The sequence below is a fragment of the Carassius carassius genome, chromosome 6 (assembly GCF_963082965.1).
Source record: "Carassius carassius chromosome 6, fCarCar2.1, whole genome shotgun sequence".
Classification (NCBI taxonomy): Eukaryota; Metazoa; Chordata; class Actinopteri; order Cypriniformes; family Cyprinidae; genus Carassius; species Carassius carassius.
Window position 1 is genome coordinate 28358049 of NC_081760.1, and position 72089 is coordinate 28430137.

The 72089-nt window shown below is 42.6% G+C and overlaps 2 protein-coding genes and 1 pseudogene across 2 annotated transcripts; 2 read left to right on the forward strand and 1 right to left on the reverse strand.

Annotated features, from left to right (window-relative positions):
• The first annotated feature begins 209 nt into the window (after nt 1-209).
• Nucleotides 210-24463, forward strand: vwa10.1 (von Willebrand factor A domain containing 10, tandem duplicate 1). Its single transcript, XM_059552547.1, has 15 exons — nt 210-335; nt 1730-1939; nt 2167-2451; nt 2758-2851; nt 2989-3117; nt 4236-4422; nt 4675-4844; nt 5147-5256; nt 5488-5604; nt 5699-5893; nt 6192-6324; nt 21788-21940; nt 22181-22276; nt 22397-22662; nt 22814-24463. Exons 2-15 carry the CDS (start codon nt 1742-1744, stop codon nt 23189-23191), a joined length of 2511 nt encoding a protein of 836 aa, XP_059408530.1. The 5' UTR covers nt 210-335; nt 1730-1741; the 3' UTR covers nt 23192-24463.
• A 1410-nt stretch (nt 24464-25873) lies between these two features.
• On the reverse strand, nt 25874-28582 carry LOC132141682 (uncharacterized; annotated as a pseudogene).
• Nucleotides 28583-53042: 24460 nt separating this feature from the next.
• Nucleotides 53043-63986, forward strand: LOC132141683 (von Willebrand factor A domain-containing protein 7-like). Its single transcript, XM_059551351.1, has 15 exons — nt 53043-53242; nt 53323-53604; nt 54440-54533; nt 54660-54788; nt 54902-55088; nt 55310-55479; nt 56047-56159; nt 56409-56525; nt 56637-56846; nt 57053-57185; nt 57300-57452; nt 61787-61873; nt 62400-62671; nt 62828-63121; nt 63309-63986. The coding sequence occupies exons 1-15, from the start codon at nt 53045-53047 to the stop codon at nt 63984-63986; spliced, it is 3117 nt and encodes a 1038-aa protein (XP_059407334.1). The 5' UTR covers nt 53043-53044.
• Nucleotides 63987-72089: the final 8103 nt, after the last annotated feature.

The window sequence follows — 72089 nt, forward strand, 5'->3', positions numbered from 1 at the left end:
ATTTAACGTCTGTTACTTTCTTTTTTGCTTCCATTCGCAATCATCTTCTCTATATGAAGGGAATTCTATTGATTATAAACAGTCCGGGTGGATTTATTTTTTGATTTGGTAAGCCTACTAGATTCATTTATTTATGAATTACTATTTTTTAATGAAAAAAAACCCCAACATAATTATGGTTAAAATGGAAACAGGTGGTCCTTCTCAGATTTGATCATTCATGCAATCACTTTGCCTGTGGCCTTACAACATTTACGTGTGATGTTGACGTCATATGTAAAAGGATATAAATATACACAGAGCTGAAAATACATTATTCTCAAGAAAACTACAAGGTAATATCATTCTTTCTTCTTTTTTTTCTCATTGTGTAGTGTTGAATTTACTTTAGATATTTCTTGTCATGTAGTATATTACATTTATATAAGAAAGTTAGTAATCAGGTTCCAAAAATTAAATACTTAGAGTAATATATATATATATATATATATATATATATATATATATATATATATATATATATATATATATATATATATATATATATATATTATTATTATTATTATTATTATTATATATATATATATATATATATTGTATTCCCAAATGTTAGCCAAATATTTTTCTTTTTAGTGTACAGATATTTAAATTATTTTTATTTTACATTTTTATGATTTAATTAAATAGCAGCTTTTTATCAACTCACAAACCCACGGCAGTTCTTATATGAAAACCAGTTTAGGAAACCCTAGAGGAATGTAATGTTTAATGCATTTTATTATGTTGATATAAAAAAGAAATATATTTTCTTTATCTTTGCTTTTTTTAATATCAATATGGTACATTTAATGGGACGTTTAAAACAAGTTTGATAAAAAAGGAAATCTAAAATCAATCTAAAAGTACTCCAATTACATTACCAAAAATTTGTCACCTAGATCATTATTAACTACAGTTTTCATCATGTAATCTGTAATCAGTAACAAACTACAATTTTAGAGTAATCTACCCAGCTCTGCGTGTTTATTTCCTCAGATCATTTGACAACTTTCTCTTTCTTTTTTTATTAAAATGTTCTATAAAAATTCACCTTTTGTATTCCAATAAAGAAAAATAGGCTAGACAGTTTTGTGATATACATTCTGTTAAAACTAAAGATCTTCATTTGGGAGTTCATATGTTAGATTAGAGTTTGGTTACAGAAAAGTTTGCAAACATTGTTCTGGATCCCCTTCAGCATTGCACATTTCCTGAGCATAGTCTCAGCCTCAGACGTCACACCCACGGACCATTGGCCTGAAGCTGTCATTCTGAAGATCTAGATACGCGAGACTAGGTGCTGAAAGACCTGAAATGGGTGTATCAAAAGAGAATAATCCAAAATATGTTTTGTTGGGTCACCAGGTTTACGTTCAGTTTGTCTACTGTCTCAGAGGCAATTTGCTGCAGACAGCAGTACATGCAATAAACCATGAATGGAAACATAAAAAAAAAACAACAACAACAATAAACTGTTTAGATATCCGGGAGCTGATTTAAAGGCAGATAATAAGCATTTGACTTAACTAGAGTTAATCTGCAGGACTGAGACATTATTCCATTTTATCAGGGTTATTATTAAAGACACAGGCAGGAAAAATTTAAATATGGCATATTATGTAAAAAAGAAGAAAAAAAAGAATGACTTTTGTAAGAAATTAATTAATTCCCATTATTACTTTTCCCACAGTTGTGGACAGCCATGGTGTCACTGGTTGTAGTGGCTGTATTTCTCCTCCAGGGGGCTCTATTTCAGCCCCCTCAGGCAGCAGCATTCAAAATCCTCCCTGCTGATCAATCCCTAACACATGAACAAATCACTAGGGCAGCTTTCCTCCGCAAGATGGCAGAGGTTTGCCGAGATGTAGCCACTTCCCAGGGCAAAGACTTTACGCTTCCTGTAAGAATATGAGCTTTAGCAAATTTGTGGACTACACGGGCTGTTTACAAATGATTTAATCACAACTTTACTATTTTATAAATTTTTTTTTTAAAAAATTACTAGTAGTTTTTTATATTAACTTATGATTAAATATTTTTATTTATTTTATTAAATATATTATTTATGCATTATTTTGTTAAATATATTATTAAATACCCCCCCCCCCCCTATACTTCCCACTTTAGATCAACAGCAAACTGACTGCAACTACCGTCCAGAGAGCCTGCTCAAATGCATATTCTTCCCTCTTGAAACTATCCTCTTTCAATCTGGCTATTGTTCAGACTTCCCTTAGCAATGCAGCTGTGGATAGAAAGCAGTTCAGTACTGCTCACCATTTCGATGATGAAGATTTCAAAAATGGACGAGACCTCATTACTAAGGGTGTAGCTGCTGTGAAAGTCAGCATCAAACAGGGGAACTATTTGTCCGCCCGCACCAGTCTTGGGATTGTATCTCATACTTTACAGGTATGTTAATCCTGGTTAGTCCTTACAATATGTGTGTGAAGCATATTTTAATTTTATGCTGGCCTCATGCCATAAAATCTAAAATTGTTGAGGATTTTAAATAAAAATCAAGATCTGCATTTTTCTTTTTAAGATTAGAATTTAATCTAAATTAAAAATTAAAAAAAGCACAATAAAACTGCTCAGTATTATTACACAAAGTATACTGTGTTCAGCATTGGCTTTGTCAGTGGTTTATAATGAGTAACAATAGGACTACACTGAGTATATAAATTTGCAAGTTAAAAAAAGTGTTTTTGTGTTCAGGATTTCTATAGCCACAGTAACTGGGTGGAACTGGGAAGCAATGCACCTTTCAGCACACTGATCAAACCTGAGCTTCCTCTCGACAACCTAGCAAGTACTGTGCTATATACTTGTTTCTGAAGTAGTCTATGTATTAATCTCAAAATTAAATTCCACAATCAAATGTATCAAATTACATAACCTTGATATGTCAAGTAATTTGAGTGTATTTCTGTATGGATGAATGTCTAGGTCCCAATACAAAAACATGCCAAAGCTGTATCGGAGAAGACTGCAGTAACAACATTCTCCCAGAGATAATCCAGCAGAAGAAATTAACTTCAGGATATTTCCACCTTGTATTCCCATTCAAACCTGCAGGTAAGGAAACTTAGCATCTCATTCATTAGCATTGGTAAGTAGTGCTGTTTTGGCTTTTTAAACTTTCACTTGTCACTTTCACTTTAAAGTAGTAGTTATCAAAGTGCTATATTTCTATTTTCTACACTGTAAAAAAAAAAAGGAAAATATAATTGAAAATATTTTGGGTCAAGAGACATTGCCACTCCATGCAGTCTGCATTTACAAACATTACAAACAAAATGGGTTGTTCTGAAGAGCAAAGTCAATTCAACCTGGGTACTGTGATAGGATGCTACCTTTGCAATAAGTAAGTTTGTAAAATTTTATCCCTGCAATATTCCACTGTCAACTGTAAGAGGTATTATTAGAAAGTATAAACATTTAGGAACATCAGCAACTAAGCCACTACACAGAAGACCATGTAAAGTCACAGAGTGGGGTCATTGAGTGCTGAGGCACATGGTGTTTGATAGTCAGCTGATTCCATAGCTAAAGAGATAAAAACATTTCATGGCATTAATATCAGCACAAAAACTGTGTGGCTTAATAGGATAGCTGTCCATGGCCAAACGGCTGCATGTGAGCTTCACATTACAATATCAAGCATCAGATTGACTGGTGTATAGCACAACTCCACTGGACACTTGAGCAGTGGAAACAAGTTTTGTGGAGTGGTAGATTCCAGGAGAACATTATCTGACTGCATTGTGCCAATTGTGAAGTGGAAACAGTTTGGGGAAGGCCCTTTTCTATTATAGCATGATTGCCCACTGCTCTGGGAGTGTGTTCCCTACTCACTGCTGTGTGTGTGAACTTGGATGGGTTAAATGCAGAGCACCAATTCCGAGTACAGGTTACCATAATTGCAAGTCAGGCCTTCTTGTCCAACTTCAGTGCCTGATCCCACAAATGCTCTACTTTATAAATGGACAAAAATGCCCACAGAAACAACCCAAAAACCTCAATTATAATGGTTAGAAAGATCCCCAGACATCCTGTTTCATCAGGTCCTTTAAATTAACTCCATCAATTACAATTCAATTGCAGCTTCATCACAGAGTCTATACAAATGCTTTGAATTGAGACTACAAAGCTCTACATTCACAGACACTTACTTTAATATTTAACTCTCTCAGGCAAGTGTAGCCATGGTGGTGCTTTTGACAGGACCAGTTCAACAGAACCAACTGGAGGCATTAACAAGGATGACATCAGTTCAGAGCATGGCTTCCTTCACCAGCGAGCTGCTGACATGGCCATCAATGCTACTATGGAACTGCTGGAAGACATCCGACTGGCAACAGGCGACCAAGCCTTTCTTCGGTAGTAGGCATTTTTCCTTCTTCTTCCTAGTAGCATAAGCAGTCCAAATGTATGCACCATATTCAATGTTTTTTGAAAGCCGTGCAATGGTGAGTTAGTCGTGCAATCAGCCATAGATATAAAATCTCCTTAACACTTCTTCTTATTCAAATCTTAAGCGTATAGTTCACACATTTGGTCAACATTGGTAAAATTATTGCTTACATTTTTGTTTCTCTTCTCTCTCTCTCTCTCTGTCTCTTTCTCTCTCAGACTGATGGGCCTCAGTCAGACCTCAGTTCTGGCTTTTGTGATTGACACCACAGGCAGTCTGTCTAACTACATCACAGAGGCCAAGAGAGTGTCCTTCAGTATCATAGACAGCAGGAGAGGAACATCAGAGGAACCTTCAGAATACATTCTAGTAAAATTTAATGACCAGGGTTAGTCACATTGTGCTATAAAAATGGACAAATCTCTGTAATTATATTGCTTTAATAACATATGATATTAACATACTATATAAATATGGATGAAATATCTTGTTCAATAAAATTAAGAAAGTCCTTTATGCATGGCGCTTTAAAATAAAATAAAACTAAAACATTCACCATATTTATGTTGTTTCTTATAGCTTGTTGAGACGGACCACAGTTTTTACACAGTTTCAACACATATTGAAAATGCACTGTGCATGTTTTTGCTCTGGTTGTGCCTTGTAGTGATGTCTTTGTGTCTCACACAGGTTTTGAACTTGTGATAAGAACTGGGGATGCAGATAAGTTCAAAGAGCAAATCAATTCCCTGTCATCATCTGATAGTTTAAACCCAGGGATGTGCCTTTCAGGACTGCTGGTGCGTGTGTGTCTTTTAAATCTTTTAGTGAAATAATCCTTCATTCAACCTATTAAAAAAAAGGTTCACACTGAAACAAGTACACTCAAAAACAAATGACAAAAAAGTATTTATTTTGAAAGTTTCCATTTGAAAGAAATCATTGTGGTGAGCTTTGACATTCACAACACAGAGAGTCATTATAATGCTCAAAGTTTTTGTCTTTTCCTTTATTGTTCCATGAATCTATAGTTGACACTGACAAGAGCTCCTCCATCATCGGATATTTTTGTTTTCACTGATGCTTCAGCAAAGGACACAGAATTAAAAAGTTCAGTTGGGGCCATGATAGAAAGCACCAAGTCAAAAGTGAGTTCCTTTAGAAAAGGTTTTGTTCTTCAGGTAGGATCCGTTGTGTTAGAGATACTTGGTCTTAAGATGTTTCTTTCTTCCCACACTGCAGGTCACTTTCCTTCTGACAAACTCCATCTCAACACGTAGTCAGCAGAATGTTTCGTTATCAAGATCACTGTCTCAGTCAGAAATACAGCTTTACAGAGACCTGACCCATGTTTCTGATGGACAAACCATAGACTTCACAAACACTACATCATCTCAGGCCACTGCAGTCATTACAGATTTAATCACTGCTGACCTGGTAAGTTCTAACAATGAGATCACAATGTTATGTTATATTTTATCAAAATATATTAACAGTACTTTTAGCATCACTGTTACATAGACATGCATGTTATAATGTAAATGTAATTTGCTTTATATCACCAGTAGTATCCTAATTTAGTTTGTGCTGTTCTGTTCTTGGAGGTAACTCATGATATGTAAAAATTTTTAGCCTGAATGCACTGTAAGTTGCTTTGGATAAAAGCGTCTGCTAATGCATACATTTAATTTATTTAACTCTGTAAATCTAATGTTATAAGACCTGTTTCTTGAAGGTGACTGTTCTTCAGGCAACGAGAAATCCACCTAAGGCAGAAAACTTTTCTTTTGTGCTGGATCCAACTCTGTCCAATGTGACTGTGTATATCAACGGAGACTCTCCAGTCTTTACTCTCTACAGCCCTACTGGTAAACCAACACATTAATGAACAGAATGCTCAGCCACTTTACTGTACTGTACTGTACATATTCAATTAGTTTTTTAATTTATACTCAACCCAAAATGAAAATTCTCCCATTTACTTAACCTCATGCCGTCCCAGATGTATTTGAGTTCCCTTTCAAGGGAACTTCGAACTGCGTCCTCTAGGGGTCGCTATGGGGAATGCCTCGTTGTGACCCGTGTCTGAAGCATACAATAAAAAAACAACAACAACAAGTTGGCCTGCAACAGCCCCTGACGTCACTACCGGTGCGACTAAAAAAGGGGCCGGGAGAACAGGTCATTCTCTTTTTCGTCTTCACTTCACTTTTTTTTTTAAGCGTACAGTTTTTAGGAGTGCATGTTTCTTGCCAGAGGTTTTGCTCTGATACCGGCAGTTTCACAGCTTGCATGCTGTGCTGTCTGTGTGCTGAAGAGCAAGCGCATTCAGCTCTCGAGGGAGTTAGATTTGCTCTGTGTAGTAAGTTCGTGTGGGCAAGGAAGAGGACAAAGGGGTCGGCAGGACTGCTGACGTATTTATTAAACAGAAAATAACTTAAATTTTGTAAACACCAAATGGTGACTTCTATTCTGACACGCTGTCACAGCACTTCCGATTTACTCCTTCCGGTTTCGTTTCCGGCTTCGCGTCAGCAGTCCGTCTCTCTCTCACTTGCTTCCGTCTCCCCTGGCATTTTATACTCTCTCCACGCCAATTACTGGAACTGATTCTCTCTCCCGCTGCAGACTTCGCTAAACCACGCCCCCCCTGCCACATACCCCCACCGCCCGACTCAGGCCGGGGAGCCATCCGGCCTGTAGCCCCCCCCCCCCCCCCCCATTTCTGGAGAGGAAGTCGGCCACCCCCATCTGAACACCCGGCCTGTGGACCACCTTGAACTTAAACGGCTGAAGAGCTAGATACCAACGAGTGATCCGCGCGTTGGTATCCTTCATGCGGTGGAGCCACTGCAGCGGAGCGTGGTCCGAACAGAGGGTGAACTCCCGTCCCAGGAGATAATAGCGGAGGGTGAGGACGGCCCACCTGATGGCAAGGCACTCTTTCTCTATGGTGCTGTACTTAGCCTCTCTCTTTGAGAGCTTCCGGCTAATGTACAGCACCGGCCGTTCCTCCCCCTCTATCTCCTGGGACAGGACTGCCCCCAGCCCCCTGTCCAACGCGTCTGTCTGCAACAGAAAAGGGAGAGAAAAATCAGGAGAGTGTAACAACGGCCCGCCACATAGAGCCGCCTTGACCTGGGTAAAGGCCTGCTGACACGGCTCCGTCCACTGGACCGTATCTGGCACCTCCTTTTTAGTAAGGTCAGTCAAAGGGCTGGTGAGGTCCGAATAATTAGGAACAAACCGTCTGTAATATCCCACCAGCCCCAAGAACTGCCTTACCTCCTTTTTGGTCTTGGGACGTGGGCAGGTCGCAATAGCGGCTGTCTTATCAATTTGGGGACGCACCTGTCCATGCCCCAAGTGGAAGCCCAGATACCTTACCACCACACGCCCAATCGCAGGACAGCCCTCAGATGCTGCATACGCCGCTGCCAATCATTGTTAAATATAATGATATCATCCAGGTAGGCAGCCGCATATGCAGCATGGGGCCGCAGAATCTTATCCATGAGGCGCTGAAAGGTAGCAGGTGCCCCGAACAAGCCAAACGGAAGGGTAACAAATTGGTGTAAACCAAATGGCGTTGTGAAAGCTGTTTTTTCTTTGGATAAGGGAGACAAGGGGATCTGCCAATAGCCCTTAGTTAAGTCCAATGTCGAATAAAAGCGAGCCGTGCCTAGCCGATTGGCATTGGATACGCGTCGAATTTCGACACAGCATTCACCTTGCGATAATCCACACAGAACCGGACGGAGGCGTCCGTTTTCGGAACTAAAACTATCGGGCTTGCCCAGTTACTGTTGGATTCTTCTATTACCCCCATGTCAAGCATAGCACCTAATTCAGCCTGAACTACTTTTTTCTTGTGCTCAGGTAAGCGATACGGCCGGCTGCGAACTACCACGCCCGGCTCGGTCTCGATATGGTGCTGAATCAGGTTAGTACGGCCCGGTAGGGGCGAGAAAATGTCTGCAAATTCTGCCTGTAACTTCGTTAAATCAGTGAGTTGGGACGGCGAGAGGTGATCTCCACCTGGAGCCAGGGCGAGGGATTGTGGTTTGATATTCGCCTCTGGACCGAGATCATCCTCCCCCCCAATCACCGTTGCCAACATCACTGATTCCGCCTCATTCCATTTTTTAAGGAGGTTGAGGTGGTAAATTTGACGGGCCCCGTTCCTATCGGACCGTATTACCTCATAATCGAGATCTCCGACTTGTCGTGCGACCTCAAACGGTCCCTGCCACTTAGCCATTAATTTAGAGCTCGACGTTGGGAGTAATACAAGTACTTTCTCTCCAGGTGCAAATTTGCGTAACCTAGTTCCCCTGTTATACAGCTGGCTCTGGCGGTCCTGGGCTTGTAACAAATTCTCCATTGATAGCCGCCCCAATGTGTGGAGTTTTGTTCTCAAGTCCAGCACGTATTGAATTTCGTTTTTGCCCTGAGAGGGTCCCTCCTCCCAAGTTTCTCTCAGGACGTAGAGCACCCCCCTGGGCTGGCGCCCATACAGAAGCTCGAAGGGGGAAAACCCCGTGGAGGCTTGTGGGACCTCTCGCACAGCGAATAACAAGGGCTCTAGCCACCTATCCCAATTTTTGGCGTCTTCGTGAACGAACTTACGGATCATGGATTTAACAGTGCGAATAAATCGTTCGACTAGACCGTTGGTTTGTGGGTGATAGACGCTAGTTCGAATCGATTTAATGCCCCAACAACCCGTACAGTTCGCGTAGCGTACGTGACATAAACGCCGTGCCTTGATCGGTGAGGATTTCTTTTGGAACCCCCACCCGGGAGATAAGACGAAACAGGGACACTTTTAGCGGAAATGTTGCGGAGGGCCACTGCTTCAGGATATCGTGTTGCATAATCAACTATGACTAATGCAAAGCGATGTCCTCGTGCCGATCGATCTAATGGCCCGATGAGGTCCATTCCAATTCTTTCGAAGGGGACCTGCATTAAGGGAAGAGGGCGCAAAGGCGCCTTTGGGGCGGCCGGTAGGTTCACCAACTGACATTCCGGACAAGACGAGCACCACCTGCGCATGTTGTCATGAATGCCCGGCCAAAAGAAACGGGTCATGAGGCGATTTAGTGTTGCGGCTTGTCCCAAATGGCCCGCCATAGGATTAGAATGAGCCGCACGGAAAAGCATTTCCGATTTACTCCTTCCGGTTTCGTTTCCGGCTTCGCGTCAGCAGTCCGTCTCTCTCTCACTTGCTTCCGTCTCCCCTGGCGTTTTATACTCTCTCCACGGCAATTACTGGAACAAGAAACAGGTGATGATAATTTCTGCCCAAACCACTCACTTACCGCTCGTCTCCTGATTCTCTCTCCCGCTGCAGACTTCGCTAAACCACGCCCCCCCTGCCACACTCTGCTGTGCTCATTGTGAGGCATTCGCTGGACTACTAAGGGAGATGTGAGTATTTCACAATTTACCCGAGTTTGTAGATGGTGTGTGCATGAGTGCGTTCGCCTCTCACAGGAATAGCAATGCATTCGCGGCAGCAGTTTAGTTAGTGACAACAGAGCGTGTTTAGCTCTTATGGTATTCTCTTAAGACTTCCTCCTTGCAAAGCAAGCACTAGCAAAATGTTTAGAGGATGTGTGCATCCATGTCATCGTTATTTGATACCCGATGACACACACAATCTCTGCGTTGTTTGGGCTAAGAGCATGCACGCAATGTCCTTTAGGAGGCAGTTTTGTGTGCATTTGTGAGCGTTTAAAAAAAAAGAGAAAAAAGTTCCTCTCTTGGTTGTCTCTATTTTTGAGGAAAGTGGGACAGACATTTGCTTCCCGCGAGCTGTTGGAGGTTATGGATCACACCGCAGCAAGGTTGGACCTGCCGTGGAAGCGTGCTAAGAAGGTGACGCTGCGATGTTGTCTCGATGAGCGTTATCTTTCTGGCCATAGCCCTCCAGCTCATGTGAGCCTTCCATTTCTTCCTGATCTTCATACAGAGATCGAGTAGAAATGGAAGAGGCTGTTTTCCTCATGCATCCATCAATTTCAGCATACAAGTATGTTATATCGAGGTGATGCACAAAAATGGTTTCAGGATGAGGTAGCGGAGTTACGCCGCATCACGGATTTTGCCCTCTGTGCTACTAAGAAGGCAGCCTCTGCCATTGGCAGGTCTAAGGTGGCCATGGTATGAATGGGGAGACATCTGTTGGTGAACCTGGCAGATATTGGGAAGAAATTAAGACTTTCTTCTTGATGCTATGGTCTCGCCTTCTGAATTTTTTACCGCCTCCATTGAGACGGTGGTCAAGAGGTTCAGAGAGGTGAAAGCATGTTCAGCAGCCTTCAATCCTTCACGAACATCCAGGTCTGAGCCCGAACAACATAGGGGTCCTGGTCGGTCTCGGTCTGAGGATCAGAGACTGGTACAGAAGGCTAGTGTTGCGGCTCGCACTCCTCCCCCACCTGCGGCTAGGTGTAGGAGGAATCGCGGGTGAAAGGAAGATAGGCAAAGGGAGGCGATCCAGACAAGGTGTCATCACTTTCATCCGGATCAGAGTGATACTTGAGTATCTACTCGCTCCCTCTCTTGAGTGAGGCTCCAGCACGGAGCGCTGAATCTATATATATATATATATATAGATCCATTCTATATATATATATATATATATATATATATATATATATATTGTGGCGGGGTGAAGTAGGACACAACACGAGAAGGAGGGTAAATTCCCTGAATGGTGGATTTATTAAATGAACCGGTGAGAGAACCGGCGGTGCTGTGAGGTGGTTTGGGTGTTCTGTGCTCTGCGTCTTGTCTTGGAAGTGCTCTAGTGCTGCGTGGGTCCGTGCTCTCCTGTGGCGTTGGGGCTGGCGGTCACACGCTGCTGTCTAGGGCAGAAGGAAAAGACAATGTTAGCCGTTTCTCTTGGATACATCTCTCACCTCTGTGGCTGCTTGCGGGGTTTAAAAGGGCAGCGGCTGATGACACGCAAGTGTGGCCACTCAGCCTGTGATGAGTAGGCGCAGGTGTACCTGCGCCGTTGCCGGGGTGACGCTGATGAGCGCCCGGGACACGTGTCACAATATATAGATAAATATATAGATAGATAGATAGATAGATAGATAGATATAGATAAATGCATTGATTGGCTGGTGGTTATGCGTTTATAATCGTCTGTGAGATTCTTTGCAGTGTTCTTCCGGGCTGGATTCATAACCAGGTGCTCGACTTGCAGTGCTTCCTCACTCGTCGTTATTTTTTCCAGCTGGTATGATAGCCCTGATTCTTCATGTTTCCTGGATCATGCGGCCAGGTCATAGGCTTCCATGGGAGTCTTCTTGATCATTAGACCCCAGACACGGCACTGCAAGAATTTTCTGGATGTCTGGCCACGTCGCCCTGAGGGGCCTCCTTGTCATCTGGATATTCTTTCTTGCTTATGCAACGTTTTTCTATACTGTACAAACTGTATATTCTATCTGCATACACTACCTCTATCCATCACGGAAAAATGCATGTTTAAAATTTCAATTAAACACCGTTTAGTTTTTTTTAAGACATTTGGTTTACGAGGGCACAGGAAGTGTCCTCATAAACCATGTCATTATATATATTTGTGTCCCCATAACCATATACAAGAACACACACACACACACACACACACACACACACTAGGGTGACCAGACGTCCCGGTTTCCTGTTGCTGACAATAAGCCTATATGTGTAGGAAACACACATATATGGCTCGTATCAATATTTTATATGCAGTTATGAGAGAGGGAGAGCAGTTATATTAGGCGTGTTCGACTTGAAGCAGCGCTGCACAGAATAAACACTTGTATGACATCAAAGTACATAGAGAGCGATTCGAATGGATTGGATCTGTGTGCTCTCTTATCGCTCTCATGGTACTTTAATGTCATACAGTGATCCTTCTGTGCAGCGCTGCTTCAAGTCGAACGCGCCTATCAACTTCGTGCGATTGCTTCGGAAATCGGCAGGTCATAAAATCGTGCATCACCTCGTCTGTACGATTTTCAGATAAATTCACTTGTGACGTGTGTGTGGACATACGAGCTTCCAACCATGCGAATTCACACCGTGTACGCCCACCTTTAAGAAGCTTTAAGTACACACACTAAGCTCTGTTTTCTGAATCCATATGGTGGTAAGTGTGCACATTGAACACTTGCACACTTTCTAAAATCCACATAGGTGGTAAGTGTGTACGTAAGACACTTTGCACTTTCTGAAATCTGGTACGGTAAGGGTCACGCGCTCAGAGTTGGTTAGACCTTGGTTCCTTGGGCTCCACTCAACCAATGTGTTTTTATTTATACACTTCAAGCGTCACTTCCCTCAACATGAAGGGCTCGAGTTCTCTCCCCTTGTGAGGAGTTGAATTCCTCACTCCATGGGCTGTTTTTGCGGTAGTTTAGAAGTGCTCCCCTTTACCAAAAAGGGTTTCCTATGAGCGTGCAATTCTCTTTTCTGAATTCGGGGGTTCTCCTCTCACGTGAAAGTGGAATTCTCTGTTTTTCCCAGAGCACCTGGCATCCAGCAGCATCAGATATACTAGGCCCTTCCATCGCCTATATGATACACTGAGTTTTTGGCTAGTGTGGTGTCGTCTGCCAGTTCTCCGAAGAATCACACTCAGTCAGGGATTTTTCTCTCAGAAGAAAAGACTTTATTTCACAGAAAATAAAGCCGAGAGTCCTTGCAAGGAGATCTCCCGAATGTTATTTGGTATCTCCTTATATACACTATATGGGGCGGTTCCACATAGTCAAACTTTTCCTTATGATTACAATTTTAATACCTCCCTAGAGAGGAGAGGCCCCCTGCTTGATTTATTCTAAACAAAGGCCCTGTATGTATGTCTGACCATATGTTTCTCCTCAGTTTTGTACATTCCAGCACGTAGCTTTCTATTACCTATAAGATTATAATGGAGTAATAAGTAGCAACATAAATGGCTAGATTCACATTGATTATATACTTGATTAATTAAAATCTTACTAGTAAAAATCTTCCACATATTTTCCCCTTTGAGACTTAATAAGTCTCACATTTTTCTTATCCAGAGTGCTAGTCCATAATTCAGTCATATTAGTTACACTACCTAGTGACTAAATAAATCACATTGTATTATCACCAGTGACTAGATTATGAAATTCCACTCTGAGGGATTACTGGACCAAACATCTCTCTCCTTTTTTGACGAGGAGGGAGTAAAATATCCAGTCTCCCTATTTCCTTCTGTAATAGTACACAATGTTATAAGCGTGAGCGTGCAATTGTTTCAGCATTTGCCTGGGGTTATCACAGTTATGTTTAAAAGGCATAAAATACATACATTACATCAATAATTGAATATCACAAGATTATAAAAGTTGATCTTCAGCTCAGATACCTTATGTATCGTAGAGAGCCTCCCTGGGCTGAAGTTAAACTGGCACTTATATCCAGGGAATGGTTCCCCTTTAGACATCTTCATCATCCTCGTTAGAGTCAATAGAACTATCGTCAAAAGTTTGCTCATTTAAGTTCAGTTTGTTTAGCCATCCTTCATAATATTCCTCCAGACTCCTTTCAGTGATCCTTTGTTGATTATTAGGGACTTTTATCACTTCCATTTGCTTAACAGTAGCATTGACGATTAATGATCTTAATAAAGGTAATACACAGCAAAATAATAATCCTCCTATTAATATCGCAACTCCTAAAAACATTCCTAGTTTAATAAACCACGCTCCCCATGCTCCAAATTTCACATCAATCCAATCCCAAATGTGTTGGTCTCTTCCGGCATTTGCTGTAACTTCATTTCTTATTTTTTTAATTTTTGTCATAACTTCACTGAAAGCTCCTGCAGGGGCGGTGTTATTTGGGATAAATGTACAACATTGATCTCCAAACATAACACAAACTCCTCCCTTGTCTGCCAAGAGCCAATTAAGAGCCTGTCTGTTTTGCCATGTCATTCTACTTGTTGCATGCACTTGGTCGCCTAATAAGGTTAACGCCTCATCAGTATAATTAATGAATCTTTGTTGATTATAATAAATATAATTAATCCACTCTGTATTTTTGTTTGGTGTGATCCCCACCAGGATTGACTCAAAACCTCCTTTTATTTCATTCCTTGCCTTAAATTTCTTAGGAGATCCTCTTGGCTGTCCAATTGAGTCTAAATATACATTGGGATCTGCCTCATATCCTCTTTTAGTTCTATTGTCTTCCTTGTTCGTGCTCTGTTCTGTTCCCCATTGTGCCTGTCACGGCAGGGATCCAATGAGGCACGGAGATAGAACCAATTGCAGTTAAGTCATTTATTAAAGGGTAAACCAAAGGGGTAAACAGTCCAGGCAGGGTCAAAACCAGAATATCGAACATAAACAAGACACGAAGACAAGGCAAAGCAAGGCAAGAAGCGACGGACATGAATAACTATAGGACATTAAACAAGGACTCCGTAACACAGACTCAGACAGACCGGGTATAAATACACAGAAGGATAATGGGGAAACAGGAGACAGGTGGGGAACAATCAATTACCTAAACAAGGAGGAAGGTGACCAAATAAGGAGACAGGAAGTGATAAGGTGACAGACACCGTGAGAAAGGAGGACATCTAGTGGAAACCCAGGGACACAACCCAGACACTGTGACAGAACCCCCCCTCTACGGAGCGGCTCCCAGACGCTCCACGACAGACACAAAACAGACCAGGAGGGAGGCGGACAGGTGGAGGCTCAGGGGGAGGGATGGAGGGCCAGAAAAGAAAGACATTGGAAACAGGCACCAGAAAGTAACCACAAAACAGGAAGACCAGGAGGGAGGAGGACTGGAGGAGGTTCAGGGGGAGGGATGGAGGGCCAGACTACAGAGAGGAACAGGGACAGGAGTAAATACAAAAACAACAAACAAAAAACAACATGAAGCCCCCCAGGGCGGGGCAGAAGACCACCACGTCCTTGTGGTCGAGGCCAGAGTCCTCCAGGGCGGGGCAGAAGACCACCACAACCGTGTAGTCAGGGCAAGCGCCCCCCAGGGCGGAGCAGAAGACCACCATGTCCGTGTGGTCAGAGCAGACGCCCCCCAGGGCGGAGCAGAAGACCACCACGTCCTCGTGGTCAGAGCGGACGCCCCCCAGGGCGGAATGGAAGACCACCACGTCTGTGTGGTCAGAACGGAAGCCCTCCAGGGCGGAGCAGAGGACCACCATGTCCTCGTGGTCAGAGCGGAAGCCCCCCAGGGCGGAGCGGAGGACCACCACGTCCTCGTGGTCGACGCCAGAGTCCCCCAGGGCGGAGCGGATGACCACCACCCCCCTGGGGTCGATGCCGGAGTCCAAAAGGCCCGAGCAGCAGCCCACCCAGTGACTTGACTTGACTCTGAACGTCCAACGGTGACCCGCCCTGACTCTGGAAGGTCATCAGTGACTGGCCCTGACTCTGGAGAGTCCCCTGGGACCTGACTCGACTCTGGACGGTCAACAGGAACTAGCCCTGACTCTAGACCGGTCTTGGGCACCGAATCGGGAACGGCAACGGGCACCGCCTCGGCCTCGGGAACGGCATCGGGCACCGCCTCGGCCTCGGGAACGGCATCGGGCACCGCCTCGGCCTCGGGAACGGCATCGGGCACCGCCTCGCCCTCCGGAACCGCATCGGCCTCCGGAACAGCATCGGGCACCGCCTCGCCCTCCGGAACCGCATCGCCCTCCGGAACAGCATCGGCCTCGGGCACCGCCTCGGCCTCCGGAACGGCATCGGGCACCGCCTCGGCCTCCGGAACAGCATCGGCATCGGGCACCGCCTCGGCCTCAGGCACCGCCTCGGCCTCCGGAACAGCATCGGGCACCGCCTCGGCCTCCGGAACAGCATCGGGCACCGCCTCGGCATCGGGCACCGCCTCGGCCTCCGGAACAGTATCGGGCACCGCCTCGGCATCGGGCACCGCCTCGGCCTCCGGAACAGCATCGGGCACCGCCTCGGCTTCGGGCACCGCCTCGGCCTCCGGAACAGCATCGGGCACCGCCTCGGTCTCCGGAACAGCATCGGGCACCGCCTCGGCATCGGGCACCGCCTCGGCATCGGGCACCGCCTCGGCATCGGGCACCGCCTCGGCATCGGGCACCGCCTCGGCCTCCGGAACAGCATCGGGCACCGCCTCGGCAACGGGCACCGCCTCGGCCTCCGGAACAGCATCGGGCCCCGCCTCGGCCTCCGGAACAGCATCGGGCACCGCCTCGGTCTCCGGAACAGCATCGGGCACCGCCTCGGGAACGTCCTCTGGGCCTTGAGGAACGGTAGACGCCTGTCTCCTCCTCCTCCGCCCTCTATGTTGGCGAGCCGGTGACACCTTATCTGGAGACTCAGGCGTTGAGTCGGCCATCTTGTGCTGTGGCCCCAAGCTGGCGGGGACCTGGGACCTGACTCGACTCTGGACGGTCAACAGGAACTAGCCCTGACTCTAGACCGGTCTTGGGCACCAAATCGGGAACGGCATCGGGCACCGCCTCGGCCTCGGGAACGGCATCGGGCACCGCCTCGGCCTCCGGAACAGCATCGGGCACCGCCTCGCCCTCCGGAACCGCATCGGCCTCCGGAACAGCATCGGGCACCGCCTCGCCCTCCGGAACCGCATCGCCCTCCGGAACAGCATCGGCCTCGGGCACCGCCTCGGCCTCCGGAACGGCATCGGGCACCGCCTCGGCCTCCGGAACAGCATCGGCATCGGGCACCGCCTCGGCCTCCGGAACAGCATCGGGCACCGCCTCGGCCTCCGGAACAGCATCGGGCACCGCCTCGGCATCGGGCACCGCCTCGGCCTCCGGAACAGTATCGGGCACCGCCTCGGCATCGGGCACCGCCTCGGCCTCCGGAACAGCATCGGGCACCGCCTCGGCTTCGGGCACCGCCTCGGCCTCCGGAACAGCATCGGGCACCGCCTCGGCATCGGGCACCGTCTCGGCATCGGGCACCGCCTCGGAATCGGGCACCGCCTCGGAATCGGGCACCGCCTCGGCCTCCGGAACAGCATCGGGCACCGCCTCGGCTTCGGGCACCGCCTCGGCCTCCGGAACAGCATCGGGCCCCGCCTCGGCCTCCGGAACAGCATCGGGCACCACCTCGGTCTCCGGAACAGCCTCGGGCACCGCCTCGGGAACGTCCTCTGGGCCTTGAGGAACGGTAGACGCCTGTCTCCTCCTCCTCCGCCCTCTATGTTGGCGAGCCGGTGACACCTTATCTGGAGACTCAGGCGTTGAGTCGGCCATCTTGTGCTGTGGCCCCAAGCTGGCGGCCACCTTGTGCTGTGGCGCTGGGCTGGCGGCCATCTTGTGCTGTGGCGCTGGGCTGGCGGCCATCTTGTGCTGTGGCTCTGGGCTGGCAGCCATCTTGTGCTGTGGCCCTGGATTGGCGGCCATCTTGAGCAGTGGTGCTGGGCTGGGGACCGCCCCACCGGAAGAGACCGGAGTGGCTGGGGCATTCCACAGAAGCCGATGCTGCACATAGTACACAAACTCCCAGTAGTCCAGTGTCTCTAAATGTACCATCTCCTCCTGAGACACTGGATCATCCAGCCCGCCGTTGAAGTAGTCCTTCAAGGCCGCATCGTTGTATCCCATACCCTCGGCCAGGGACCAGAACACCTGTGCCAGGGCACCCACCTCATTGCCCTCTTGGCGGAGAGCGATCAGCCGGAGATACTTAGCTCTCCGCTCCGCCATCTTGGCTGGGGAACGGGAAAAAGACATACCGCTGGATCTCAGTGAGACGGAGTCCTTCTGTCACGGCAGGGATCCAATGAGGCACGGAGATAGAACCAATTGCAGGTAAGTCATTTATTAAAGGGTAAACCAAAGGGGTAAACAGTCCAGGCAGGGTCAAAACCAGAATATCGAACATAAACAAGACACGAAGACAAGGCAAAGCAAGGCAAGAAGCGACGGACATGAATAACTATAGGACATTAAACAAGGACTCCGTAACACAGACTCAGACAGACCGGGTATAAATACACAGAAGGATAATGGGGAAACAGGAGACAGGTGGGGAACAATCAATTACCTAAACAAGGAGGAAGGTGACCAAATAAGGAGACAGGAAGTGATAAGGTGACAGACACCGTGAGAAAGGAGGACATCTAGTGGAAACCCAGGGACACAACCCAGACACTGTGACAGTGCCATGCTAACTTCTTGAAGTAATTGTACTCTTACACATATACCTTTCCATCCAACTGGTAAAGAAGGCAATCAATAATATTTCACTTCCGCAGATCCAAAAGAAATCTGCTATTACTAATGATTGGTCTTCATAAATCTCTATTGGGGGTAAGGCTATAGTTTGATTTTCACATTTTTCAGGTGCTATCTTACTTCCTTTTGTTGTTCCGAATGCTAAAAGTTCTGGAGCTCTAGCAGGAACTCCTGATTTCCAAGAATTTTTCTTATCTATATACCAAATAATAGCACATCTTCCTTTGAATTTACCCACATCTTGGGTTCCTTTTGGTTTATGGAAACACTCATATTCTTGTTTATAATCTATGCTTTACCATTTTGGAATCTCTACTTTTTGTTTTTAAATTTTTATATTTTGACCGATATCTGAATACTGACACCAGGATCCCCAGAGTGGTCTAAAGAAATAATCTGTTAATTTAGGATTTCCTAAAAATCCTAGGCATTCAGCAATACAATATGGCCTGGTAAAATCTGTTAAATGACAAAAGTTTCTCCCAAATTGGGCACAGTTTCGGTAATCATATGGATTTGGTATGGCTATTACTTTGTTTAACGGAGATTTGGAGCACAGCAAGCAATTTTCTTTTCCTGTTTCTTTAGCTGTAAAGGCTGCCCATTTATACCATTCATTATTTTGGGCTGTATCCCATAATGCATCACTTTGACTAATGTCTTCATCACCTTGAACATCATAATCAATGCCTCTACGATTTTTGATTATCATTGGTTCTGTTGAGTTGATTACATTGTCACTTTTGTTCAAAAGTTGAAAAGTCAATGGAAGGGAAGTCAGGTTGCTTTCTATCGGTTGAGTTTGAGTCTGCATTATGAGATGCATTAGGCATAGGATGGTCTTCAGATATGTTGTCAGACTTATTCTCTGTCCTCTCCAGTTTGTCTCACAGGAGGAAAGAAGCTCCTTGTGTATCTTTTGATGAGCTCTCGTCAGTTTGCACTTCATCATGTGTCTCTGATTTTTCCTCATTGCTCTCTCCTGCATTGTCTGGTTGACTGTTTTCATTTCTTTCTGCCTTTCCTGTGGGAACTCTAGTACAGTGGTTTAGATGATACCAGGTTGTGCTTCCTTCCACTTGGACTGCTGTTGGAGTAGCTCTCACCACTGTGTAGGGTCCTTTTCTCCTGGGCTCATTCCATTTTCTCCGGAATACCCTCAGATAAACTTGGTCCCCTGGAACAACTGGACAGGCAGTCTCCGATTCCTCACTGGGCTCTTTTCTTTTTTCCTGTAAATAGATAGCTTTATGTATGGCAGTTAATTTCTTCATATAAGAACGAAGTTCCATTTGTAATTGTTCTAGAGGCGGTCCTTTATAGGGACCTCTACAATATGGCACAGGCATGGGTCGACCCGTGAGCATTTCATGCGGTGTTAAATGCGTGTTCCTGTTAGTTTGCATGCGATAACTCATTAGTGCGAGCGGTAATGCATCAATCCAATTAAGTTTAGTACTTTCACATATTTTGTTTATTTTGGCCTTGATAACTCCATTAACCCTCTCCACTGACCCTTGTGATTGAGGTCTATAAACACATCCTAGTCTCTGTTTTATTCTTAATTGTTGCAATACTTGTTTCACAGTTTTTTGTATGAATGCCGACCCATTATCTGAACTTATTTCTGATGGAATCCCAAATCTGGGAATTACCTCTCTTGTTAGAAATTTTATTACCGTTCCTGCTCCTAGATCTGCGGATGGTACCGCCTCCACCCATCTGCTAAACCTGTCTATGATAACAAGCATGTATCTTTTGCCTTGTACACGCTTTATCATATCCACATAATCGCATACAAGATGTTTAAAGGGGCCTTCAGGTGTTGGAATATGACCTATTGGTGTCACTATGCCTTTTCTTACATTGTATTTAGCACATACTTCACATGTGGACAAAAATTCATCCACCATTGCATATAAATAAGGAGACCAATATCCTTGCTGTTTAATTTTTCTTACTACTTCTCCCCTTGCACAATGGTCAAAACCATGTGCATCTGTAATAAGAATATTCAACAGTGAAGTAGGTGCAACAATGTGTCTTTCATGTGTACGCCAGATGTCCTGTGAGTCTTTTTTTAGCTCCCCTTTGATGCCACATTGATTGTTCATAGGGGCCTGCTTGTTGTTGAATTCGAATAATATCATCCAATTGAGGATGAGGTTCGATAAGTACAACAGGTGCTAATACTGCTACCTGACACCCTGAAGCTTTTTTAGCTTCTAAATCTGCTGCATTGTTTCCTTTGATGACATAGTCATTTCCCTTCTTGTGTGCTTGACATTTGATTATTGCTAGTCGTTTTGGTAGCATCATAGCAGAAATCAATTGCCCTATTTGTTCACTATGTTGGATGGGAGTCCCATCACTCTTTTTGAAACCTCTTTGTTTCCACACTGCTCCGAATAGATGACATACACCATGAGCATATGCTGAATCTGTTACCATTAAAAGATGCCAGACGGTTAATCCAGCTGAATTAATTCCTTTGGCTTTTGAAGGAGAACCTCATTCTATATGTAATATCTAATTATTATTAATATTTAGCATATACTGGAAAGGTTTCAGCACCCTTTCACAAGATCAAAAAGTCTCACTATTTATTTCCTGAACATGATGATTGATAGCATATGCTTAGCCTCCAATACCACTCCGAAGCGGTATGTGGATTTAGTGCGTTAAGGACATTTTGGCATTTGGGAAAGTCTTACACACTTACTTCCTGTTGCGTCCACATGCTCATGTGGCCAAGACTGCAGGTTTGGGTATTTGGAAAAGCCCAATGAATCGATGTGTTCTGAAGCTAGACGATAAGTGTAGGTAAGAAAAAAAAGAAAAAAAAAAGATAATTTTTAACTATAAACCATAGCTTCCAGCCAACTATTATACATCTAGGATGACATGAGATTTAGGAAATTATGATATAATTTTTATTTTTGGGTAGAGTATAGCTTTATGGCTCTATTGGATCTTTGGGCTCTGCAATTAGGATTATGTAATAATTATTATGTAAACAAAATCTGATTTAATGGATTCCATCCTTAATGTAATTATATATTTGGCAATTTCAGGTGTGTCTCAGTCGGGTTCAGTGACAGATGGTCCTCTGGGCAGCATCCTGACTGTAGGGAATCTAAAGAGAGTAAAACTCAACTCTGTCGGCCAGACAGGAGAGTGGAAGATCAGTATAAACTCTACAAGCTCCTACAACATGAGAGTTACTGGTAAAGGTTTTATTTCTGCAATAAATAACTGTTTATAACATGTTTTATAGGACATAGATTATTTACCATAAACATTTTGGTGGTGATTTCTTGCAGCGTACATTAAAAATGGGAGTAAGATACGAATTAAGTTCTTATACTGTCAGTTATCACAGAAAATAATCTATCTCTGTTTTTCAAAGCAAAGTAAGTGCTTATATGCCAATCCATAATTCAAAATTCTTTTAACTGTAAACACAGGTCAGAGTTCTGTGGACGTTCTCTTTTACTTTGTGGAGATAGTTGAGGGAGGTCATGGAGACTCATGGGGACAGAGTTTTACCCGCCCTTTTATTGGTACAACATCATGCATCATCCATCCATCCAATTTGGCTAATGTTACTGCCCCCTAATAATTTTGTTTGTCATATATGTACATAGTAATGATACTTCACTGTTTTTCTGATTGCTGATCAGGTCGGAATGCTACTTTCTATGTCTCTGTGACTGGAAGAGATTCGGTCACAGTGACTGAAGTGCTTCTAGTTGAAGCTTCAGGATCTGATTTTGTTAATGGAACTATCAAAGCTGTCGGTGCGACAGACTTCCTGGTCAACATTGACAGAATCCCAGAGTGGGCATTTGTGGTGCAGCTGAAAGGGCTGTTGAATGACTCGTCATCGGTTAGTCGATTCCAGAGACAGTCACCCACCCAGCATAAAGGATCTAGAATAACAGTCATGGTAAGAACTATATGGTAAAATATTGTTATTAATCAAATTATTAATCAAAATACACTTAATTTTACATCACAGTTTAGTACAAAAACAGTTTTAAAAACTCATCACTGTTTAAGACAAATAACATGCGTTCCCCATATCTGTTCCTCCACAGGCCCAATCACAGAATATTACACAGCCTGGAGTCCCATTGAGTCTCAACTTTACAGTGGCCACTAATACTACAGGTGGCACCTACACTATCAGAGCTCTGAATGACCAGGGCTTCAGCGTGTCTTTCCCTAGCTCTCTGATCCTTGAAACAGGGGGAAGTGTTCAAGGAAGTGTGACACTGACTGCACCCTCCGACACAGAGTCAGGGACGGATGTCAAACTCACTATTGAGGCAGAAGCTCCAGGATCCACTGACCTGAATTATGTCACACTGCAACTCACTGTCTCAACAGCAAATGCTATTTTCAGTGGATGTTACTCACTTTCTGTGTGCCTTTCTTTCTTCTTTTTTATCGTTTGCCATTTTGTATGTTTCTAAATAACATTTTAAATCTTTACTTGTCTTGAACTGTTTTGTGTAAAAGAGCCTTTGTAAATATCAAAGAATCAATGTTAAGGTTTACTACTGAAATTTAACTTTCACTTTCTGTTGTATGTGAACAGGTGCATTTGGGGCTAGTTTTTGTGGATAGTTGTGATTTCATTGTGTAGTATATACTCTTGATCTTTTTGAACGTTTATTAAAGAAAAAGTTCACATAAGGGGCATCAGCATTGTGTAAACTATTTGTTTTGTTTTTTAGCTTCCACTCTCATTCAGTTTCTCCTTGGCTCAGAGGGTTCAGGACTGAATGAATGAATTGACGTGTACGACTGATTTTTGATCTACCACTAATATTGAAATATATATTGAACCATTTTCTGGGAAAGTTTGTTATGGGGAGAGTAAGTGATGCATTGTTATGGCTCATTAACAGTTGTCAGGGAAACCAAGGCAAGTTTGCTTTGGTTAGATCAAACACAAGATGTGTGTAATTTGATAGGGCAGAATCAACAATAGTAGTTAATAAGGAAGTAAATATTCTTCCTTACTGACATTTGCACAGCCACACATTTACAGAAAGGATTATCATGTATACAGTACATAATTTACATCAAATATACTGTATGTGTGATGCTGATATTCATCATGTGTAAAGGTATAAAGGTGTAAATATACTGACAAAGGCTGTACATAAATTAAAACTTTTTTTGTTTAAAATATTTGAGGTATTATGTAATATTTTGTGAGGATTTTCCAGGTAAAGATTATACATTTTAACTGCTGAAAAATAATGTATTAAATTGTTATAATTTTAAGGCAAGGCACTACAGGATTCTTTTTGTGCATTAGTCAGTTTTGAGATTTTGGGCTATTTGGTTTTCCTAAAGTGTTGTTTCAGACTAGTGGAAAGAAAACATTTAAAATACACTTAAGTGTTTATTTTATTTCACTTTATCTATTTGCATCTGGAGATCAATTATAGTATATATTTTGCAAGCAGTTTTCTCAAAATGAGTTCAAATACATAAGTCAAACTTAATTTTTACTAGGGGGTTTTGTTTGATGTATCATTCACCTGATTTTATACAACATTTTATATTCTTAAAATCATGGAGTTTGTGTCTGTGCATATATATATATATTCTGTAAATACAGGTCAGAGTTCTGTGGACGTCCTCTTTTACTTTGTGGAGATAGTTGAGGGAGGTCATGGAGACTCATGGGTTTCACCCTCCCTTTTATTAGTACATCATACATCACCCATCCATCAGGCCCAGTTACATGAAAACTGTACGGTATGATAAAAAAACTGAAATAAAAAAACAAATAAAGAAATAAAAGTTTTATTTTATTAGGTATATACACCTATTTGTGACTTTTCTATCTTTAAACCTACCCCTTACAGAAAATATTTTTGCATTGTTACACTTTCAGTTAAACATCATTTACTATTTTAAATATTTTCCCCCCTTGTGGGGACTGGACAAGCATGCACACACACAAACAAACACACACGTTTGTTTTTGTGAAGAGTGGGGACATCCCATAGGCGTAATGGTTTTTATACTGTACAAACTGTATATTCTATGGCCCTACACCAACCCTACACCTAAACCTAACCCTCACAGGAAACTTTGTGCATTTTTACTTTCTCAAAAAAACTCATTCTGTATGATCTAAAAGCGTTTTGAAAAACGGGGAAATGGGTTATGTCCACATATCACCCTCTCCTTGTAATACCTGTGTCATACCCATGTCATTATACAGAGTTGTGTCCTGATATGTCACAAAAACAAGAGCACACACACACACACACATTTTCTCTGTAATGTTGCAAGCATCATGCATAATTTTTTTATATTTAAAATATGGAAACAACACAAAATTTTGCTTTAAAGTGCAGTTATCATTTTGTTATTAAATTTAATGGGCAAAACCTAGTAATTTCAATCAGAATCCACATGCTTCGAAATTTTACATATTGATTGGTTTTAAAGTGACTTCTGTGTGAGCCATCATCATGACACTATTAACAAAGGACTGTTTTCTCTCTTGTGAATTTTTACTAAGGTTACTGCACCCTAATATTCACTAACAACAGGCCACACCACAACTATGCAGATAAAACTTTATTAGGATTAAGTCAGGGTTAGAGGAAATAGGATGAGAAAGGGTGTTGTGATCCTTCTGAACTGGCTGACTAGGGTGTCTTGTTAGCGAGACTCAGAGTGGGGGCTTCGTCTCTGTAGATAATGTGATAGGTTACTAGAAGACCCCCAAAGGTTTGAATGAACTGATGTGGGCTTGGGCTTGATAGAGATCGTTTAGACTGTTGCGGATGTAAAGACGATATGCTTCCGATGACCAGCGGCCCATGATTCTTATGGTTTCGTCCGAGATGCCTGTGCTGGCGGCCGTTGTGGCTGCTCCGATCCAAAAGGAGTGTATTGAGTAGTGTTCGGGAGATATGCCTGAGGCGCTGAGAACCTTTTGAAAGTGCTTGTTAAACCAAGATCTTGTGGCCATTTTCCCCTTTTCGTTAAGAAAGAGAGGTTCTTGAGGAGACAAATTATTGGCATATCTGGAAGCAACATATTCCGAAAGTGGCTCAAAAGGGCTGATGAAGGAGTTGAAACAAAATATATAGATGGGAAATGACTCTCCGAATTGGTCGGTTTTGCTTTTCTTCAGAGTGAATATGAGAGACTCTGGAGTGTGAGCTGAGATGTCAGAGAGGCTGGGATGAATGACTGGATTGAAAGCAGAAGTCGAAGGGGCAATTTCTGAGCACCTCAAGAAGCCAAAGAATCCGATAAGAAACATGCACTCTAATGTTCGGTCTATTGAAGGACTCGAGTAGCCGGAGCGTAATGTGAGGATACATTGGCTCAGAAGATTGGTGGTTAATGGCAAGCGATTAGCTTTGGTGGCTGGTTCTTCTTTCTGTAGCCCTTTAATTAACATGGAAACGTGGGAATGGGAAATTGAGTGGCATTGCTCGCTGGTCACAAGTTTGTGGATGAAGTTGATTCCTGATAAGTAAGACTTGATAGTGGAGGTTCTGATTTTTTGATTTAAATGAGCATGCGAGACAAAGTTGCAGATTGACCAAGCGTCTATTAGAGGAAATGGAAGTTGGTAGTAGGAGTGGTAAGCCTTAAAGCAGTTCCATTCGGTTTGGTAGGTGGAGAGAGTCCTATGGGCGAGACCGTTGAGGATAACTTCTCGCGAAGCACGTGAAAGGTCTTCCAGGTGTGGATTTAGTTGAAGATCGTAGCTGAAAACGGTGGGACTGGCGTGGGAATGATGTCTGACTCTGGTGCCAAGATTCTGAACTTCTGAAAAGAAAGAAGAAACAAAGAATCAGCTATGTTATTGCGGTAGCCTGGAATGTGGGCGGCTCGTATTAAGAACTGGTGTTGAGCAGATATTAGAGTCAGTCTGCGGATGAATTGCATGATGGCTGGGGAAAGAGATCTGCTTTTATTAATGATTTCGACTACTGCGGAGTTGTCAGAGTGGATAAGTATAATGTGTTTAGACCATTCATGCCCCCAAAGGATGGCTGCAATAATGACTGGATATATTTCATGAGGAGTGGATGAGGGCGAGACTGATTGCTGAACGAGATGTCTAAACTCGGGAGGCCATTCGGAAGCGAACCAACGACCGCCATAGTACCCGCCAAATCCAGTGGAAGGTGCTGCATCGGTATACAGCTGGATGTCTTCAGGCTGAGTGAGGTAGTCATTATAGAAGAAGGATATACCATTCCAAGAAGACAAGAATTTCTGCCAAAGGTGCATCTCCATCTTACAGCCTTCATCCAGATTGACTTTGTCATGGAGGGAAGGAATTTAAGCTGTTTTTGATAGAAGGTAGGAGAGAAAACATTTTCCTTGGGGAATTATTCTGATGGCGTAGTTGAGGTGACTGAGGAGGACCAAAAGCTGCTGCTTCGTGCACCTATCTACTAGAAGGTAATTTGATAGCAGAAGGGAAATACGTTGTACTTTCTCTGGAGGCAGAGATGCTTGGAAGGACGTCTCGGGCGATGCCTAAAAACTCAATGGAAGTGCATGGCTCAATGGTTTTCTCTTTTGAAAGAGGAACGGCCAGCTCCGAAAAGACTTTGATGAGAGTAGACAGACCTGAGTGTGGAGGTGAGGATGGAGGTGTAATGATGAGAAAGTCATCGAGATAGTGAAGGACATAGGGAAGCTTGTGGTTATTGATAAGGATCCAACATAAGGCCTCAGAGAGAGAGTCGAAAATCTTAGGGCTGCTTTGCAGCCAAAGGTTAGGCGTACAGCGAAGTAATACGCTCCTTTCCAGGATACGCCAAAGAAACGCCAGAATTCTGGATTAGTGGGCATGACTTTAAAAGCGTTGGTGATATCAGCTTTTGAGAGCCACGAGCTGTGGCCTGCCTGGCGGATGAGAGTGATAGCTTGTTCGATGGAAGCGTATTTCATGGAGAAATCTGGGGCAGGGATGATGCTATTAATGCTAGGAATAAATGTGTCATGAGGGGAAGAAAGGTCGATGATTAATCTCTTTTTCCCAGAGTATTTCCTGGTGGCGATTCCTATAGGACTGATTCTAAAAGGAGAGAAAGGAGGTTCTGAACAGACCAATCATAAATTCTTCTTGAACTTCCTTCGCTATTAGTGCATCTACAGTGTCTGGCTCGGAGAGAGCGGACTGAAGGTTGTTGGAGATATGAGAAGTGTCTGCCGTAATATCTAAGCCTGGATGGAAACCATTTTGTAAGCCATTGGTAAGAAAATCTACAAACTCTTTATTGGGGTGGTTTAATAAAGCGGAGGTTAGGGCTTTAACCTTAATCGGAGTGCTGAGGTACTTTAGTAGTCATTGAGGGAAGGCGGTTGGGCTGTGGGGGCAGGAATTCCTGGCGTGAGCGCCGCCACAGAAGGAGCAGACGTGAAGAAGTCTGCAGCTGGAGAGCAAACAGCCGAGGTCGTTGAAATTATTGCAGATCATTCTGCCTCCTTGGTATAGAACCCCTTTTATCTATACTTTTGGGAATTGGGACGTTGACTGTGGGACGCACGTCAAGGGGCTTTGGAATTAAAGGAGGAGGTGGAGCAGCTGGAGACAGTCTGTTGAATACAGGTGTTCTGCGTGAGGACGGCAGCTGTGACTTAAAGGGGCTTATAACCGTGCACGTGGAGGCGGGATGTGACGGGGCTCCGCAAAGCTAGCAGGAAAGTGAAGAACGGGCTGGAAAGATGCGGCATTAAAGCTCCACATCGAGAGTGCCCCAGTATGTTCCTTGGTTAAACTGCTGTAACCGACCTGCTGCTTGGGTAGCAAATAAAACATGGTAGTTATAGAAGCCTGTCCCTCCAAAGCGGATGGCCATATCTAGAATGATAGACAGATAATCGTCTAGCTCGGACCTTCGGTCTGGGTAAACGGAACAAATTATGTCTCTGAAGATCGAGACAGCTAAAGCGAATTCGGTAGGGGTAAGATCTTTTGAACTAGGATTTAAGGTATGGCTAAGCTGCATGATCCCTTGGCTGGTTTGAAGCTCTCTGGGCTGGCTAAAATTTATGAGCGACGGCTGGAGAAGGTGGGCTAGATCAGTGTAGTTACCGGATAGAATCTGAAGACGTAAGGCTTGGGAGACGGGGGAAGGCCGAATAACTGATGAAGCTGGCCGGGGAGGAGGTACTGCTGTGGCCAGGGTATATGTGCTGCTGTTAGATGGCACGATATGAGGGTATATAGAAGGGGAGGGGCTAGGGGAAGTGAGGGATGAGTAAGAGTAGGTGAGGGAGGGGAAATAGGATAGGTTAGTTGGAAAAGGAGAAGGTACCAAGGGAGGTTGAAAAGGTCCACTGGTCGGAATGGTAGAGGAATGGATGATGGGATGAGAGAATTAATGAGTGTTAGGATTTGTGGCAGTTTGTGAACCCAAAGATGAGAGAAATGATGTAAATATCTGAGATAGTTCAGAGGTAGAAGGAGCTGGGGTGAGTGGCAGTTGCATTTTGCCGCCACTAGGTGGCGCCGATGCTCCTTGCTGAGGTCGCTGACGAGACTGAGTGGTGACGTCACGAATGACGGCGGAGAAACTCCGAGAGGATGCAGTTTGCCTTTGGTCGCCACTAGGTGGCGTGGCTGTGGCTTGAGGTCGTTCACGAGGCTGTGTGGTGACGTCACGAGTGACGACGGAGGAATTCCGTGAGTATACCGGAACAGCTGAGGCCTCCGAGTTTGCATTTGGAGCGCCGTTGGTGAATGCCGAGTAAAGTTGAAATAGCCTTATATCAGTGTGGCTGAAATGAATGCCTTTATCCTTGAGAGCGCACTGGAGGCGAGCTACTGTCCAGTACTTGATATCAAACACTGATCCGGCAGACTTGCCGAGAGTGTTTGGTCAAGGATTACCGGTGGATGGTTGTCGATGCTGTTGGCGAGGAGAGCGGTCGCGCCGACTTCCGTGCCTGAGAGATCCATAGCGAATGCGGACAGAATCCCTCGAGGGTGGCAGAGAGCAGACGCGTGACCGAGCCCGGGCCAGAGAAATCCTAGATGGCGAACCTGCACAAGAAGGCTTGCGGGACCGAGGGATTCGAATGGCGGAATGCAGCCGATGTAAAGATGGGCTGCGTGAGGACCGGTGGGAAGATTGGCTGCGAGAGGACCGGTGAGAAGATTTGCTGGGTGAGGACCGGTGAGAAGACCGGCTGGGTGAAGGGGAATTGCCCCTGAAAGATCGTCATCTGAGTCGGAGGGGTTGATCTGCAGTTCGGGATCCATGGCGAGTGGGACCAACGAGAAACTGAGTCAACAGTTCAGAGAAGGTTGGTCTAGCATAAATAGCTGACGGGGGACGAGCTGATTGGTTGAGGCGTGGTCTTGTTCCCGACCTTTCGTTAACTTCATTAACTCCATATTGTGTTCATCATACATGTGCATAGTAATGATACTTCACTGTTTCTCTGATTGCTGATCAGGTCGGAATGTTACTTTTGTAAGTCTCTGTGACTGGAAGGGATTTGGTCACATCGACTGATGTGCTTCTAGTTGAAGCTTCAGGATCTGATGTTGTTCATGGAACTATCAAAGCCGTCGATGCGACAGACTTCCTGGTCAGCATTGACAGAATCCCAGAGTGGGCATTAAGGCAAGGCACTACAAGAAAACAGTTTTTTATGCATTAGTCAGTTTTGCATTTTTGGGCTATTTAAGTTTAAGTTTATGCATTTAACAGACGCTTTTATCCAAAGCGACTTACAGTGCATTCAGGCTATCAATTTTTACCTATCATGTGTTCCCGGGGAATCGAACCCCCAACCTTGCGCTTGCCTGCTTGCTAACACAATGCTCTACCACTTGAGCTACAGGAACACTTTGGCACTATTGAGTGCGGAGCTAGTTGGCTATTTGGGCTATTAAGTGTTGTTTCAGACTAGTGGAAGGAAAACATTTAAAATACACTTTTAAGTATTTATTTTATTGCACTTTGCATCTGGAGATCAATTATAGTATATATTTTACAAGCAGTCATTTCAATTTTTTTTTATACATAAGTCAAACTTAAAAATGTTATTCCTGTCTATATTCTGTAGGTTTTTACCAGGGGTTTTGTTTGATGTATCATTCATCTGATTGTATATAACATTTAATATTCCTAAAAACATGGTGTGTGTGTGTGTGTGTGTGTGTGTGTATGTATGTATATATATATATATATATATATATATATATATATATACTACCTCTGTACTTTTGAATCTAATGTGTCAACAAAATGGTTGTGGATGACTGGTAAAGGACAAGTTTCCAACTGTGAATTTTTCCTCAGCACCTGTTCTTGTGGACTGTCATGGTTTCCCTGGATGTAGTTGGTGTATTTCTCCTCTGTGGGACCCTCTTTCAACCCCCCCAGGTGGCAGCATTCAAACCTCTCTTTCAGGACAGCTCCGTCACCCATCGATAAATCACTCAGATGGCCATCCTCACAAGACAGCAGAAGTGTATTGTGACATAGCCACTGCCCAGGGGCACAACTTCACACTGCTTGTAAGAAGAAAATATGGGAGTGAACCAACTGAATTTGTATTTTTGAATCATACAAACAATTAATGGATTATTATGAGTAAGAAAAGTCTGTGATTAACATTCATAAAAGAGACTTTAACTTTTTGTTAAAACAAATTGCAGTCACACCTCAAATGTGATTTTTTAAAACCGCAATGTTTGTCAAACTCTACAGGAATGTTATGAATGGAGATTGTAGGGAGGGATAGCAATGTAGGGAGGAACATAAGAATAGTTAGAATAGTTAGTTATTTAATAGTTATTTGTATTTTATATTTGTTATGACATATGCGCTACATTTACAAGTGACTTTCAAGGTGTCCATGTTATCAAGTTCTACATTCTCTGGGAATCGAACCCACGACCTTCCCATTTCTAGCACTATTTATATGAAGGCGTTGATTCACTCTTATTTTTATGTTTTTAGTAATTTAAAAATCCCCCAAACTGTTAAAAGGGTATTATAACAAGCATTTAATTGAAAATGTTCTGTTTCTAAACAAAATATTAAACAAAGTGGCATCTGCAAACAGAAGCATTTTCTAAAGAGAGTAAAACTCAACTCTGACAACCAGACAGGAGAATGGAAGATCAGCATTGACTCTACAAGCTTCTACAGCCTGAAAGACACTGGTATCTGCCGGTAAATTATTTGTTTTGTCTGTATTGAGATTTTGACTTGCTCACACTGCATAAATATAGAGAGTTTCCAGCTACTTGCACATGATAACCATTCTCCTACACTGTATCTAGCCAGACCTGTGACTCAACCGTACAGAAGAAGCTCAGCAACTGTGGCGAGGGGACTAACATCTCCGTTCCCTCATCAGGGAACGAGGGTTACCATACATAACCGAGATGTTCCCCTTCATCAGATCACTACAACGTGGGTCAGAAGTGATTCTGACAAATGCGGATATCTATCAAATTGCTACGGATGCTAGCCCTTTCAGCGCTCTGTTTGAACCTCCTGGCCTGACTCCAGTGTGTGGCAGAAGTAGGGGCTCTAAGCAGAGAAGGTCAGTCGCTGCTGTTCCGCAAGACCCACTCAATGTGACATTGGATAACGCTGGGAAAGTGTGCCCTTGGGAAAGGGAATGCTGCGGAAGCCACATCCTACACTGAGGCACTGTGACGGTTACACATATAGACTAGCCAAGCAGGGTAGTACAACATATGGCAATCCATGGTGGTTCCAGCCTAGTTACAGGAGGGAAAGAACACCAGCAGAGATGACAGAGCGGCTTTGTCGAGGGAAAGACACAGGCTCGTCCGCAGAGGAGATGATCGTGGAAGAATACACATATGGGGTCGCTGTAGGGACTTCTACATATGGACACCCAGCCTAACACAGGTTCCACAATGCATACAAGTGTATGCCTGGTGTCAGATGCTCCACCACGTCTTACTGCCGCAGGGGTGATGGAGGAACTCACAGGGTTAGCCATTTCTGGGGAACACAACTGGAGCAATGGATGCATGTATCCAGCCCAAGGGGGTGGGAGTGGTGTCGCAAGCCAACACTAAGAACTAAGAACTAATGGCCACTTGGGGCAAGTATACAGGAAGATACCAGCTCTACACGGAGGCTATAGAATTAAGCAAACGTGTCAGGTGTCTCCCAGCCCGCAGCTCTACACATATCTGTCAGTGAGGCGCCTTGTGCCAGTGCCCAAGAGGAGGCAACACTTCTAGTTGAGTGTACTCACAACCCGAATGGGCAAGGCACACCTTGGACTTTGTAGGCCAAAGTGATGGCATCCACTATCCAGTGGGCCATCCTCTGCTTGGAGACAGCCTTTCCCTTCTGCTGGCCTCTGTAACAGACGAAGAGCTGATCTGAGTTCCTGAAGCTTTGCGTTCTGTTCACGTAAACCCACAAAGAGTGGACGGGACAGAGAAAAGCTAGGGCTGCGTCTGCCTCCTCCGAAGGCAGCGTTTGCAGGTACACTACCTGGTCCCTGAAGGGAGTGGTAGGAATCTTGGGCACATATCCAAGCCGGGGTCTCAGGACAACATGAGAGTTGGCCAGCCCGAATTCTAATGACTTACCTTCAACTGCATTGTGATGTGTGGCAATAGCGGCAACATACACTTTGAGGGTGGAGGGAAACAGCCTTCGCTCCAACCCATCTTGCAGTAAAGAAAGTACGACTCTGATCGGACATATTCGGGGGTCTTCCCGGTGGGAAGAACACCATTCAACGAACAGGTTCCACTTCAGCGCATAGAGGCGCCTCGTTGAGGGGGCTCTAGCAGAAGTGATGGTATCTACCAGATACCTCCTACCTGTGGGTGCTGCTGTTGGACAGTGTTATTCCTGCTTCCTGCTGGTTGTGATCGAAGCTCCGTGTAACTTTGTTTTTTCTGTCCAATATTTATCTTACTATCACTCTCTGTTGTTTAAAGTGCTAAAATATAAATAAATTCCCACCATATTTCTGATATTATCTATCAGTCTGATCTGATTAATTTGATCATTCACTTTTATTTTAAATCCATGAGTGCAGTGCACCTGCATCATGTCAGCACTCATTAGCTTGTCATTACCGTTTCCATTCGTGTCTATCACTGTTTTCTTTTCCCTCTGTACTCTCTCGCTACTATCTCTCTCCAGTTTTTCACAAGTTCATCAAACAACTGTGGTAAGAATACCGATCACGATCGGCCGATCGTTAATGCGCATCTCATCGGTAAAGCCGGTTAACTGAGAAGATGCGCAAATCCACGTTCATTTTCAGAATTTATTTGCGCATCTTCTCAGTGAACAACGGCTATGTGTAGTAACAACTGCTCTATGTGAAATCATGCACCTGATGGAATTTACCGCTGATTAGAGAACCGGCTTTACTGACGAGATGCGCATAACGATTGGCCGATCGTGATCGGAGCAGCCCTAGTTAATTCTCAGCACATAGAGACTCTTTCACCTAGATATCACACTATAGAGACTGTATCTGTTCCCCGAACTAGAAAATACAAAAAACGTCCAAACCAATTTAAGAGTAACAATTTAATTGAGGTTCAACAAATAAAAAACAGATGCAATACGGATAAACAAATGATAAAGCTTGGCTTATTAAGTATCAGGTCCCTTTCTACAAAAGCACTTTTTGTAAATAATATGATCACTGATCATAATCTAGATGTGCTCTGTTTGACAGAAACCTGGCTAAAACCTGATGATTACATTATTTTAAATGAGTCTACCCCTCAAGATTACTGTTATAATAATGAGCCACGTCCAAAAGGCAAAGGGGGAGGTGTTGCTTCAATTTATAACAATGTTTTCAGGATTTCTCAAAGGGCAGGCTTAAAGTATAACTTGTTTGAAGTAATGGTGCTTCATATAACATACAGATAAACAAATGTTAATGATAAATCCCCTGTGATGTTTGTACTGGTTACTGTATACAGGCCATCAGGGCACCATACAGACTTTATTAAAGAGTTTGTTGATTTTACAACTGAGTTAGTGCTGGCTGCAGATAAAATTTTAATCGTTGGTGATTTTAATATCCATGTCGTTAATGAAAAAGTTGCATTGGGATCAGCATTTATAGACATTCTGAACTTTACTGGGGTTAGACAACACGTCTCAGGACTCTATCATACTCTAGATTTAATACTGTAACATGGAATTGATGTTGATGGTGTTGAAATTATGCAGCCAAGTGATGATATCTCAGATCTTTATTTAGTTTTGTGCAAACTTCATATAGCTAAAACTGTAAATTCTACTTCTTCTTACAAGTATTGTAGAACCATCACTTCTACCACAAAAGACTGCTTTGTAAGTAATCTTCCTGATGTATCCGAATTCCTTAGCATATCCCAAACCTCAGAACAACTTGATGATGTAACAGAAACTATGGACTATCTCTTTTCTAGCATTTTATATACAGTTGGTCCTTTACGCTTAAGGAAGGTTAAGGAAAACAGTCTGACACCATGGTATAATGAGCACACTCGCACCCTACAGAGAGCAGCCCGGAAAATGGAGCACAGCTGGAGGAAAACAAGACTAGAGTTATTTTGTATTGCTTTGCGAGAAAGTAACCTTTCCTACAGAAAAGCATTAAAAACTGCTAGATATGATTACTCTTCATCTCTTTTAGAAGAAAACAAACATATCCCCAGGTATTTATTCAATACAGTGGCTAAATTAACAAAAAATAAAGCAAGTTGACATTGCCCAACATCACAGCAGTAATGACTTTTTGAACTACTTTACTTCTAAAATCGATACTATTAGAGATAAAATTGTTACCATTCAGCTGTCAGCTACAGTATCGCATCAGACTATACTATAGGTCCTCTGAGGAACAGTTCCACTCATTCTCTACTATAGGAGAGGAAGAATCGTATAAACTTGTTAAATCATCTATACCAACATGTATGTCTCCTAAAAGAGGTGCTTCCAGAAGTCATAGATCTTCTGACTATTATTAATTCTTCATTGTCATTAGGATATGTACCAAAAACCTGTTATTAAGCGTCTCATCAAAAAACCACAACTTGACCCCAAAGAACTAGTTAATTATAGACCGATCATGGATCTCCCTTTTCTGTCCAAGATACTAGAAAAGGTAGTATCCTCACAATTATATTCCTTCTTAGAGAAAATGGTATCTGTAAGGATCTCCAGTCAGGATTTAGACAGTATCATAGTACTGAGACTGCTCTCCTTAGAATTACAAATGACCTGCTCTTATCATCTGATCGTGGTTGTATCTCTCTATTAGTGCTATGGATCTTAGTGCTGCATTCAACACTATTGACCACAAAATTCTTCTGCATAGACTAGAACACTTTGTTGGCATTAATATGACCGTAAATTCTTATATGAAAACAGATGATTCTTCTGCCAATCTGACTTTGCTGCAACCTAGAATTGAACTGCTGGTTTCGTCTGGTCAGAGGAGAACTGGCCCTCCAACTGAGCCTGGTTTATACCAAGGTTTTTTCTCCATTCTGTCACCGATGGAGTTTCGGTTCCTTGCCGTTGTCGCCACTGGCTTGCTTTGTTGGGGTCGCTTCATTTACAGCGATATCGTTGACTTGATTGCAAATGATTGCAGAGATACTATTTAAACTGAATTGAGATGATGACATCACTGAGTTAAATGATGACCTGTCTTTAACTGTCATTTTGCATTATTGACACACTGTTTTCCTAATTAATGTTGTTCAGTTGCTTTGATGCAATCCTTAAAGCCCTATATAAATAAAGGTGACTTGACTTGACCACTCCTGGGGTAGGTCACCTAGAACCTCTGTGTTCCATCCAGGCACCAGACATGGAGTTTCCAGAGGTCTTGACGTGGGTGCCATAGAGTGCCCCGTCTCTGAGAAAGCAGGTCCTTCCTCAGAGGAATGGGGCAAGGAGGTGCTTTCGTGAGGAGAATGAGTTCTGGGAACCAGGTCCGGTTGGGCCAATACGGCACAACTAGCAAGACCTGCTCCTCATCCTCCCTGACATTGCACAGAGTCTGTGCGAGAAGGCTCATTGGGGGAAATGCATACTTGCGTAGGCTCCGGGGTCAGCTGTGCGCCAGTACATCCATGCCGAGGGTCCCCTCGGACAGGGAATAAAACAACTTGCAATGGGTCTAGTCCGAAGAGGCAAACAGATCTATCTGGCAATTGATGTGCCAATGCAGTTGAGGCCCCGTCCACAGACCTGTAACTGCATGCCCATTGTACAAGTCCCCCCCCCCCAGCCAGTTGCAGAGGCATCTGACCCGAAGGCCCAACAGGCATAGGTGACGGAGCCCCATGTCCCTGTGTTGCACAACTGCTCTCGAGACTGAGCCAGGATCAGCCAGTCATTGAGATAGTTGAGAATACGAATGCCTTGTTCTCAAAGTGGAACAATGGCTGCCTCCACAACTTTCCTGAAGACACGGGGTGACAGGGACAGTCTGAAGGGCAGGACTTTGTACTAATATGCACATCCCTCGAACGCAAACTGCAGGAACGGTCTGTGTTGAGGAAGAATCGAGACATGAAAGTACACTCCCTTCAGGTTGAGCTTTTGCAGTGCCCAATTCAAGGTTCACAGGTCCAAGATTGGCCATATCCCACCACCTTTCTTGAGTACAATGAAGTAGGGGCTGTAGAACCCTGTCCTCATATCGGGTGGAGGAACCAGACTCCGGGGTGCCAGTGGCGTAACAGAAGCAAAATGAAACAAAAGATTCTCCACCCTTACGCTTGCTGGTTGGTTTAGCGGAGGCCTGGGTTGGATGGGCACTCCTTTTGTGGCTGGCCACCTGCTGCCTGGGTGGAGGCTGCTGCTTAGGCTGAGCAGTGGTGGAGGTGGCTGCAGGGGGGCGCCCTCGGCGACGAGTAGGCGGAGGCGCCAGGCGATGACTGGGTGTAGGCAGCAGCTAGTCGTCGGGGCAGGATGTGCTTAATTGCCTCCGTCTGCTTCTGTGCAGCGACCGACATTTGATCATCCGGTGGAGCTCCAAAAGAAATTACTGGGACTGCCGGGGACTGCCCAGCATTCAATTCAATTCAAGTTTATTTGTATAGCGCTTTTTACAATACAAATCGTTACAAAGCAACTTTACAGAAAATTATGTTTCTACAATATTTAGTAGTAGCTAGTAGTTTGTGCACGTTTGACAGGATTTTAGAAAAAATAATAATAATTATACAAGATGTAGTCAGCTAGACGATGAACTATCAATATTATTAATTAATAGTTATTATATGATGCAGTCACACATGTAGCAATAATTGTTAGTTCTGTTTGTTGATTCAAGGTTAGGATCATCTGGGGTCCTCTGAGGGTCAGCATCATCTCTTCTCAGGTGTTCTGGATCCAGACTGGAGCTTGTGTAAATCCTTATACCGAATAATCGTCCTGTCTCGCGGAGGGGAGCGAAGCGGTTCCGGATGGAGATGTCGAAGGCAGGAGGGGGAGAAGTCGTCGCCCGGGACCCGGCTCGCGTCCTCCGCTGTGGATGCACCCAGGGTCCGTGGTGTCCCGGCGTCGCAGTGAAGGACATCTGGGAAGATCGCGTCCTGGGTGCACTGGGCCTGTGCAGAGAAACACACGGAGAAGACGTGGTGGGACTGTTAGCAGCACGCTGTATACTTACCCCGGACTTGTGAGCGTCAGCCCGGGATGATTCCAGCACGGCTCTCCGCTCTCTCAGCTGGGCCTGCCTTTCCTCCAGGTCGCGAATCTGCTTCCCCACGGCCTCGAGCTTGAGCTGCACAGAGTGGAGACATTCATCTGCCATTAAAGCAAGTAACAGTGAGTAAAGCAGTGGTAATGTGTGTGAATAGAGTATTAGCAATGTACCACGCTTGCTGATGCTAACGGGCTAAAAGCTAATAGCGGACCCGGGAGATAAAAATAAAACTAGTGATAGCGAGGCGCTCTGATTGTTTTTGTTGTAGAATACAATAGAGGATATATTCACACGTTATATAAACGGAAACGATGATGCTCAAGTGAATTCTAGCACTTGCATAACCAGAGGTCAGATCATTTGTCTTATTCTCTTCTCCCTACCACTCTGTGAAAGTTAGCTTTCACACAAATGTGAGATTCTCTAATATGTGACACAGTCGTCTTTGCCTTTTGTGGCTTTGTGTGCTTTACAGACGTTTTGATTAAAGGAGTAGACTGGTTTTAAGTCTTTTGTGTTCAGAAAAAAAAAATAATAAATTACGCTCTTTTGGAGGCTCCACGGGTAGCGTTACAGAGGAGTGAGGGGCCCGAGGAGACTGGCTTGGCAGGTTACCTCTCACTGTGATCCTCAAGTCACCAAGGGTATTAACCGAAGTAGGCTTCTTCAGCTGGGCAGAAGAAGGGCTAGATCAGGGAATAAGCGAAGGGGCTCCACTTCTTTTGAGGTAATGGAATCTTGGCCATAATGCCATGATGGTCATGTTCTCACAATGAGAACATGAGTCATCCATGAGTGCCATTTCCTGATACAACAATCATGCCCATCAGCCGGAGTAAAACATTGGCCCCATCCAGAAACACAGGATCTGAATGACATCTTGAAAAAGACATAGACAGATCGTGCCAGCTCTTTTAAAAGCCATCTGAGGTGCTGAAATGCACAGGGAGATAGCCGCAGCTACACAGAGGGGAGTAGTGCAATCTGAGCACTAGTGATGGGAAGTTCGGATCATTTTACCGACTCGGACTTTTGAGTCTCGTTCAGCAAAATGAACGAATCTTTTTTCGAGTCATTTCGTTCATTTCGTTCATTTTGGCAAAATGTAATGAAAATGTTATGTGTTACTTCCCCAACACATCTAGTACTTACGCAAACGTTGATCACACTAAAAACAATACAAAACTAAAATGCTATAAGATACAGAACAAAAATTCCTTCTTTACCTGGGTCTTTAGTTTGTGTTTATTAGCTCACCTCACCTCTCATCTGACAAGAAGTCCTCGGGTTTAAGTCATTCCTTAATCACGTGACAGCCCCATATGCAAAACTAATGCAGTCTTGAGCCGGAAAGAGAATTGATTAGTTCATCTCATGAGTCTTTCGGGTCTCGGGTCGAGTTTGACTCGGTCCTTAATCACGTGACAGCCCCATACGCAAAACTAACGCAGTCTTGAGCCGAAAAGAGAATTGATTAGTTCATCTCATGAGTCTTTCGGGTCTCGGGTCGAGTTTGACTCGTTCCTTATTCACGTGACAAACCCATACGCAAAACTAACGCAGTCTTGAGCCGGAAAGAGAATTGATTAGTTCGTCTCATGAGTCTTTCGGGTCTCGGGTCGAGTTTGACTCGTTCCTTAATCACGTGACAGACCCATACGCTATTTCTAACATTTTCTGTCACTGTGTTTTTGTTACTGTTTGTTGAGGATCTGTGGTTTGTTATTATTTTATAAATAAATAAAACCCTGTTATAAATAAAATATTGATTAATTTGTCTTTTTGACTGTCTATCGGTAAATAAACACTAGGCTATATAATAATTCAAGCTTACAATAAAAAGTATTTATAGACTAGTTTGTTAATTTTTACTACAATTTTGAGTTTGCTGGTATATTAATTGCTTTTCCTAGGCAGACTTGACATATTGGTGTAATATATGTATAAGAAGATTGCTCAAAAAAGGACATAATGACATATACATTAAAAGCAAATAAAATTTTGAATTTGAATTATTAATGTTAGTTTAAAACATTAAGGTTATGATAACTTAAGCTTTAACAGTTTTAACCCAGCTCAAAGTGAGGAGGATACTTCAGATCCTGGTGCGACTGCCAGTGCAGGGGCCATGTTTTGGGAAGACTTTGACGAGAGGGTAGCAAGCTTGAGGCCTTCTGCTACCTCTTCTAAGACCTCAGATGCCATAAAGGTGCAGGCCTACCTTGCAGAGCCACTCTTACCCCGCACATCAGACCCTCTGGCCTGTGGAGGAGATGTTCACCAGTATACAAAAGCCTTTCTGAAGTCACAAAGACAAGACTTTGCATTGTGGCCACATCTGTGCCATCTGAAAGAATTTTTTCTAAAACTGGGCAGATTATCTCAGATAGAAGAAACAGACTCAGCCCATCCAAGGTCAGGGAGCTTGTTTTTTTTTAATGCAAACATGCCTTAAAGCAAGTCCTAAAAATATAGCCACAGTGTGTTATTTATTTTAAAGCTTATTTACTTTTATTTATTTAGAAAAAGACTAGCTCGTTGTGCAATATTTTTGTTGTTGTTGTGATTTTAAAGGTAATTTGTTATTGTTATAAGGCTCCGTAGCTTTAGTATCTCTTAATTTTCATTTATTTTTATTTAAATGGTTTAAAATTATTTGGGGAATAGTTATCCTCTTTGAAATAAAGTTTTTATTTTGGAACAAAAGTGTTATTTATTTTAAAATGTATTCATTTTAAATTATTATATAAAAAAAGCAAAGCTTGTTGTGCAATATTTAGTTTTTCTTTTTTTTTCTTTTTTTATATTGTACTTTTAAAGTTCATTTGTTAAGGTTATTAGACCCTGTGGCTTTATTATCTTTTAATTTTAATTTTATTTTTAATTATTTACTTTTTTATTATTTTGATTTATTTTGGAATAGTTGTCCTCTTTGTTACAAAGCTTTTCTGGCACAAAAATAAACAATAAACAACAATTCAAAAGTATGTACACAGTGTTTTTTAATGTTTATAAAGTGTCATATGTTACAAAAGTATGGTTTATACAGACAATTATACAGCCAATGTTGTCACATCACGGGACAAAAGAACGAACAACCCGAAGAACCGAAAGATGAACTAATCAATTCTCTTTCCGGCTCAAAACTGCATTCTTTTACTGTCTATGGTTTTAGCGTATGGGGCTGTCATGTGATTGAGGAATGACTCGACCCGAAGACTCATGAGATGAACTAATCAATTCTCTTTCCGGCTCATATTGCATTGGTTTTAGCGTATGTGGCTGTCACGTAAGGAACGAGTCAAAAACCCGATAGACCCGAACTATGAACTAATCAATTCTCTTTCCGGCTCATATTGCATTGGTTTTAGCGTATGTGGCTGTCACGTGATTAAGGAACGAGTCAAAAACCCGATAGACCCGAACTATGAACTAATCAATTCTGTTTCCGGCTCATATTGCATTGGTTTTAGCGTATGTGGCTGTCACGTGATTAAGGAACGAGTCAAAAACCCGATAGACCCGAACTATGAACTAATCAATTCTCTTTCCGACTCAAGACTGCATTGACTGACAGGTGAATCACTACTACTAGAACAGAACCTATAGAATAATGCGCATGCGCGACTGAACGAATCACTCCCGAGACGACTCGTTCTTCCCGAGTCACATTAAAGATTCGTTCTAAATGAATGAATCGTTCAAGAACGACACATCACTACTGAGCACTTCCTCTCAGTGTCATGCCAACTGAACCAACAGAGCTGTGAAAACAGCTGATTTGCTCTAAATGTTGACACAGAGATCGCAACCTGCTCGCATCATCACACAAACACCAACACAGAGGCTTCCTCGCAGAGACTTGTAATCACCATTGTAGAATCTTGCAGGAGACAGGAACAGCATTCACTGTCTTGCTCCGAAGCGAAAGACAAGTATGCAAATGCACTGCAATTATCGCATGCCAATATGCATTGGCTCGTTTTATTTCACTCGAAGTAGATAGGCTCTCGCAAGCGATCCCTATTCATCAGAATCATTTCTGACTCACGTTGTAGTGATCTGACGAAGCTGAACATAAATTTCTCCACATTTTGAAAGAGATGCTTGTGATGGGCTTTGATTTATCATGTGACATTTTCATTACCTGTTTTGGGGGTTTTCAGTGTATTACAATGGTACAAAATAGATATTAGTATTTCAGTAAGTTTGTATATACAATTTTTTTGAAGCTTTGATTGTGTTTACAGTGTGCAATATAACATGTATTCATGTTTCGCATGTAAAAAAAAAACAGTATTTTTCACACAATTCACTTATCTGTATACCGCTGTTTTCACTGTCATAAAAAACGGGCTGATGACTTCCCTGTTCTATGAAGTCCCTCCTTCAGAAATACATAACGAGTTCTGATTGTGCCAGCGGTTCCTGTGTTGTGATTCGACAGCAGCTTAGCACACACTGCCCTCCTGGACACGCGATTGGGCTAGTTTTGGACTAGTTTTGAGAAGTGTCGGGTCTCGGGGCTAATCACCTGCCTTTTTGGTGTGTGTGTGTATGTATTTGTGTGTGTTTGGATGGTTTGACAGCTCACCGCGTCTGCCTGTTTGTGTTTTCCCCGCCTCCCTTTTTCCCCATTGTTAACCTTAATTGCTCGCCACCTGTTCTCTATGTCCTTCTAATTTTTTCCCCTTTATTATTCCCTGTGTTTCTTTGTCTATTTTCAGACTGTTGTTACTCGTACCAATAGCTCCGATCTCCTAGCTGCTCTTTGTACTCACCTTGTCGTGTCTTGTCCTCAGGCTCCAGTGTGTTTAGCTGATTTCTCTGCCCTTGTTCTTACAAGCCCAGAGCTCCTAGTAGCTTCCAGCTGTCATTCATCCGGTCTCGGCGGTTATACGTACTACTGTGGAACATTACTCATCTGCTTTGACTCATCTGCTTCTCATCCTCTCACTACGAGTGAAACCTGTGAAACGTGACTCATCTTAATCTGCCTCCTCTGCTTAAATAAAGCCTTGAGTTTACCCGCATCTGAATCCAGCCTGCTTTCTCCTGACAGAACAGTCTGACCAGATTATGGATTCAGCGGGATCTGATCTGCTTCGCTCGGCTCTCGTTCAACAGGGAGTTTTGTTAGGGCAGCATGCCACCCAGCTCAACACCACCGCGCAGGATGTGGACGCTCTTAGTGCCCGAGTCTCCAAACTCCTCACACGGGTGGACGGCCTTCAGCGAGAGGCAACGAGCTGTGGGGTCCGTTCTTCACACCGGTATGTGGCACGAGTCCGAACCCCATGCCAACAACCTGCCGGTCTACGATGGCGATCCTAACGCCTGTCAAGTGTTTCTCTCCCAATGCTCGCTGGTGTTTTCTCTGCAGCCCCGGCGTTACACAAATGAAGAGACCAAAGTAGCTTACGTCCTTACACTTCTCTCGGGCCGTGCCCGCGAATGGGGAATTGCCGTATGGAGATCGCGGGCTCCCTGTTGTGCCACCTTCGCCGATTTCAGTCAAGAGATGGCCAAATTGTTTGATCGCTCTGCTCAGGGTGACGAGGCGGCGGCCCAGTTATCGCGACTGTCACAGGGGAGGAGCTCCATCACTGACTATGCCATCCAGTTCCTGACTTTAGCTGCGGATGCGGCTGGAATGAGAGCGCGTTGCACGCCCGTTTTCTTGAGGGGTTGGATTTCGCCATTTCTGATGAACTCGCGGCCATAGAGCTCCCGCGGGAATTGGATAATCTCATTAATCTCGCACACCGTATTGAGGGTCGTCTCAGCTGCCGCCGCAATCAACGGCAAACACCCGCCCCGTGGCGCCACCTAGAGTCCTCTTCAGCTAGTTCAGCCAGTTCAGCCGGCCGACAACCCTCGGAGGAGGAGCCCATGCAGTTGGGTCGTTTACGGCTTACACCACAGCAAAAGCAGGAGCGTCTGTCGTCGGGGGCGTGTCTATACTGCGGCAAGGGAGGCCACTTCGCCCTTCAGTGCCCGTTAAAAGCCAGGGCCCACCAGTGAGGCGGAGAGTCCTGGTGGGCACGGTTCTCAGTTCAAGCTCTCCTGCAGCACGCACTCAACTGCCGTTCCAACTCTCCTTCCAGAGTCGTTCACACGCTGGACTCGCCCTTGTGGACTCGGGGGCTGAGGGGAACTTCCTTGATGCTGTCTCTGCTCAACGTTGGAGAATACTGCTTATTCCTTTGGTTAGTCCCGTATCAGCATGGTGGCCGTCCCCTTACCACAATCGCCCACGTCACACCCAAGATAAACCTTCATATTGCTGGCAGCCATTGTGAGCTGATTGAACTGTTTATTATTGATTCCCCTAAGGCTCCTTTAATTCTGGGACACCCATGGTTGCACAAGCACAATCCACACATTGACTGGGTCAGTAATTCTGTTTTAGCCTGGAGTCAGTCTTGTCACGTGTCGTGTTTGGGTGCTGCTTTTCGTCCTGTCTCTGTGTCTTGTGTTCCTCAGGAGGATCCCTCTGACCTGACTGGTGTTCCGGCGGAGTACCATGATCTTCGGGCGGTCTTCAGTAAGGCCCGGGCCACCTCGCTACCGCCACATCGCCCCTATGACTGTGCCATTGATCTCCTCCCGGGCTCTTCTCCTCCTAAGGGTCGTTTATATTCCCTTTCAGGTCCTGAGAGAGAGGCCATGGACAAGTACATACGTGAGTCACTTCAGGCTGGGCTCATCCGCCATTCCTCCTCTCCCTCTGGTGCAGGTTTTTTCTTTGTTCAGAAGAAGGACGGCTCCCTGCGCCCCTGTATAGATTACAGAGGTTTGAATGACATTACTATCAAGAACAGGTACCCCCTACCTTTAATGTCTTCTGCTTTTGAATTATTGCAGGGAGCTCGGGTCTTCACCAAGTTAGATCTGCGCAACGCCTACCACTTGGTGCGCATACGGGAGGGGGATGAGTGGAAGACGGCATTTAACACCCCTTCGGGACACTACGAGTACTTGGTTCTTCCGTTTGGTCTTACCAATGCTCCAGTCGTTTTCCAGGGACTCGTCAACAGCGTGTTGGGTGACATGATTAATCAATTTGTCTTTCTGTATTTGGATGATATCTTGATTTTCTCCTCTTCTCTCCAATTACACACCCAGCATGTCAGACGGGTTCTCCAGCGGTTGCTAGAAAACCAGTTGTTTGTCAAGGCGGAGAAGTGCGAATTCCACGCTGAGTCAGTTACGTTCCTTGGCCACATTATTTCTACGGAGAGGATCAAGCCTGATCCCGCTAAGATTGAAGCTGTCGCCCAGTGGCTGGTCCCTGACTCCCGGAAGGCTCTGCAGCATTTCCTGGGTTTTGCCAACTTCTACCGGTGATACATCCGGAATTTTGGTCAGATCGCTGCACCGCTCACAGCCTTAACCTCCACTAAGGTGTCCTTCAGATGGAACCGGGAAGCGCAGGTAGCCTTTGACATTTTAAAGTCCCGTTTTGTCTCTGCACCTGTTCTGTTGGTTCCAGATCCGGAGGCCCAGTTCATTGTCGAGGTTGATGCTTTGGACGTTGGGGTCGGCGCAGTTCTATCTCAGCGTTCCCTCCATGATGAGAAGCTCCATCCGTGTGCATTCTTCTCTCGTCGTCTCAGCCCTGCAGAACGTAACTATGACATCGGCAATAGAGAACTGTTGGCGGTACGATTGGCCTTGGGTGAGTGGCGTCACTGGTTGGAGGGGTCAGTGCAGCCCTTCTTGGTCTGGACGGATCACAAGAACCTTGAATACATCCATTCGGCCAAGAGGCTGAGCTCGGGTCAGGCCCGCTGGGCGCTCTTCTTTGCCAGATTCAACTTCACCCTCTCATACCGGCCGGGATCTAAGAACACCAAACCCGATGCCCTCTCTCGCCTGTTCGGTGCTCCGGGGAGGGAGTTTGCGGCCGAGGCCATCCTTCCTGAGGGGGTGGTGGTCGGGGCTCTTTCATGGGGTATCGAGCAGTGAGTTGAGGAGGCCGGTCGAGGGGTGCAGGTGCCGGGAGAGTGCCCGGCGGGCAGGTTGCCAGTGCCGGCTGCGCTGAGCTGCGCTTTGAGGTCCTTGAGTGGGGTCACTCATCCAGGTTAGTCTGCCATCCAGGTATTCGGAGAACATTGTCTGCCATCCGACAGCGCTTCTGGTGGCCTACTATGGCCGCAGATGTTAGACAGTTTGTGTTGGCCTGCCCCACATGTGCCCAAAGTAAGCCTGTCAATCGCCCTCCTGATGGTCTACTGAATCCTCTCCCTATCCCTTCCCGTCCTTGGTCACACATTGCCCTTGATTTCGTCTCTGGGCTTCCTCCGTCGAAGGGTAACACTGTAGTTCTCACGGTGGTGGATTGCTTTTCCAAAGCGGTTCATTTTATCCCCCTACCCAAGCTGCCTTCCGCCCGGGAGACCGCCCAACTGGTGGTTGATCACGTCTTCCGTCTCCACGGGTTACCGGTGGATGTGGTTTCAGATAGGGGTCACCAGTTCGTCTCCCGGTTCTGGAGGGAATTTTGTAGACAGATTGGGGCCTCTGCAAGTCTGTCTTCAGGTTTTCATCCCCAGACCAATGGGCAGTGTGAGCGGGCCAACCGGGATCTAGGTAGAATGCTCCGCTGTCAAGCATCCAACAATCCGAGTTCCTGGTGCCAGCAGCTCTCCTGGGCAGAATACGCTCATAACACCCTTCCTGTGGCCGCGTCAGGTATGTCCCCTTTTGAGTGTGCTGTTGGTTATAATCCACCTCTGTTCCCATCACAGGAACCCGACGCAGAGTTTCCATCCGCCCTGGCTTTCGTCCAGCGCTGCCGTGGCACCTGGGAGAAAGTCAGGAGGATTTTGATCCAAACCTCTGGCAGAACCAAGACTGCAGCTGATCGTCGCCGGTCCTCTCCTCCTGCCTATGTGTGTGGTCAACGGGTTTGGCTTTCTACCAAGGATCTGCCTCTCCGGGCGCCTTCTCGTAAGCTGGCACCCAGATTCATTGGGCCATTCCGCATCACCAAGGTGGTTAGTCCGGTGGCGATCAGGCTCAAGCTCCCTCCTACTCTTGGTCGGGTTCACCCGGTGTTTCATGTTTCCAGGGTCAAGCCTGTGTTCTCTTCCCCCCTTAATCCTGCTTGTAGTCGCCCCACCCCCCCACCCCCTCGTCTTGTGGATGGATCTCCTACCTATACAGTTAAGAGATTACTAGATGAGCGGCGCCGCGGCAGGGGGTTTCAGTATCTTGTGGACTGGGAGGGGTATGGTCCAGAGAAGAGGTATTGGGTGCCGTCCCGGGACATTCTGGACCGCTCGTTGATTGAGGACTTCCGGCGGCATCGAGGTAGGCCCCTTCCTAGAGCGCCAGGTGACGCTCCTGGGAGGGGGGCTACTGTCGGGTCTCGGGGCTAATCACCTGCCTTTTTGGTGTGTGTATGTATTTGTGTGTGTTTGGATGGTTTGACAGCTCACCGCGTCTGCCTGTTTGTGTTTTCCCCGCCTCCCTTGTTTCCCTGTTGTTAACCTTAATTGCTCGTCACCTGTTCTCTATGGCCTTCTAATTTTTTCCCCTTTATTATTCCCTGTGTTTCTCTGTCTATTGTCAGACTGTTGTTACTCGTACCAATAGCTCCGATCTCCTAGCTGCTCTTTGTACTCACCTTGTCGTGTCTTGTCCTCAGGCTCCAGTGTGTTTAGCTGATTTCTCTGCCCTTGTTCCTACAAGCCCAGAGCTCCTAGTAGCTTCCAGCTGTCATCCCTCCGGTCTCGGCGGTTATACGTACTACTGTGGAACATTACTCATCTGCTTTGACTCATCTGCTTCTCATCCTCTCACTACGAGTGAAACCTGTGAAACGTGACTCATCTTCTCTGCCTCCTCTGCTTAAATAAAGCCTTGAGTTTACCCGCATCTGAATCCAGCCTGCTTGCTCCTGACAGAGAAGCAAGTGGGCAGGATTTGTTTTGAAAACCTGCCAATCCTGATCTGCATGTGCTGGAGATGTACTTCTAATCAAAGAATGCCTTTACTGATGAGATGCACATGAAAATCGCATTCGATTTTTGCACAGCGCTACCATCTAGTTAACAAAGCTAAACAGCATTGCCCTTTGTATAATAAGTTACAGAAACTGTTAAACGCACCAACTTGAAAAATAAAATACACTTACCGGTTGTGGTCCATAAACAAATCCTTCTCCAGACAAAGAGGGAACTGCTCCATCTTTCAAGAATAATCTTTGTCCGAATCCTGCATTAAACTGATTGAGATTGAGGAAGCTGTCCTCAGCAAAATGTGCTGCACATAGTTTTACATGTGGATTATAATTTTCGGGAATTGATTTGTAAAACATAAATTGTAACCATTGATCTCTAAGTACAGCGTCTCTGGGAAGCCCAAACAAAGGTGATTGGACTCAGAGATGAAAATTACAGCGTTTTGATGACATGACAACAAACACACTCTTCAAACGCAACTCTTCCTCCTTCTCCGTGCAAGCGCAACAAGACCATGCCCCCTTTTTTTGTGTATTCCTGTGGGCAGAGGTTAGTCAAAAAACGGTTTTAGTGACAGCATTAATGCAGGAAGTAAAGGGATGTAGTCCAAACTGGTCGTTCGATGTAGACGAATTCTGTTAAATAAAATATCTTGCTTGGCATTGAACTTTGAGCTTTATAATTTTACAGATATTATTATTTATACTCAACATAACAACAACATTACACACTAACTAAAGTTTGAAACATGGGATCACGAAGAACGGGACCTTTAACTTTATATCAAAGACTGTACCATCTGCGACAGCTGAGGAAATTCAGGGTCTCACCAGCAATCCTGAAAACTTTCTATTCAGGGGCTATAGAAAGTGTATTGACTCAGTGTATCTCAGTGTGGTATGGGAACATCTCCAGTCAAGACTGCGAAGACCTGCAGAGAGTTGTGCGCTTAGCTGTAAGCTTAGCTGTTGTGCGCTTTCCCCTGTCTGCAGGACATCTACCTCAAACGCTGCGGAAGCAGAGCTGCTAAAATCATCAAAGACTCCACTCACCCCAGTAACCATCTTTTCACTTTGCTGCCATCTGGTAAGCGCTTCCGCAGCCTGATGGCAAAAACCGAGAGACTCAGGAGGAGTTTCTTCCCCCAAGCCATCAGGCTCCTAAACTCGAAACCAGCCTCTTAACATCTTCATGTCTCCACCTAATATTAACTTTATCAGTAAGATATTCTTCATTCTCTACCTCACATTGACATACTGACAGTGTTAACCTGTTTGCACATTTGCCTCTTGTACATTCCTGTATCTTAATATTTAAGACTACAGTATAATGCACATATGCACATTGTACATCCCTGTGTATCTTAATATTTAAGACTACAGTTTACTTACATGCACATTATTTTGCGTTTTATATTTCATTCTACAATATACATCTTTTTTATATTTTATTCTTATATTTTTATTGTTACTTTTATTTCATTCTTACATAGCTATATTTATGTATATTTTCATCTGTGTTGTTTTCTTTAATAATTGCACTGTCCATGGAGTGGACCTGACTCACATTTCAGCTCAACAAATACATTTTCCACATTAATTAATTAATGTGATTTTAAGGCAAGATCATCCCTAATTTTAAATGTATAATAAGATAAGTAAATTATATTTAGATAATTTATATATTTCTTTAGAATTTTCATTTAACCATGTTTCAGATAAAGCAATAATAGAAAACTGATGTTAAAATAAAGATAAATAATTAACTAAATTGTCATAATTCCTAGATAAACTTCTTATATTCAAATGAAAAGTAGAAAAAAAACATTTAAAGGCAAAGATCTACATAAATCATTGAACGTACTTTCAGTATAGAAACTACAAAAATTTGAAGCATTCAATGAAGATTTTTTTTTCAACATCAAAATTATAAGAATCATCTGTAGAAAAATCAAAAGGCTTAAAAGTCTCAGCTTCAGAAACAAATTTGTTGGAATCAATCATGTATAAGGTAATGTACAATAGATACAATAGTAACTAATCAAAATACAATAGATATCTGATAGTAAGACTATTGATGCAAACTCTGAAAACTTGCCTTCCTTTGTTTTGGTGGATTTTGGAGAGATGGGTGAACAATAATTTTGTCATATTCCAGATATGCAATGTCACCTCTTTCTCGGGCTGCCTTCATTTCTGGAAGTAATTCTCTCCTTCTTTGCCGGATGGCTTCAGGAAAGTCCTCATTAATAAAAATGCCAGAGCCCTTTAAGTTCTTTGCTTTATCCAAGACTGCAAGTCTATCCTTCAACAATAGGTCGGGGCTTCTATGATGATACCACTGACTTCCCAACTCTATGAGAAAAAAACAAAACAAAAAAAAAGGCACTTCAACCTCAGAACACAAATGAAGATATTTTTAATATTCACTCATCAATTTTGTCCATACAAAAGTACATGTAAAAAAAGTTTGTAAACATACTGTAAAACAAAGAACTAATGCTTCTAACATAAAATGTTTTTCAATAAAAGCTTCCGTAAACATATTGTACAGGACATGGACAGTTTAGCAGCAGGATTTTGTTTTAGTTTTTGAAGTTTCCTGCCAAATAAACGGAAGTTACATTCTTGGCTACAATTACAAATTTCAACTTAAATTGTAATGCTGTTGGTTATTATTATTTGGCATTATTTTCAGTCTCAATTTTTCTTGTAAATGAAACCATGGTCTGCACTCATAAAAATAGTATTTTTTTTATCACATAACACAGTATTATTTACTAAGTAATTAAATAGATTGATGCATCAAAATAAAATATTAAGTGACAAAAGAGTGCTGTGCAAATGGCTTTGTGGGATCCTCAATTTGCAAAATTGTAAAACAGTTAAAGTATATGCATGTCTATATTCCTTCAATTGTGAATACAGGTCAGAGTTCTGTGGACGTCTCTTTTACTTTGTGGAGATAGTTGAGGGAGGTCATGGAGACTCATGGGGACAGAGTTTCACTAGCCCTTTTATTGGTACAATACTGATATCTTCCTCAAATATGTATATTTGGAGTTTCTAGATTATAAGGATTAAAAGGATCTAGAATAGCAGTCATGGTAAGAACTATATGGTAAAATATTGTTATTAATCAAATTATTAATCAAAATACACTTAATTTTACATCACAGTTTACTACAAAAACAGAGTTTTAAAAACTCATCACTGTTTAAGACAAATAACATGCATTCCCCATATCTGTTCCTCCACAGGCCCAATCACAGAATATTACACAGCCTGGAGTCCCATTGAGTCTCAACTTTACAGTGACCACTAATACTACAGGTGGCACCTACACTATCAGAGCTCTGAATGACCAGGGCTTCAGCGTGTCTTTCCCTAGCCCTCTGATACTTGAAACAGGGGGAAGTGCTCAAGGAAGTGTGACACTGACTGCACCCTCCGACACAGAGTCAGGGACGGATGTCAAACTCACTATTGAGGCAGGAGCTGCAGGATCCACTGACCTGAATTATGTCACACTGCAACTCACTGTCTCAACAGCAAATGCTATTTTCAGTGGATTTTACTCACTTTCTGTGTGCCTTTCTTTCTTCTTTTTTATCGTTTGCCATTTTGTATGTTTCTAAATAACATTTTAAATCTTTACTTGTCTTGAACTGTCTTGTGTAAAAGAGCCTTTGTAAATATCAAAGATTCAAGATTAAGGTTTACTATTGAAATATTACTTTAACTTTCTGTTGTATATGAACAGGTGCATTTGGGGCTAGCTTTTGTGGCTAGTTGTGATTTCATTGTGTAATATATACTCTTGATCTTTTTGAATGTTTATTAAAGACAAAGTTCAAATAGGGGACATCGACATTTTGTAAACTCTATTGGTTTTCCTTTTTACAATAATTCCACTCTCATTCAGTTTCTCCTTTCACTGAACTCCTGTCACATGAGTGATTATACGGATTTAGACAGTTTGGGAAGACTGAATGAATAAATTGATGTGTACAATTGTGTTTTTTGATTTATCATTATTATTGAAATATATACTGAACCAAGTTCTAGGAAAGTTTGTTATGGGGAGATTAAGTGATGCATTGTTATGGGTCATTAACAGTTGTCAGGGAAACCAAGGCAAGTTTGCTAAGGTTAGATTTGAAAAAGGGCACAATCAACAATAGTAGTTAATAAGGAAGTAAATATTCTTCCTTACTGACATTCTTAGAGCTAGACACTTACAGAAAGGATTATCATGTATACAATCACTAATTAACGTACAAAGCATGTGTGATGCTGACATTCATCATGTGTGTAAAGGTGTATAAATACACTGTCAGAGGCTGTGCAGAAGTTAAGGAATACACATACAGAATCTGCAAAAAAGGAATAAAACTTTTGTCAATTTCTTAGTTTATAATTGTAAAATTTTTAAATATGTAATATTTTAATGAGCATTTTCAAGTTAAAGATTAAAAATGTTAACTGAAACAAATGTTTTCAAATTTAAAAAAAATAAGGTTTTGAAAATGAAATTAGTTTTTTCCACATACATAAGTCAAACTTTAAATTTTTATTCCTGTCTATATTTTTGTCTGTTATTCCTGGTAAAAGATTGTGAATTCTTTCTCAGCGCCAGTTCTTGTGGACAGTCATGGTTTCCCTGGATGTAGTGGCTGTATTTCTCCTCTGTGGGACCCTCTTTCAACCCCCCCAGGTGGCAGCATTCAAACCTCTCTTTCAGGACGGCTCCGTCACCCATCGAGAAATCACTCAGATGGCCATCCTCCGCAAGACAGCAGAAGTGTGTCGTGACATAGCCACTGCCCAGGGGCACGACTTCACACTGCCTGTAAGAAAAAGACATGGGAGTGACCCGACTGAATTAGCATTAAGCAATAATATACTCCTCTTTCCATTCTTCATCTCCAGATAAACAACAGGTTGACTCCAGCTGCTGTCCACAATGCCTGCTCAACATCTTCTGCCCTCTCTACCCTCGGTTTTTATTCAGCTATAACAGAAATGTATCTAAGCAATGCAGCTGTAGATCAAGTTTTTGCATTTAGTGAGGCACATCACATAGATAATGAGGCTTTCAGTGAGGGCCGGGGTCTCATCACTCGTGGTGTGGCTGCAGTAAAGGCCAGCGTGCAGCAGGAAAGCTATATTTCTGCCCGTGTCTCACTGGGAGCTCTATGTCACACTCTACAGGTATGTTATGAATGAAGATTGTAGTAGGGAAGGGCATAAGAATCTCTCTCTCTCTCTCTCTCTCTCTCTCTCTCAAGCTAGCCATATATAGCAGCATTTCTATCTTTGACTTCTGTCTCACACTGCATTAAGGGTGTACATATTATCGAGTTTTGCATTCCAAATTGAGCCCTTGACCTTCCCATTGCTAGAAATATTTATATGCAGTCCCTGATTCACTCTTATTTTTATGTATTGAGTAATTTAAAATGGCTATATGTATTTTGTTTGTTTAAATGAACATGCTTGGATTTCATTGCATAGAAAACTAAATATTAAACTAAGTGGCATCTGCAAACAGATGATAGAACATTCTCAGCAGAATTTTAGCTAATGAGACAGTTTTAACATTTCAGTCAATTCAGCTCAAGTTCACAAAGGTGCAGTTTAATCACAGCACATTAAATATGTGCATGTTCAACTATGTTTGACAACCACAAAGTGTCTGAATACTTTTTGAATTTGGAATAATATTATGTTTTGTAATAAATAATAATAATAAAAAACGATAAAATTATCATTGTTAATTTTTTTAAATACATTATTTATTTATTTATTTGTATCAGAATTTTTTTATTTTTTTTGCTTATGCATGCAACACATTGCAAATGTTTTCTTTCAAAGTTTGCTGCACAGACTTCTTAATATTTCACATTCAACGCAAATTGAAATAAAGGAATATAAAGAAAATAAGAAATGCATTTATAAATGAATGTAAGGTGACAAATATATTTAATTTCATAAAATGTAATAATTATTTTCACTAATAATGTGTTTTTGGTTGGTTTGTGTGCAGGATTTCTATAGCCACAGTAACTGGGTGGAACTGGGAAGCACTGCTCCTTTCAGCACACTGATCAAACCTGACCTTCCTCTCAACAATATAGCAGGTACAACAAAATACAATTACCCAGTTCTACATTTCTAACCCCCTGTGTGTTTAAAAACTAGTTTTGCCACAATATGAATATGATGTAAAGATGCACACTTTTTAAACCTCTTATCTGTGCTTCTAGGCCCCAGCACACCTACATGCAAAAGCTGCACTGGACCAAACTGTGTGGATAACATTCTCCCAGAAATACTGCTGCAAAAGAAAATAACCTCAGGATATTTCAGCATTTACTCCTCCACAAAACCGGCTGGTAGGAAAGCTTATCACCCCATGTGTAGTGTTGATCTCCTCTGTACTTCATCACAGACCACAGGATGGCTGGAATAGGTACCACAAAACTATACTCACATAATTTTCTTTCAGGCAAATGTAGCCATGGTGGCTTTCTTGACAGGACCAGTTCAAAAGAACCCACAGGAGGCATTAATAAAGATGACATCAGTTCAGAGCATGGCTTCCTTCACCAGCGAGCTGCTGACATGGCCATCAATGCTACTATGGAAGTGCTGCAAGATATCCGACTGGCAACAGGCGACCAAGCCTTTCTTCGGTATGAGATCTTCCTTTTACACCACACAGTTTTGGATTTTTCTGTAATGAAAGAAAGGAGAAAATGCCTAAAGTTGCCAAATCTAAAGAATAAATATTCTGCTGATGCTATGGAGACAAAGTTTAAAAGATTTTAGCAGATTTTTTTTAGATTTTTTTTTAGCAGCCCCTACAATCAGAACTTTTTGTCCAGGTTTAGCCAGTTTTGTTTCTTTCTTTCAGACTGATGGGCCTCAAACAGACCTCAGTTCTGGCTTTTGTGATTGACACCACGGGCAGCATGTCTGATGATATTGAAGAGGCCAAGAGAGTGTCCTTCAGTATCATAGACAGCAGGAGAGGAACATCAGAGGAACCTTCAGAATACATTCTAGTCCCATTTAATGATCCAGGTCATATTGCTTATTTAGTCCTGTATATAGTCAAGGTTATTGTTGTTGTTTTTCCAACAAAAGCAAAAGAAGCAGTGCCTCATCAAAACATTTGGATGACAACAATGTGAAAATAAATCTAATGTTATGAAATATGAGATTGAATATTCTATTGACTATAAATTTTTGTTAGCTAATAAACAGTTCCATTTTGAATTCCCGCCCCTTATGCCCATTACAAATGAGGCTGAATGCATAAAACTGGTGAAAATAGATGGACTAATTACAAAAAAATAATAAATATTTACCCATTCATACACTTTCGTTCAGATTTGAATCTAACTTAACATAAAAATAATGTGCGAATGGTTTAGTTTTTATGGAATAATTTAAAGAAACGTATGTGCCTTTCACAGTTTCTGAATGATAACTAAACAACAGTTCTTGGAAATAAATTACATGAAGACATACAAATAATATTCTTTATTATTTTTTTATTTTTTTTTACTTTTTTTTTTTTTCTTGAAAAAGTTAAAATTATGTACAACATGTTGCTGTAGTCTTCTGTGATGTGTTTGTCTCAAACAGATTTTGGACCTCTGACAAGGACTGAGGATGCAGATCTTTTCAAAAAGAGAATCAATTCTCTTTCAGCATCTGGTGGAGGAGACTTTCCAGAAATGTGCCTGTCAGGACTGCTGGTCTGTGTGTTTTTTTAATATTTATCTATTTTGGTGAGTTATACAACTTTTCTTTTAGACTGAGAAAATCACTCCTCTTCCAGCTGATATATTGTATAAGATTCCATTATTGACATAATCATTGTGAATTTCTCATCTGTGTTAAGCTTTTATGTTACAATAATGCCAGCATAAAAATTATAATAATAATCTTATTATCTTGAGTTCCTGTGATCTTGTTATTTTTATTTTTGTCTCATGGTTCTCCAGCTGGCACTAGCAGGAGCTCCTCAATCTTCAGACATCTTTGTTTTCACTGATGCCTCAGCAAAGGATTTAGAATTAAAAAGCACAGTTCAAGCCATGATTGAACGCACCAAGTCAACAGTAAATGCCTGCAAATCACTTCTACATAATTGCAGCTAAAGTGTTGTTGGATTACATGTAATGACATTTTTCTATGTTTTTTTTTATTTGCTCTTTCTCCACGTAATCCAGGTCACTTTCATGTTGACGAACCCCTCCTCATTCCGTAGAAGAAGGGATGCCTCACAATCTCAAGGTTCTACATCAAGATCAATACCTGTGTCAGACATACAGCTGTACAGATATCTGGCCCATGTTTCTGGTGGACAGACCATAGAGGTCACAAGAGCTACTCTGTCTCAGGCCACTGCAGTCATTACAGATGCATCTACCTCAGCCCTTGTATGTATTAAGAATGACAGATGGTACCTTTTTTTGTGTATCAACTCTCCATTTAATCTTATTACAACATATTTAAAAAGGAACAATTTAAAGAAGAAGGGGAAGTACGTACCCCAATATTTGCAATATTTTTTCCCAATTTGGTCACTGAGAATTTTGCTATGAAACACTGCAACATACTTAAAACAACTCTGTGTTTCTTGAAGGTGACGCTTTTTCAGGTGGTAAGAAATCCAGCCATTGCAGAAAACTTTACCTTTGTCTTAGATCCATCTCTGTCTAATGTGACTGTGTATGTCACTGGAGACTCTCCAGTCTTCACCATATACAGCCCGACAGGTGAGCCAGTGCACCTCGAACATTGTTTGCAGATATGAAGGTTTTATTTTGTCCAATAGAAAAACAAGATGCCAAAATCACTGTGTAAAATAAGCAGATTCCCCTGTCTTTCAGGTGTGTCTCAGTCAGGTTCAGTGACAGATGGTCCTCTGGGCAGCATCCTGACTGTAGGGAATCTAAAGAGAGTAAAACTCAACTTCGACAACCAGACAGGAGAATGGAAGATCAGTATTGACTCTACAAGCTTCTACAGCCTGAAAGTCACGGGTACGGGTTCCCTTTCGAAAGAGAACTCCATGATGCGTCCTATAGAGGGCACTATGGGAACACTGTCAGCGTGACCGGTTTTGAAGCATGCATGAAATAACGACAATGACCTTGACATTGGCAGGCGGAAGCCTATGACGTAAGCAAATGAGTGACTGCGGATATAAAAGGGCACCTGTAGAACACATCATCCTCTTTTTTTCTTCAGAAACCTTGTGTACCAAGCACATATGTGTTTGACTCATGAGAAAGAAGGATGCGCTCACTGTTGCATTCACGGAGCTACTAGAGCAGAGGTCTGTACTCTATCTTTTTTTTACCAGCATTTGCAGGAGTGCGTTCGCCTCTCGGGGGAGTTGAACAAGCTTAATGCGAGATATATAGAATAGGAACTGTGTATAATGTGGGTCATCTACATTATTGGTGAAGGAGGCTCCTGACTTGGTGTAAAAAAAAAAGCAAGTTTGAGTTGTTAGGCTCTTGTTTGAGCCTCCTCTGAGCCTCCTCATTCTCAGGCCAGGTTGTGAGGCTCTCTGTGAGCCTCCCTGATCAGCTGCCCTGGAGGGTTGCTAGGCTGAGATCACAGTTCCAGGTGCTCTTAACAGAGCTCTGTGGAGCCGCTTAGACAGAACTATTAGTATGAAGGCTCTATTGTGAGCCTCACTACTGTGTCTAGCGTTTAGTAGTCAGGTCTCCTCTCGTTTTAGAGAAACGTTATGTTGAGACCTTCACTCTTAAGAGCTCCTCAATGAGGTCGGGTGTTGTTAGGCTTCCTCTCGTTTAAGAGAATTATTCTGCTGAAACCTTCGCTCCTTAAAGCTCTGCTTAGACAGCACTATTGGTTTGTAGGCTCCTTTTTTGTGAGCTTCGCGGTCTTTAGCGCTGAGTGTTGTTAGGCCTCCTCTCACTCTAGAGAGTCATCATGTTGAGGCCTCCACTCTTAAGAGTTTCTCTAACAGGGTTGAGTGTTAGGCTTCCTCTCGGTTAAGAGAGTAATCCTGCTGAAGCTTTCACTCTTCAGAGCTCTGTCAGGTGCAGTGATATGATTTTGAAGGCTCTTTCTTGAGCCTCACTTACTGCCTCTGACGCTGAGTGTAGCCAGGTCTCCTCTCGCTTTAGAGAGTTGTTATGCTCCACTCTTAAGGGTTGAGCGTTGTAGGTTTCCGCTCCTTTGAGAGTCATTCTGCTGAAGCCTCCACTCCCCAGAGCTCCATCTAGGCAGTAGAGGGGTGTGGGCTAGTGCTGGGTGGTGAACCGGTTCATACCGAAAACCGGTGTATATTTTCGTTACAATGTTAATTTTGAATATACCGCTATACCGGTGTATTTAATTACTCAGTGTTCGGAACCAACGTTATGCTGCGCCGCGGCCACGAGACACTGTTTCAGATGGACCCTTTACAATGTTGCACTTCTAAGCAGCGACTGCGAGGCATGGTGAGGGTACACACAGCAGTGCTCTGGTGTTACGCTATAATGCCTGTTTCACACAGTCCGACTGCAGTGCGTATTAACGGATTTCAGCTGCACGAGGCGTCAAGGAGCGGTGCTCTGCAGCAGTGCAGCGATTGTTAACATACTATTTATGCTGTGCTGCAGAAGCTGAATAAAAGTGAAAGCGCATTGTTCGCGGGAAAAATTAACATGGATTGACATGGAAACGCAGCCACATGGGTTTTTGGCTAGGTTTAAAACAAAGATCATTATAAGACCTGTAGGATTGCTTGTGATAAAGATTTAAATGCAAAATGCACGAGACTGTTTCTGTCTGAGGTGTTTTAATTTTAAATATTTTAACAAGAAAAGGCAAATTATTGTGTTTAAATGTTTTGCCACTTTCTTGTGAGCAGCTTATTATACAAACCTAGAAGTAAAATGCATGAATAATACGTTGTTTATATTTATTGAGTTTAAACTAATGTCTATATGAAAGATTGTTACTGTTCTGTGATAAAAGACTAACGATGCTGAAAAAAAAAATATATATATATATATTTTTTTACATGATATGAAATGAAAACAATGAACAAATGTTGTGTTTGTGGACTAGACACCGTGCTGTGGACTGCATATGCACTGCAGGAAGATTATGCATATATAATATCCATTTTATGCAAGTGCTGTCGGGCTAAAATTGTCACCAAAGGCGGCAACACGAGCAATTTGCTCCAGCACCTTAGCCGCAAGCACGTCTTGGATTATCAACAAGCAGAAAATGCATTGTACACCTGATTATGCATGAAAAAAATGAAAAAACGTCATAAACCGGAAAACCGGTATAATTTTGAAAAGAAAACGGTATATACATTTTTGGTCAAACCGCCCAGCACTAGTGTGGGCTCTTCTATTTTGAGCCTCACTAACTGCCTTTGATGCTGAGTGTGGCTAGACTGAGGCCTCCACTCTTAAGAGCTCAAACTAGGATTGAGTGTGTAGTTTTCCTCTCACTTAAGAGAGTCATTTTGCTGAAGCCTCTGCTCTCCTTAGCTCCTCTTGGACAGTAATATTGATAGGAAGGCTCCTATTCTTTTGTGAGCCTCTCCAACTGTCTTTAGCGCTGAGTGTTGTCAGGCCTCCTCTCCCTTTAGAGAGTCGTCATTCTGAGGCCTCCACTCTTTAGAGCTTCTCTAAGAGGGTTGAGTGTTAGGCTTTCTCTCGTTTAAGAGAGTCATTCTGCTGAAGCCTTCACTCTTCAGAGCTCTGTTAGGTGCAGTGATATGAGTTTGAAGGATTGTTCTTGAGCCTCGCTTACTGCCTCTGGCGCTGAGTATAGCCATGTCTCCTCTCGCTTTAGAGAGTCATTATGCTGAGACCTCCACTCTTAAGAGTTCCCCTACCAGGGATGAGCATGGTAGGTTTCCTCTTATTTCGAGAGTCATTCTGCTGAAGCTTCTGCTCCCCAGAGCTGATGCTTAGGAAGATAAGTACACATGCTGAGCATCTGTGTACTTCCTGAAATCCACGTAGTGTTAATTGTGCACATGACACACTTTGCATACTTTCTAAAATCCACATGAGTGATCAGTGCACACGCAAGACTCAGTGCACCGTCTGGAATACTGTATGGTAAGGGTTATGCGTATTAGCTTCATTCCCTTTCTCTTAGTTGGTTAGACCCCGGTACCTTGGGCTCCACTCAACCAGTGTGTCTCTACTAACACACTTTGAAGCATCGCTCCCCTCAACATGGAGGGTTATGGTGAGCAGGGTGCCCCTGTTGACTTCTCTGTTAGGAGAGTCATTCTGCTGGAGCCTTCGCTCTCCATAGGTCTGCTATGACAGTACTATTGGTATTTAGGCTAATTTTTGTGAGCCTCACTAATTGTCTTTATCGCTGAGTGTTGTCAGGCCTCGCTCTAGAGAGTCACTATGCTGAGGCCTCCACTCTTAAGAGCTCAAACTAGGATTGAGTGCGTAGGTGTCCTCTCATTTAAGAGAGTCATTCTGCTGAAGCCTCCACTCCCCATAGCTATGCTTAGGCAGTAATGTGAGTAGTAGGCTATTTTTATTTGACCCTCACTACCTGCCTCTGGCGTTGAGTGTAGCTAGGTCTCCTCTTGGTTTAGAGAGTTGTTTTGCTGAGACCTCAACTCTTAGAACTCCAGGCTCTGGTGGGTGAGTTAGTCTATGATGGTTGGAGCTTGAGCCTGCCCAAAAGCCTAGCGGTTTCACTAGTAGGGATGCTGTTCCTCAAGTCCCGACTTGGGGAAATGGTTACCTAGGCATTATCCCTCAGCATGGCGACATTGGTATACCATTCCCATAGCTCCCTCTAGAGGACACAGCGTGGAGTTCCCTTTCGAAATGGAACATCTCAGGTTAAGCATGTAACCATGGTTCCCTGAGAACAGAGAACGAGACGCTGCGTCTCTCTGCCATGCTTCGGCATTATGCCTGTGTCTCCTCAGACAAAAAAGAGGATGATGTGTTCTACAGGTGCCCTTTTATATCCGCAGTCGCTCATTTGCTTACGCCATAGGCTTCTGCCCACCAATGTCAAGTTCATTGTCGTTATTTCATTCACGCTTCAACACCGGTCACGCTGACAACGTTCCCATAGCGCCCTCTAGAGGACGCAGCATCTCGTTCTCTGTTCTCAGGGAACCATGGTTACATGCGTAACCTGAGACGTTTTTAATCCGCCGGTATATGTTTTGTTTTGTTTGTAAACCACTGAGATTTTGATAATATGTTATTTTTAAAATGTAAAAAAATCATACTGCTCAATAAACAATGGTTTTAGAGAGGAAAATATCAGTAAAAGGTTTTCCTTTGGAATATTGTATTGCATCTCACAGTGAGCTACTTTCACTCCGCTTTATCTGTGATTACAGGTCAGAGTTCTGTGAACTTTCTCTTTAACTTTGTGCAGCGGTTAGAAGGGGGTGACTTCACACCGAAAGCCAATCGTCCTTTCACTGGTATGATATCATCTTCTTCATTTGATATTTCTTGATTATTACTAAACAGTTACTCTACTGTTCAAAAGTTTGGGGTCAGTAAGAATTTTTAAATATTTTTGGAAGAAAATTCACATTATGCTCACCAAAACTACATTATTCGATCAATAATACAGTAAAACTGTAAAATATATATATATATATATATATATATATATATATATATATATATTCTATTTTAAATTATTTCTACAATTTTTCTATTTTAAAAGATTCGACAGCTGAATTTTCAGTCTCCATTGTCACATGATCTTTCAGAAATCATTCTAATACAGTTGGTGCACAAGAAATATTTTTATTAGCATTGTTAAAAATAATGTATAACTGCTTAATATATAATCAGGATTCTTTGAGTAGAATGTTCATTATTAATTGTGTTGTTTATGAATATGTTTATTGTCTTTTCTGATAAGTTTAAAGCATCCATGCTGAACAAACGTGTTTATTCCTTTAGAAAAATCTTACTGAACATGATCTTACTGATCAGGTCGGAATGCTACTTTGTTTGTCTCTGTGACTGGAGGAGATTCAGTCACAGTGACTGACGTGCTTCTGGTTGAAGCTTCAGGATCTGATGTTGTTAATGGAACTATCAAAGCTGTCGGTGCGACAGACTTCCTGGTCAACATTGACAGAATCCCAGAGTGGGCGTTTGTGGTGCAGCTGAAGGGGCTGTTGAATGACTCAACTCAATCTTTGCCTAGTCGGTTCCAGAGACAGTCACCCACCCAGCAACAAGGATCTAGATTTACTATCACGGTGAGCTTGAAGGGCCAGTTCACCCAAAAATTTAAATTCTGTCATCACTGACACAACTTTTATATGGAATTTGCAAAACCTCTGAAAATAATATATACAAGACATGCAAAATAAAATGAAAATATCTCTAATCATATTAAACATGTTTCTTCTCAGGCCCAACCAAACAACACTATAGAGCCTGGAACCCCTTTTGTTCTCAACTTTACCCTGGTCACTAATGCTACAGGCGGCAGCTACACTATCCGAGCTCGGACAGACCGCAGCTTCAGCGTGTCTTTCCCCAGTTCTCTGGATGCAGGGACAGACGGAAGTGCTCAGGGAACTGTAACACTGACTGCACCCTCCGACACAGAGTCAGGGACGGATGTCACACTCACTATTGAGGCAGAAGATCCAGAGTCTGGTGACTCAAATTACATGGCACTGCGGTTCGCTGTTATGACTAAGGTAACTGTTATGAAAGCTGCAAACAATAGTATAAATTATTAAAATTTACCATCCACTAAGGAGAATATGTAACTTTCTGCAACACTATGCTTCTGTATTTTTACATGCAAACAGTATTAGCATTTTATTCCTTCACTGACTCTGATTAACCTTATTTTTTTTTATTATTATTATTTTTTTTTGGAAGGTCACTGATTTCTCTAGCCCTGTCTGTCAGGTAGTGAGCATCAAAGCTGACTGTCCTGTGGAATGCAGCAGAGCATCATGGGAACTCTCTACCAACATAACAGACGTTAACGGTACAGGCATAGTCGGAGTGTCCCTCAGTCGTGGCAATGGCTCTCTCAGCCTAAGCAATGTGATGAGTGTGGATGGCACAAATGTGACTGTGGCTTTCTACAATGCTTCCTGTTGTTCTCAGGAAGTAGAGCTTGTAGCTGTGGACAGGGTAGGAAACGTGGGCACATGTTTCACCTCTATAAAGAGCCCTTCTACAACTGTTATCCCCAATGGATCAACAAATGTTAGCCTCAATGGATCTTCAACTGTTATTCCCAATGGATCTTCAACTGTTATCCCCAATGGATCTTCAACTGTTATCCCCAATGGATCTTCAACTGTTATCCCCAATGGATCTTCAACTGTCAGCCCCAATGGATCAACAACTGTTAGCCTCAATGGATCAACAACTGTTAGCCTCAATGGATCTTCAACTGTTATCCCCAATGGATCTTCAACTGTTATCCCCAATGAATCTACAACTGTTAGCCTCAATGGATCATATTCTGTGTCCTTCTCCATGTGTGTTGCTCTAGTAGGGTTATTAGTTTCTTTTCTGTATGGACGAGGGGAACTGGAATCATGAATTATGAAACATTTTTCCATTATCTTTAACTTAATATTAACTTAATATAACTTAATGTTCTCACTATTGTTGATTATCTTTTACAAACTGCTGGTAAAAACTTTACATATATGCCCTACCTCCTTATCAGTTATAATGGAAAAATGCTCTTATGAATAGGGGATGGTGGGGGAAGATTACCGCTTAAGAACAATGTGGATTTACTTATTTAAAACTGTTTCATGGTCTCTGTAGTTTGTAAGGACCATGCAGAACCTTTTGAAATCCAGATGGTTGTAGGAAATTAAATCAACCTTTTTTTAGGCCAAGTTATTCTTTTTTATCTTATCTGACATTTAAAGTTTCATTTGATTTGATTTCTTAGGACTGACCGGCAAATTCTGATGCAGGCATGTTCCTGGGTCAGCATGTTTTGTTGGTCCTGGAACAACAATCCTGTCAAGTTATAACCCAAACCCTAATCACAAACTTACCCTTAAACTAGAGGAAATGTAAAGATTGATAACAGTGGTGTAGAAGTCTCTAACCTTGATCACTTGCAACTTTGTAAGCCAATCATTTTTGAGTGGTGATTACAGGAACAAAGGTATGAGGAACAATACATAGTTTGACATACAGTACGATTATGCACCATTTAATAAAACAGCATATTTAGGATTATGGATATGTTTTGTTTGTTTTGGTTAACAAAGTTCTTATAATAAAGAGAACAGAATTGTGCATATTTGGCAAACTTGCAATGTCCTGGTTTTTATTTTGAATTAATGCACATTTAGAAGAAGAAAATAAAGTGGACAAACACGTACACAAGCACCTTTACTTCTGATTTCTTCTAGTCTTGCAGGTTTCTGGTTGAATTGCAGCACTGGCTTTTTTAATATATAAGATTAAAGGACAATTTTATTGAACTAATGGACGAAGTGCTGAGGGACTAGATGACCCCATTTAGAAGGAAACCTCATGGGACAGGGCAGACAGTGTGTTTATGTCCCATCTCTACTCTTCTGCAGCACATCCAAACAAATGTGTCATGGTTCTCCAGCTGGCACTAGCAGGAGCTCCTCAATCTTCAGCCAAATTTTGTTTTCACTGATGCTTCAGCAAAGGACACAAAATTAAAAAAGTTCAGTTGAGGCCATGATAGAAAGCACCAAGTCAAAAGGGAGTTCTTGCAGAAAAGATTAATTTGTTCTTCAGGTAGGATCTGTTGTGTTGGAGATACTTGGTCTTAAGATGATTCTTTCTTCCCGCACTGCAGGTCACTTTCCTGCTGACAAACTCCATCTCAACACGTTGTCAACAGAATGTTTCGTTATCAAGATCACTGTCTCAGTCAGAAATACAGCTTTACAGGGATCTGGCCCATGTTTCTGATGGACAGACCATAGACATCACAAACACTACATCATCTCAGGCCACTGCAGTCATTACAGATTTAATCACTGCTGACCTGGTAAGTTCTAACAATGAGATCACAATGTTATGTTATATATTATCAGTATATATTTACAGTACTTCTATCATCACTATTACGTAGACATGCATTTTATAATGTAAATGTAATTTGCTTTATATCACCAGTCGTATCCAAATTTATTTTTTGCTGTTCTTGGAGGTAACTCTGTAACTCTAATGTGTAACATCAATACCATAATAATTTTGTTCATCATACATATATATAGTACCAATACTTCACTGTTTCTCTGATTGTTCAGTCGGAAAGTTACTTTCTATCTCTTTGTGACTGGATGAGATTCGGTCACAGTGACTGACGTGCTTCTAGTTAAAGCTTCAGGATCTGATGTTGTTCATGGAACTATTGAAGCTGTCAGTGCGACAGACTTCCTGGTCAACATTGACAGAATCCCAGAGTGGGCATTTGTGGTGCAGCTGAAAGGGCTGTAGAATGACTCGTCATTGGTTAATCGATTCCAGAGACAGTCACCCACCCAGCATAAAGGATCTAGAATAACAGTCATGGTAAGAACTATATGGTAAAATATTGTTATTAATCAAATTATTAATCAAAATACACTTAATTTTACATCACAGTTTAGTACAAAAACAGAGTTTTAAAAACTCATCACTGTTTAAGACAAATAACATGCATTCACCATATCTGTTCCTCCACAGGCCCAATCACAGAACATTACACAGCCTGGAGTCCCATTGAGTCTCAACTTTACAGTGGCCACTAATACTACAGGTGGCACCTACACTATCAGAGCTCTGAATGACCAGGGCTTCAGCGTGTCTTTCCCTAGCCCTCTGATCCTTGAAACAGGGGAAAGTGCTCAAGGAAGTGTGACACTGACTGCACCCTCCGACACAGAGTCAGGGACGGATGTCAAACTTACTTTTTAGGCAGAAGCTCCGGTATCCACATCCACTTGAAAATAGCAAATGCTATTTACAGTGGATGTTACTCATTTTCTGTGTGCCTTTCTTTCTTCTTTTTAATCGTTTGCCATTTTGTATGTTTCTAAATAACATTTTAGATCTTTAATTGTCTTGCACTGTCTTGGGTAAAAGAGCCTTTGTAAATATCAAAAAATCAAGGTTAAGGTGTACTACTGAAATAAAACTTTCACTTTCTGTTGTATGTGAACAGGTGCATTTGGGGCTATGTTTCTGTTTGAACATCTAGTAAAGACAAAGTTCACATAAGGGACATCAGCATTGTGTAAACTATTGGTTTTGCTTTTTACAATAGCTTCCACTCTCATTCAGTTTCTCCTTGGAAAGCTTTTTATGGGGAGAGTAAGTGATGCATTGTTATGGCTCATTAACAGTTGTCAGGGAAACCAAGGCAAGTTTGCTTTGGTTAGATCAAACACAATATGTGCATGTTTTGATAAGGGCACAATCAACAATAGTAGTTAATAAGGAAGTAAATGTTCTTCCTTACTGACATTTATACAGCCACACACTTACAGAAAGGATTATCATGTATACAGTACATAATTTACATCAAATATATGTGTGGCGCTGAAATTCATCATGTGTGTAAAGGTGTATAAATATATTGACAAAGGCTGTACATAAATTATAGTATATACAAAATCTGCAAAAAGGTAATCAAATAATTGTCTTATTGTCTAATAAATAAACAGTTTTTTTTTGTTTATGATTTTTGTTTATAATGCTACTAAATGTATAATATGTAAAATTTTGTTAGGATTTTCCAGGTAAAGATTATACATTTTAACTGCTGAAAAATAAAGCTAAAAAATAAAATTGTAAAAAAAAACAGGAAATCAGTTCCTCTTCAGGCTTTGTCAAAATGCTATGGGGAACACCCTCTGTATGACCGCGCTCTGAATCACATGTGTAATCAGCTCTCTATCGCCCCAGTACAAGGAGCTGTTGGAGGTGGTGACTCGTGCGGTAGCTCAATTAAAAATCGATTGGCCCGCCGACAGTCAGACCGAGCCGCAGCGAAGCAAGTTGGATGAACGCTTCCTGCGTTGAGGCCACCACTTCCATGCCATGGGCAAAGCCTTTCTCGGCCCACCTCATCATCCCTGCTTCTGACTACTATGGAAATGTGGCAGGTTTGAGTGAGCACGGTTACAGGGCTATGCCCCGGGTTGAACAGACGCTAACCAGCTATCTGTCCCCAGGTGCGGCATCGTCCCTGAAGGCTCCGGCACTGCCCTGCAAGCCGCTGCGTACAACATCCGCACTGGTGAGCAAGGGGTACGAGGCAGCAGGTCAAGCCGTTGCATGTCTGCACACTATGTCTGTGTTACAGGTGTACCAGGCATGCCTGATTCAGGACCTGGATAAGGGTGAGGAGCTTAGCTCTGAAAACATCATAGAGCTGAGGAGAACCGCTGATCTTGCTCTTCGCACCACCAAGGAGACCGCCCATGCCATTGGGCAGTCCATGGCAGCTATGGTGGCAGCAGAGAGGCATCTCTGGTTGACCTTGTCTGACATGAAAGAGAAAGACAAGGTCTTCCTCCTCAACAACCCACTTGTGCCTTCTGGCCTGTTTGGCGACGCTGTCAACTGACAGGTACCAGGAGGCCCGGAAACAAGTGGCAGCGTTTCAGTGGTTCCTCCTTTGCCCACTGAATTATGTCCCATTTGGCTGCTGTAGCTTTTCCACGCTTGTTTGACTCGCGCCTGACGCTGAGGTTAAGCTCAAGTGCGCATCTGAAAATTCTCACATTTGATGTGGTCGTAGCTTAAAGGTGCCATGTGCAAAAATTGAGCTAAAAATATTTAAAAAATTACCTACACGCATCAAAAGTGTGAGAAATGTAAAGTAAAAAAAAAATGTAAAGTTATAGTGCTGCAGAGATATCAACCTTAATTAGCAGTAGCATTACTAGCCCTGGTCCGACAGGTGTCGTAATACCAGTTTCGGCCATGGGAGGCGGTATGCGGGCAACATAACCACCAGCCAACCTGCAATACACGAATAACTCGCACGGCTTGTGGGCGTAATCTAACCTGATCTCAATCAAGCGGAAGGATGGTTGAAGCCCTTGGCAAGAGACCACCACCCGCTACAGGGAAACAACCGCGCTCGGAAACACAAATCAAATCCGATAAGAAAAGGAGCCGAACCAGAGTAAACATCGGCACTGCTTTCAATCGCTGGAGACAACTGATGGACCTGAAAGAAATGAGGTTCGACACCGAACTTGCAACATTTCTTTTGGATTGGTAAGTTAGATGCTGTTAGTATTTCACTAGAAGTTTGTTTTATATGTTTGTGTGTTTTTTTTTGGGAAGTTATAACATAGAAATGTATCGAAGGCTGTTCTATAAATGTGCTAATGTTAGCGATGGCTAACCGTAGCTGCGTTTGATAATTAGCTAGCTATAACTTACCCATATTTTTATATCATAAGTAACCTGCTCTGTCTAGTCTGTTGGTCTCCGTGTCCTCTTTGCTTCGTGGTTTTTCTGTACGTGAGAAAATTGATGTGTGGCGTGAAAGCGTGTGAAAAGAGTCAATTGCGTGTGTCTCACGGTGAATGCTTGAGAGTTGCCAGCTCTGGTTACGTTAGTTGGCGCTAGCTTGGTCAACATCAGCTGTCTGATGTTGACCAATGATGTTGACAGAATGCTGTCTGTCAAATTAATTTAATTCCAATAATGTGTATATACAACTCAATGTAATATGAACAAAACGAATATGAACATATTCACTGGTAAAGGTGAAGGGGAGTAGCTTGAAGATGTCATGTTTCAAAATCACTTGACATCACCCAACGTTCCTCTCTGGAGGCAAAACGTCCTCTTATAGCAGCGGTTCTCATTTCCAGTCCTCGCGCCCCACTGCTCTGCATATTTTGCACGTTTCTCTTTGTTAACACACCTGATTCAGATAATCAGCTCGTTAGAAATGAACTCCGTGCATTAACTGTGTTCTAATTGTTCATTGCTCCCTATTCTCTGAGCAGGGGAAATCTGTTGAAGTTTACCTCATATCGAAACATTCATTCACTGATTTGTGCTGTGCAGCATCTTTAAACATGGACAACTGTGACATCATATACCTCTGTAAATCAATACAATTTAAATTCACGTCTTGCACACTTCAATGCACTTTGATTGGAACATATAGCTACGTTCACTTCGAACTGGAATCATGGCTGAATATCCTGTGATGTCCACTTCGCAGGGCACTTATGTTCGAATAGAACAAATGTCTGAAGCTCTAAGAGAAACGTTCAAAATGTGCAGAGCAGTGGGGCGCGAGGTCTGCAATTGAGAACCGCTGTCTTATAGGCTTCGGCTATGCTCTAGTGTTGTTGTGAAGGTAGGGGCGGAGCATAGAGACTATGCTGTTTCTCGTTTGTTACTCTAGAGTAGACCAATTCACTTTATTGAGGCATACTGCCCCCATCTGGTATGGAATGTGGAGTATGACTTGATTTTTTTGCCAGATATGACAGATGGCACCTTTAAAGAGATACGGCGGTTTTGCATCTAAATAAATTAATTTTTTGTCAAGAAAAAAATGGACAAAACTGTTTTGAGTGGGGTGGCCAAAGGGAGCCTTCTAATCGTTTATATTTTATATTAGTCCATGTTTCTTTTGTTCAATAGATGAATAACAATTTATTTGTTTGAGATATTTTATGTTTAGATATTTCTATTTTGCTGGAGTCCAGTGAATCATTTTACTCTCCCGAATCCGGCACACACACACGAGTCTCTGCATTCGCCTATCATGTCTTGTCCCACGCACTGCACTCTGTTGCGTCGTGTCTCGCGGGAAAAGGTCTCTAATCCACTGGCACTTGACTCGTCAGTGCATGTGCTACATCCTTTTTACAATCTCTAGATTATAAAACACTGTCAGCATTCTGTCAGCAATATAACGCGGCAGTAACATATAGAGACCTCAGCTTGTAACTATACTCTAATTACTATTTTGAAAATTATAACACGTTAGATTACTCTGTTACTAAAAAATAATCAAATTACAGTAATGCGTAACGCGTTACTGCCCAACACTTGTTATTAAGTAGCCTCGTTCTGGCCGGGCCGAGTATGGTTCTTAGATCTTAACCCGATATTAAACAAAGTGGCATCTGCAAACAGACACATTCTCTTAAAGAGAGTAAAACCCAACTCTGAGAACCAGACAGGAGAATGGAAGATCAGCATTGACTCTACAAGCTTCTACAGCCTGAAAGACACTGGTATCTGCCGGTAAATTATTTGTTTTCTTTGTAAGTCATTGAGAATTTGAAATGCTCATACTGCAAGAATATAGAGAGTTTCCAGGTACTTGCACATGATAACCGTTCTCCTACACTGTATCTTTATTTATTTTAAACAGCAGAAATAATATTTATCCAATTCTGTTCATAATTTGTTATTTGTTTGTTAAAATACTGTTGAAATTATGGATTTTGGAAGTGAAAAAGAACAAGTCATTGTATAATTTATAGTGAAAAAACGTCAATTGACATTACCCTAAATTCCATGTGTGACACTTTACATTTGATATATGAAAGAAACAGTTATTCGTTGAAATAACTGTTTCTTCTTAGTTTTTTTTCTTCTTATCGCTTGTGTACATAAGGGGCTTATCTGACATCTAATTTGTTAAATAATGTTTATTGCATTATTTTAGTATAATGTGTGTCACCATGATGGTGTTTAGTATTTCTGTGAATGACACTGTGCACCATCTGTATATTATTATTTTTCTCCACATATTTTGGAAGAGCTGCTTGTGATCAGCTTTGATTTTTCATTTGACTTTTTAATTACCTGTTTTGGGGGTTTTCAGGGTATTACAATGTTACAAAATAGATATTAGTATTTCAATAGGTTGGTACAGTATATTAACTTTAAATCAGTTAATGAATTATGTTTTTTTATTTTACTGTTTTTATTTTACAATCAAAAATGTTGCTTCCATATCTTTACAGTAAAGTTCTGGCAGCCACAGCTGCTGGTATTTTACTGTCACAGCTTCACAGATGTAGGTTTATTATTATTATTATTTTTTTATTTTTTTTTTTTTTTTACAGTGTACCAGTCAAAAGTTTGGGTTTGGTAAGATGTTTTAATATTTTTGGGAGAACAATCACCTTATGCTCACCAAAGCTGCATTATTCAATCAAAATAAAAAAGTAAAATATTATTAAAGTTTCAAATAACTATTTTCTAATATAAAATAGGCTATTTTAAAATGTAATTTATGATGGCAAAGCTGAATTTTCAGCTGCCATTACAGTAGTGCCATGGTCCTTCAGAAATCATTCTAATATGATAAGTTGGTGCTCAATTGTATTACTATCAATGTGAAAAACAGTTGTGCCGCATAAATAAATATATATATATATATATTGAAAGAGAGAGAGAGAGAGAGAGAGATGAACAGAATGTTCACATGTTTATTGCCACTTCTGATCAGTTTAATTAATGTAAACATGAAAAATGAGCACTGACATGATTCTAGTTGAAGCTTCAGGATCTGATGTTGTTGGTGGAACTATCAAAGCTGTTGGTGTGACAGACTTCCTGGTCAACATTGTCTTGTGATTATGTGGCGCTGAGGTTCACTGTTATGACTAAGATAACTGTTATGTAAGCTGTAAACAAAAAAGCTAAAAATTTACCATC

Excerpts from the sequence above, each read along its gene's own strand:
- vwa10.1 (XM_059552547.1), top strand. The coding sequence starts at position 1,742 with ATGGTGTCACTGGTTGTAGTGGCTGTATTTCTCCTCCAGGGGGCTCTA. Across the intron at positions 5,257-5,487 it reads TGTGCCTTTCAGGACTGCTG|TTGACACTGACAAGAGCTCC; the intron begins GTGCGTGTGTGT and ends ATGAATCTATAG. Across the intron at positions 22,663-22,813 it reads GATCTAGAATAACAGTCATG|GCCCAATCACAGAATATTAC; the intron begins GTAAGAACTATA and ends GTTCCTCCACAG.
- LOC132141683 (XM_059551351.1), top strand. The coding sequence starts at position 53,045 with ATGGTTTCCCTGGATGTAGTGGCTGTATTTCTCCTCTGTGGGACCCTC. Across the intron at positions 54,534-54,659 it reads TCCTCTCAACAATATAGCAG|GCCCCAGCACACCTACATGC; the intron begins GTACAACAAAAT and ends CTGTGCTTCTAG. Across the intron at positions 55,480-56,046 it reads AGTCCCATTTAATGATCCAG|ATTTTGGACCTCTGACAAGG; the intron begins GTCATATTGCTT and ends TGTCTCAAACAG.